We start from the raw sequence: 72,089 nt of genomic DNA, 5'->3' as shown, positions 1-72,089 counted from the left end.
CCTGCTCTGAACCTTGTGTGAGCCCTGACTTCTGGATTACAACTCTGCTTATGGAGCTTGCTGAATGGGTTCCTGGTGGACTTCCTTGTATGACCTTTGCTAAACTTGTAGACTTGCTCTGTATGGACTGTGCTGAACTGGTTCTTGTGGACGTAGTGTGAGTGGACCCAGCTGCACCAATGGAATAGTGAGCTTCTGTGAATTTCTTTGCTTACCTTAGAGAAAGTAAAGCTGTGAGTGTTCAATATACCTTGCCTCGTGCCTCCTTTGTGGTCAGCCCGTGACAGATATTTTATGCAATGAGAAAGAATCTACTTTCTCACAAGAGAAGGAATATATTGAGGCTCAAACTAAGCAATTCAATGAAATTCCTGTTGTTGCCCTGATCGGCATCCATGCACCTATCTTACTTTCCTAACAGTGTGTGATGTGGGGAACCGTACTGTGCATTCTCTTTCCCTATAATAGTCAATGATATAGATTGGGAGTAGGTGAAAACCCAATGTGGTACTGACACATATTTGCCTAATAAGACATTACTGTGAGAGGGAAGAACCCCCCATTTGAATTTTCCGTGGTAAATATGCCTTTACCCTTCCTAGGTGGAACCCTGAGGAGATGGTACAAAATTTCATAGGTTACCTTTGTGTAGTATGGAATAGGTGGTGAGATATGCCATACACAAGCCAAACATATCTGTCACTTTTCCTCATCCTTTTGTGATATTTGTACTACTTCCTATGCCAATGATCTGGTTTTGCATTTGCAGATAAAATCCCAGTACTGTTTACAAATGTAGGTCAGAGTAAATGGCTTTACATTAAAGTTAATTTTGCTTCTGCTAGGTGTAGCTAGATTGTACCCAGATTGTATACATTTGAGCACTCTTGTGCATAGGATTGTATACATTTGAGCACTCTTGTTCATATAGTTGAAAAACTCATAGGTGTGCTGTTTTCATTATCATTTAAAGATAATGAAAAATGCACACACATACGTTTCTGAACTGTATGAAAAATGTGTTTTATTTTTAACAATAAGTGTTGTGCATATTCTGACCTTCTAAGACTTAAAAAAATCCTACATGGAATTGTGGCAAGAGGTGCTGAACCGCACTCAAATCCTCCAAGGTATTAGTTATTAATTATTATCCATTGGCTTCAGTGGGAAACATGTAAAGCTAGAAGTTACGCCTTTAAGTTGCATCACATTGAATGAAATTGTTAGGGAGTATGCCCCTCATCCAGTGGATTTCTGGTGGATAGGCGGCTTTCTGGGGTTTAGGAGAAATCTTACAAGCAATTCCATGTCTGGAACTGTCTGGAACTTGACCTTGCCTCTCTAGAGCAGCGGTTCTCAACCTGTGGGTGGTGACCCCTTTGGGGGTCGAACGACCCTTTCACAGGGGTCGCCTAAGACCATCGGAAAGCACATATTTCCGATGGTCTTAGGAACTGAGACACAAATAATTTTATGATTGGGGGTCACCACAACATGAGGAACTGTATTAAAGGGTCGCAGCATTAGGAAGGTTGAGAACCACTGCTTTAGAGGCTTCTCTCTCTCTCTTTTATTTATTTATTTATTTGCTCATCTTACTCATAGTATTGATATTTTCTCTGTTCCTGTATATATAGTGCTTTTCACTTCAAAAAATAAAAAGTTCCAAAAGGATAGCCACAGCTGACCCTTGGGTGCTCCAGTATGCCAGGACAGAAACTTCCATCGCTGAAAACATCAGGAAAAGGATGCAGGTTTACAATCAGTGGCAAATAGCTTTCAGCTTCTTGCAGGAAGACTAGAAGCAGGGCAGAGGATACCCTAACTTTAATTTCTTCTCCCTGTCCTCTTTGTACAGATATTCTTCTCATTTATACATATATAATTTGGAAACTCTGAGGAATAGTGTGTGAGAGAGGGGGGGGGGGGGCGTGGGGATGCAGAAATGGCATTGGGCATACCCAGAAAATGAATGCAGGCATGGTAGACAAGGGTGTATGCTTTAAGAATGGCAGGCAGAGGGTAGGGTCTGGCACTTGGCTTACCCAGGAAGCTAAAGCAGGTGAAAGTCAGGCAGGATTACTGACAGTGGCATATGTACATTAAGAGAGAGATAGCTGAGCAGGCACAAATATCCAAAGGCAGCAGTGAAGTGGGAGCAGAGTTGACACTTGGGAGCTTCCCACAAATAGATAAGGCAGCAATAACAGATCAGGCACTAGAAGCGCTAAAATAAGCAAGACAGCTGTTACGAGTGCCTTTCTAACTTTCCCTGGTTTTCCCATATATCTAATCTATCCACTCTTACAGATAGATTAGATATATGGGAAAACCAGGAAAAGATAGAAAGGCAGTTGTACAGAGAAGGCAGAACAGCGCAACAATGCTGGTCCTTGAGATTATCATGGCTGTCTGGGTGGTCCTGTGGCACTCACCAGGCAGCTCAGACAATCTCACCAGTGTCAGACTTAGGATGATGAACTGCTCTACCAATTTGGTAGCCTGTCGTAAACTCTGTGCATTCAGGAATTAGAATGGCGTTTGTGGCTTCTTTCCATCATGGTGAACATTCACCAAGTGTATGCCAGGGACTAGACTGAGAAACAAGGTGCTGCCCATGTGTGCCCAGAAACTCAACAAATGCTGACAGGGCTTAGTTTTTCTCTGTAGTCTCACCTTTATCTAGCTATCTGGATTGGGACTAGACTGTGCCGTCCACCGCCCCCCCCAGGCTTGTGCTCACAAAGTTGGCCCTGCGGTTGCTTAGCAACCCCATGGCTGTCCATGGTGCTGTAAGATCAGCCAATTCTGTTGCCAGGAGTACTAGTGATGGTAGTGGAGGATCTTCCGTGTTCACTGGCTCACTCTCCCTCTTCCCTTTTTCTTCCAATGGCCTATGTACCTCTTCCTCAACTCATACTTTCAGTGGTTCAGAAAGGAAGAGACGCACCATGTGTAGCCCTTTGCCCTTAGGTTGCACCAGGTCCTGAGGTCCATTGTGTCACAGTGGTCCTAGCTTGTCCCCTACCTGACTATGCACCCACCTCTGCATCAGGTCCAGTGTCTTTCACATACAGAGTCAGCTTCTCTGACTTACTGAGGGAGCCTGCCATCTCTTGGCTCTGGAGCGTTACAAAAGTGATGACTTTTCAAGGAGGCCTGGACAGTGTTGAGCCTTTGGTGGCATCCTTGAAGGACTTCAGGCACTATCCATACCATGGTTTCTCTCTGGATGTGGATGTTTCACCCACTGCTGCCATTCAGGGGCATACCAGCATAAAATGGTACCTGGAGGCGAGGCCTTGTTTCCTCACCCAACCCGGCCCCAGATCCCCCGGCCTCCAATAGAAAAGTGTGTGTATGTGTGTGCAAAAACAAGGCCTTGCCCACAGAAGGTTTCCGCCCCCCCCCCCCACCTCTATTGGAGGCCGTGACAGTCAGGAAGAGAGGTGCAGGGGTGCGTCAACGCATGGCGGGAAGGTGCTGCTTGGCACCTCTGACTTGCTTTGCTGGCTATGGGCTGCCACCTCCTCACCTTTGCCCACCATGTCGATGTCCAGGTCATCGGCCAACTTGGATGCAGCCCACCACCATACATTACTCCTCGCCAAGACACTCCAGAGTCGCGGGTCCCGGGCAGGCCTTGAAAGTCTTTGGTCTGTGTGTGGGGTGTGTGTGATTTTGCACCCCCACATGACCAGATAGGTGGTGCCTGGGGACATGGGTGACCCCATGCCCATCTGGCAGGTACACCACTGCTGCCATCTTGTGAAGGGTCACAAGCTTCTCTACCATGAAAAGGTAAAGTTTTCCTCACGCTCACATCCTGGATGTGGCAGGTTCTATTTGAGATCAGTGTGTCCTTCATCCTGAAGTTCATCCTGAGGTTCAAATGCCCCATAAACTGTTTACCCACTGATCTTTTCATGCAGGGCAATGTTGCCATACCCCCCCCTCCCCTCCATTCTAGAACATCTTTCAGTGCTGTGAAGTATGTAGGCAAAGCTTTCAGTGCTCAATTTTGTTGTCATTGTTCACAATGGCAAAAGGAAGATAATTTCTAAAATACCTGCCTACAGAGAACTGACAGAATCTCACAAGTTATCAAATGGTATATTGCATGTTAGTTATTAAATTTTAATACATTTTTTTCTAAGTTTCTATTGAGTTACTGGGTTGGATCCTGTGCTTTTGAGAATGTAGAATACAGATTCTATTTCCTGCTTCCCAGTGTGGTTCATTGTGTTCCTTGAAGTCCTTGTCCTGGGACCTTGCATCCCCAAAGACAGCACAGCCGCAGGTTGTTGTGGGATAATCTGTGGAAATCTCAAGCAGGTGGAGGGCCTCTTGCGCAAGCAAAACAAACTTAGGATTCAACTCTGAAATCTGAAATTTAATTTGAAAAGCATTTGATATAAAACCATCCATTCTAGTGTTCAGATTTAAGCAGAACAAAACATTTTAAATGTACGATGCAGAGCTACACTAACAGGTTCACTGTGGGAACAATAAGGACATTATAACCTTCAGAACTGGATTCTGACTCTTGGAGCTAGGTTATCCTGCAGAAAAGGCACCACTCCTGAGTCAACTATTTCAGGCATGGAGAGAAAAATCCCTACAAAAAGGAAAAGCTCAGAAGCAGAGCTTAGGGAGATAAGATGTGGTGTCATTAATGACTGTCACAATCGTGGTGGTTGATCATGTAAAATTTTGGTATGTACCGGTAGTTCATAAGCTTGAAGGACTAATCATTCCCACCAGGAATGGTAGTTGCTCATCCTCTCCCTCCCTCCCTGTTCTTATTCATTGAATGGACATTCTTTTCTCATGCAGAGTTTTTGGCATTTAGTAAAAGCTCATTCAAGAAGAGTTGGTTTTTGATGCCCCACTTTTCTGTATCTTTAAGCAGTCTCCAGGTGGCTTACAAGCGCCTTCCTCTTCCCCCAACGGACACCTTGTGCAGTAGGTTGAGCTGAGAGAGTTCTGAAAGAGCTGTGACTAAGCCAAGGTCACCCAGCAGGGTTCATGTGGAGGAGTGGAGAGTCAAACCCAGTTCTCCAGATGAGAGTTGGTTGCTTTTAACCACTAAACCAAAATAAGAGCCATGTGGCTTTAACACCTCAACAACCTGTTCATGCCGTCCATTAAATCTTTACCACATACTCTCATGAAAATGCATCCCGGCAGCACGTGCAATTTTTTCTCCCTTTTCTTCTGCAATCTTATTGGCAACAGTCTTATAGGAGAAGATTTTTCTTCTTTTAGACATACCTGTCACAAGCAGAAAAACAATCCATACATTTAAAGCGTGAGCAAGGTATTTAAAATAAGCAATGCGTCTTGCTTAGAAACGGGAAAAGGCTTTGAAGAAAAGAGCTGGGCTAGAATTAGACCTCTCTTGATTTGACAAGTGTGCGTTGCGGGAACAAATGACTGGAGTGGGTTCCAGTGGCAGAACACAAAGGTATTTTTGTTGTGGTCTGAACTCTGCTGTTCAGCGTTCACACTGAACTTAGAAGACTTGGAAGGTCATGCCAGAGGTCACATCAGTCTCCCTGCTGTAATAACCATGTGTGCAGCAGTATCATCTACAACAAATTGTGCATTATACTAAATCAGACCATTGGTCCATCCAGGTCAGCATTATCCACTCAGACTGGCAGCAGTTCTCCAGGGTCTTGGGGAATGGTCTTTTAACGCCTGGTTGTTTTAGCTGATGCCAGGGATTGAACGTAGGATTGTTGGTATACAGGGGCGTAATGAGGCAGCTCTGGGCAAACTGTAGCCCTGGGCAAAACCTGAGTTGGATGCCCCCCCCCCCATGGGCGGCCACTCCACCACGACCAAAAATTTTTTGCACCAGGACATGGGTGCCTGCAGGGGGTGAAGTTTTTAGACATATCAGCACCAAAATTTCAGCATATCATCAGGGGACTGTCCTTATGCTACTCCCCAAGTTTGGTGAGGTTTGGTTCAAGGAGTCCAAAGTTATGGACTCCCAAAGGGGGTGACCCATCCCCCATTGTTTCCAATGGGAGCTAATAGGAGATAGGGGGTACAGTTTTGAGGGTCCATAACTTTGACCCCCTGAACCAAACTGCACCAAACATGGGGAGTATCATCATGACAGTCTCCAGATGATACCCTGAAATTTTGGTGATGATACATCCAAGAATGCCCTCCCTCCAAGAACATCCTAGAAATTTGCCCAAGAATCTTTGTTCCGCATTGAGTTTTCTGCATTGCTGTCAATGGGGGTTGCAGGCTGGGGGGGCACATTTTTGAAGGCACAGTTTCAGAACTTTCAGGGTCTCATAAGGAGACTTCCCTAATGATTCCCCCCAAGTTTGGTGCAGTTTGGTTCAAGGGGGCCAAAGTTATGGACCCTCAAAACTGTAGCCCCCATCTCCTATTAGCTCCCATTGGAAACAATGGGGGATAGGGGCACCCCTTTTGGAAGTCCATAACTTTGAACTCCCTGAACCAAACCTCACCAAACTTGGGGGGTAGCATAAGGACAGTCTCCTGATGATACGCTGAAATTTTGGTGCTGCTAGCCTAAAAACTGCGCCCCCTGCAGGCCAAAAATAGAAAACCACTAAAAATACTCAAAAACGAACCCAGCATTTTGATGCCCCCCACAAGGTGATGCCCTGGGCAGCTGCCCACCTTGCCCAATGGGCATTATGCCAGTGTTGGTATACAAATAACAACAACAAGAAGAGTTGGATTTGAATACCCCCGTTTCTCTCTTGTAAGGAGACTCAAAGGGGCTGACAAACTCCTCCCCGCCATCCACAACAAACACAATGTGAGGTAGGTAGGGCTGGGAGAGCTCAGAAGAACTGTGTCTAGCCCAAGGTCACCCAGTTGAAGTGCACAGGCTAATCTGAATTCCCCAGATAAGCCTCCACAGCTCAAGCATCAGAGCGGGGAATCAAACCCAGTTGCTCCAGATTAGAGTGCACCTGCTCTTAACCACTACGTCACTGCTGCTCTCAAGCAGATGTTCTTCCGCTGAGCCAGAGCCCCTCCCCTCCTAATCATAAGTGTGATTTGTGCCTGCCAGTAGGTGAATCCACAATTGGGTCAGTGGTCAGAATATGGGGGGAGGGGTTTTCAGTGTGCCAGAACTGCTTTTGGAAGGCAGTTCCATACTGTGGCAGCTTTGGCCCAGACATGATCTCTTAGCCCTAGAATTGTTTGGAAAATAAAGAATAACTCTGAAAACTTCAGCTAAAGAGTCACTGGTTAGTTCACTATGTTATATTCATCCCATGCTCACTGTGCAGTCCACTTGGAACCCAGGGCTGCCAGATCAGTGCTGCAGAGACTGGGTGTCCAGTTCTAAACAATAGGCTCAGGCACAGTCCTCAGTCTCCAAACCACAGCACATTGCCTCCTTCCTGGCAACAGTTCTCAAGCCTACTTAGCTACAGACGCCTTCTTCTAAAAACTCTGTTGCCACTGCTCCACTTTCCTGTCAGGTTCCTCCTTATCAGCCATATCCATTCACATGCTGGCAAATGTAGAGTCTTTGGAAATACCAATCTCACTTCCAACTGGGAAAGATGGTAGAAGAAGGAGAGGAGTTTGGATTTATACCACACTTTTCTCAACTGTAAGGAGTCTCAAGGTGGTTTACAAACTCCTTCCCTTCCTCTCCCCACAACAGAGACTTTGTGAGGCAGGTGGAGCTGAGAGACTTCTGAACGAACTGTGACAAGCCCAATGTTTTATGTGTTTTTATGTGTAGGAGCAGGAAAACAAATCTAATTCACTAGATTAGAATCCATCATTCATGTGGAGGAATGAAGAATCAAACCTGGTTCTTTAGAGTCCACCTGCTCTTAACCACTACACCATATACTAGCTCCCAGAATATGGAATAATAAATGGTAACAGGTACCACAAATTATCCTAAAGCCAGTATGGTGGACTGCTGATACTTCTCACACTCGTGTGAGATGTTTTGAAGTGGCAGCCAGAAATATTGATATCTAGATCTATGTGTATATCTAGATCTAGATCTAAATCTAGATACACACATACATATATAATTATACATACAGCATACACAGTTCTAATGTGCTACACATTATACTGAAGACCTAAGAGAGTTTGGCCCGAGTTTCTTGGAATAAAGCGATCATCACATATTGCAGCACTGATAGTTCAGCACACTGCAGCCAATGTGGGGAATGCACGATCGTCCCCATGTGACATGAAAACTGATTCTGTAAACAGTGCACAATTTTTAGCAATTAGATACCTATTATGAATACCCAGCAGCTGCAGCTGGGAATAGTTTCAAGCATGAAGTATTTGCATTCTCTATGTATTGGCAGGTTACACGAGAGAGAGCTGACAGCTGCTTTGGTCAGGTTTATTTGTTTATTCAGCCAAGTCCCTTCTGTTTTTCTGACATCACATAGCAGGCTTGGACTTTGTGGTTTCATGCTTTGATGCAGACTACATGAATGCTCCTTGCAAAAGAATCTAACTGTATTCGTGATCCGCATCTTTCTTTTCCAATACAGAGCATGGGATGCATTTTTTTTCCAGGCAGTCAATTCACCTTGAAAGCTGAAAAATGTCAGGACCTTGCACTACAGCTATTAAGAGCTGAACTATTATAATCCAATTGTACACCCTTTCTTAAACTGTTCCAACTCCAACTCCAGCTAAGGAACTACATGTTTTAATTCATACCCATACCATAAGCACATGTCTGAGGAAATCTAGCCTGCCATGGAGCCTAGACAAATCTTCTGTCTTACTTTGAAGTCCAGGTCTGCCAGACAGTGCTGTTAGGTTTGTAGGATACTCAAGAAGAAAACAAATATTTGTGGTGAACATGCAATTTATTAAGGTTAACAAGGTTCTATAAGCAGAATAGTGGTTACTTAGCAAAGGAAAGCAAAACAAAGCAAAGACAGGCTTATACATCCCTCTCTGAAGACACCTGCTGGTCACAGGTCTGCACAGTTCCCACCAACCAGTGAGATCCAAAGACTCTGAAGCTTGCCTAACTCTTTAAAAGTCTATATGACCTGATTACAAGTAATGACCCTACCTGGTCTGTAGGATGATTCCTCATGGACCAGCTGTTTAACTTTCTGTTTAACTTTCTTTCACAATGCATTACTAGAGCTGAAGCTAATTGGCTGGTAATTGGCAGTGCAGGTCTTCAGCCTGGGATGGAGTAAAGACGGCAAACAGAGGGAATTCATGGGGTTCTACAAAGAATCATGATCTCCTCACCATAAAATGGTCTTTTGTGTGTAAAAGTCTATGGCTGCTAACCATCAGGTGGGATGTAGCTGCCTCCAGGTACTACAACTGATCTTCAAGCAGCAGAGTTCAGTTCTCTTGGAGAAAATGATTGCTTTGAAGGTTGGCCTCTATGGCATCATAGTATGATCATACCATCCCCTTCTTCCCCTTACCACACCCTTTCATCTCCACACCCTTTCTTCCCCTTACCACACCCTTTCATCTCCAGGCTCCACCCTCAAGGTTTCCAGGGCAACAACTCTAGAATAAGCCTGCTACACTTTCCGTGACATGCTGGCTTTCCACAGATATTTTTTTTCTCACATTCTGCACCTCCCCTAAAATCTGAAATGGTACAGACCAGTTCACATGAAACCATATGACATTTCTAAACAGATTCAGATCAGTTTAAATGGCTGTGTGAACGTTTACGATAGTAGAGGAAAGACATCACTAGAGCTATAGTACCATGATGCCTCACAAATGTACAGAATCTTCATTAATATGGAGTAGGATCCAAGCAACTACAGCTGAAGTGGCTTTGCTGGCCTTTGGCCGTATTAAACTATCTACAGCTGAAGTGGAGCTTGTGGAAGATATGTTAATTGCTTTTCCCTTCTTTAGGAAATCCCCCGTGGCCCCACGCCAACTACTTATAACAGCAGGGAAACTCTTTGGAATGGCATTGTATGCACTGGAAAGTAGGAATTAATGAGTTTCCATTTGTGCAAGAATGTGCTCCAAAGTGGGATGGATTTTCACTAATTCACTCTACTGAGCTGCCTCTCACGCTGTATCACACACTTTTCCTTTGGGGCCCCTCACAGGGACCTGCAAAAAAAAGGGGAAAGGATGGTAAAGATGCTTCTGTAAATTTGCTATCTTACACTGGGCCCACTCCATGAAAATATGAAATACCTCAGTCCAAAACAAGTATAATGACTTCAGAATATGCTCATTACAATAAATGCACCTTACTTGTGGGAACTAATTGGAGTGAGCTAAACAGATGGGTTTAACATATACTTATTTGGGAGGGAGGGAAATGGCATAATGGGGTTAGTAAATTAATGGAGGAGAGCTATTAGCCATGACAGCAAAATGAAACCTTCAAATTCAAAAATGATATACATTCTAACACTGGAGTGGAAGCATCCTCAGTCCTATCTGGCAAAGACATTATGCTCTTATGAACACATTCAATTCATATCAATACTAATAGGAGACCCTGACATATTTAAAGGAAGGAGACAGATTTTCCCAGAAGAGATTTCTCAGATTACAGCAGCACTTCAGAGAGATGCGTCCACAAATATGACAGAAGGGATGAAATATATTTGCCACAACTGCTCTCTGTAAACCTCAGCAAGATCAAAGAAAATCTGATCAATTACCCTACCCACTGCTGTAATTACAAATATGTAATGCTTAACCCCTTCACACCTGTAGCTTTAAATCCTTGGGTTTTTTTGTTGGCAGATAGTTGGTCTATGAATGTCTGATAGCATCAGGGAATAGCAGGAGGATTGGTAAAGTCTGGGCTGTGATGCAGGCAACAAGTAAACCTATCAATCCTTATTTTTTTTAGCTAAAATAGTGTTTCATGAAAATGTTCTGCAGTGTTTCAAACAGTGATATATCAGTAGCTACTCTGAAAGTGTTCACCTTTTCAAGAGGTGATGTGCTCACTTGGAATTGATTTTATTTATGATCAGTGAGATTGTCATGTAGTCAGATCAGTTTTGCTTCGTAGCGTTGTGATCCCTGACTGGCTAGAATCAGCCATGTGACTAATCCAGAAAGAAGCCACAGCGGTTGGAAAAAAGAAATGGTGCTGAAGAAAAGTAGATAAGGGAAGGAATGGCAGCAAGCATGACTGGAAAATGTAAATAGCACAAAGGGTCTACAACCTTTAGACATGGTATTAGTTGGTTGTTCTTGAAGCTTGAAGTTCACAATATGGTGAGATTGGCCTTCAAAGACATATTTCATTGGTTTCTACAAGATTAATATTACACATTTGAAAATATATGTCAAACCACCTGTTTGAGATTTCTATTTGTAGGACTTATCTTTAACTGCACAATGAAATAATGAATTTCTCCATTCCATCTGGGGTAAATATGAAGAAACGTTTCCACACTCACCATCTTCAAATACATTTGTTATTGCTGATAGTCTATAACAGTGGTTCCCAATCTTTTTTAAGATCATGCACCTCTTGGCAACCTATTTCCCTAAAACTGTACTCTCATATTAGCAAACCCATTATGTAGTTTTTTCAAGTACCCCCAAATGCTCCAGTCTGTACCCTGGGGGTACATGTACCCCAGGTTTGGTATCACTGGTCTATAAAAACACTGAATATGCATGTTATCCCAGACTCACGATTCATGATAGAAAGGATCTTTTCAGTACTTGAACCAAGGAACCACCTCCCCCAAGGGAATAATCATGCCGATGTTCAGATGCTAGGCTGAAGAGAGCTTTCAGGGGTCCCAACTACCTGCACAAATTTCATTGTATCTTCTTATAGAAACATTATCACAAAACAAAAATGTTTATGGCAGCAGATGTCATTGTGTTGCATAGTACTAAAGCATCCCGAGCTTGAAAATATGCTTTGAGATGAGGCAGAATAATTTGTTTGCATAGATTCACTTCTCCCTTTTTGTATGTTTCCTTTCGAAGTTATAATTTCTTTAAGAAATTGAAACAGCAAAAACTATGTTTGGAGTATAAGATGCTGCAGCCCTGGACTTACCCAAGGCTGTTTTGCAGCCTCAGGATGGGGGCAGGGGAGGAAGAAACTCAGGAGGCAGGTTCTTCATGCTCATGTGGCATCATGTCATATGGTATGACCTTGGTCATCTGAGAGGACCCACCAGCATGTGGCCACAACCAATGGCTCACAGTCTCACTATCCTGTGGCTGTGTTCCTGGGCAGGACCATATTCTGAAATGGCCCTCATTGGCCCATCCCCTTCCTTTTAAGTGACTGTCAGGTTTATCCCTGCTCAGCTTTGATCACCCCTCCCTCCCTGGACTTTCTGATTTTGTAGTGTGGTTTTAATTTCTTTTATCTCTTACTTGCCACAGCTTTGGGCAGTTTTAGCCATTAGGCCTGATCCATCTGTGCCTGCATACCCACGTGCTCTAGGTGGGGATCCCCCACAAGGGGTCTTGGCGGTAGAACGAGGTAACATCATGTCCAGCTTGGGTGCTTCTCCACAGATGACAAGGGAACCACACAGAGGCTCATGCCCTTGCGGGACCACTGGTTTTATCATTCCAGATATACTCCCAGCAGGTGGGCTGGGGAAGGGGTTTTCATTGGCTAGCAGGCAGGTAGCCCAATGTCTTATTCTGTGTTCTATGCCACACCAATCCTCTGGTAGGTGCAAGCAGTAAAAAGCTGTGGCCTCGGTCATCCCATCTTGGTTGTTGCATCCATGTTTTCTCTACCCTGTCTCTTCCCCCACTCTCGCCCTTAGGGTTGCAAATTGGATAGCTAAGAAATTTTAATGATTTTACATGTAAAGGTATCTAAAACCAATGTTCTAGCATTTTGTTTGTATCATGGGGTGTTTTCCTACTCCCTACTTCAAGGTAGAGTAAAAAACCCTATGCTAATGGGGGAAAACCCCTTAGATCGCCAAGGTTGTTTTGTACCAAGGGTGCTCTTTTATGACTACAGAAAGCAAACTGTAAGTGGTAACTGACTGTACTTTGGGGCCATTGTTTACCACTGCACAGATGATAATGTTCTAAGCAGACACATTTGTACAGGTTCTTCTTTACATATTTTGGCTAAAAATGTACAACCAGTGTAGTTGGTTGACCCAAAGGGTATTTCCAAAATGATGTGATGTTTTTGGGGAACCCAAAATTGTGGTTTTCAAGTGAACTTTAAAACTTTTTAATCTCCAGCCAGCCAGTTTCCTGACTGGTGCTCTTCTTTGGATTGAGAAGGAAGCCCTTGGCATCCTGAAACAGGAGAACTGCTGCAAAATACAATGTTGAGCAAATGAAAGAAGAAAGTCCTGCAGGCAATAAATGGAAAAGCTAGTTGGTAAAGGAATGGGTGCTAGTGCTACCTCTCTTTAATCTGCTGAAATGTATTTCCTTGTTTGTCCCTTGAGTGCAACTCTGCTTCTTCCCTCTATTACTCTCTGCCAGCCAGAATGCTTTACCCTCTCCCTCCCTTTCTCGCTCTCACACACAGACACACTGTGTAATGTCTCTAAAATAAAAGGTTCTTGCATTCTGTCCAGCTTCAAAAGACATCCAGTGCTTTGCTTTATAAATAAAGAAAAACTTCAGCTTTCTCAATGAGGCTTTCCCCACTACAGAAGGGAGCTAAGGTTGACTCGGTTCCCTTCAGTGGAGGGCGATTCCAGGCTGTCCCCACAGCAACTGAGTTGGCCCCCTGGAACCGAGCTAAGTGGGCGGGATCATCTTGGTGCCTGTTTCGCTCCTCAATCGTGATTACGCTTGTGTTACGGCGGGAAACGGGAGCGTTCTTTTTTTTACAGTGTTTACAGTTTACAGTTACATGCGCTTTTCGTTCACTCACTCTACTCTCCCGTTCTACGCATGCCACAAAAGTGGCTTGTGATTGGTTGAACGGATGAGGTGTCGTTTCGATGCTTCCCCACTTGGAAGCCGCATCGAATCTTGTTCCGGCAGAAAAGTGTAGTTCATAACTGCGACAAGGATGTCGCAGTTCTGAGGGGGGGGGGGGCGGAACTGAGACAAAACAATGTTGAGCTCGGTGGCAGTGGCGATTCACTGAGGCGAACCTAGGTAGAAACCAGTTCAACTCTGTCAGTGGGGAAAGCCCAAATTAAGAACTAAAAGTCCCTGCAGTGACAAAGCAGTTTCTCCCCTCTTTTGCACTGAGGAGCAGCTGAGGAAAGGAGAGTTCCTAGGCAGTTAGATCACATCTGTTTGCCTGCCTTCAGTTTTACCTAGCATTATTGTCTTTTTCAGTGACTCTTGTCTGACCAAAGCATGATAGCCTCAGGTTAGTCATTTTAGCTTCTAGGGAGAGTTCCAGCTTGATTTGATCGAGAGTGCACTTATTTGTCTTTTTGGTTGTCCACATATTCATAAAACTTTCTCTGGTAGTCATTACTTTTGTCTTCTTGATGTTCAGCTGTAGCCCTGCTTTGGCACTTTCTGCTTTTACCTTCATCAGTAGTCTTTTCAGGTCTTCCCTATTTCCTGCTAGTAATATGGTATCATCTGCATATCTCAGATTGTTAATGTTCCTTCCATCAATATTCAATCCACCAGCAAAATCTAATCCAGTTTTCCTTATAAATTCTGCATATAGGTTGAACAGACAGCGAGATAAAATACATCCATGTCTGATATCTTGGCCTGTTGGAAACCATTCTGTTTCTCTGTATTTTTTCCCCCTATCAGTAGTCTTTTGTTCAGAGTGCAGGTTGCACATCAAAACAATTGGATGTTGCGGCACAGCCATTTCTTTTAAAACCAACCATAGCTTTTCATAATCTGCAGTCAAAAGCTTTGCTGTAATCTATGAAACACAAGCTGATTTTCCTCTGAAATGCTCTTGTACGCTCCAGTAACCAATGTAAATTTGCAATATGTTCTCTAATGCGTCTTCCTTTGCTGAATCCAGCGTGTTCATCTGACATTCTTGTTCCATTGATAGCAACAGTCTTTGTTGTAAGATTTTGAGCCTCACTTTGCTCATGTGAGAGATCAGTGCAATAGTGTGATAGCTGCTGAAGTCTTTGATGTCTCATATTTTTTGGAACTGGAATGTAAATTGAATGTAGTCTGTGGGCCACTATTTTGTTTTCCATATTTATTAGCATATTTTTGTTAAGATTTTGATGGACTCCGTTTCTGTTTCTGTGGTTTGGAATAGTTCCATTGATATCCATCTACTCCTGGTGATTTGTTTCTTCCTGTTGCTTTCAGTACAGGTTTCAGTTCACTTTCTAAAACACTAAGTTCTTCTTAAAAAGATTCTTCTTGGAATGAACCAGGCATCCTTTCATCTTTTCTGTATAGTTCCTCAGTATATTGTTCCATTCTTTTCTGTTTAATTTATGCAATGCCTTTCTTTTGGGTGTAATCTAGTTAGGAGACAAATATACTAATGATCTCACAGGAAAATAGGCTTGCCACCTGGTCTGGAGGAAAATATGCTATTCCTTTAAAAGAGGCTTAATAGGATGCAATATACTTCCATGCAACAAAAAGCTTCCTCTGCCCATATAACAATAAGCTTCTATTAAAGGGACAGATTGTTTTGTCTCCTGGTCTGTTTCAGGTGCATTTGGAATTGGAACCGGTGGAGACTGAAGAGAATTTGGCTTATCTAAAGGAAATAAATAAGTGTGACTGCTCTGTAATCGCTTTATTTTTATACAGTGTGGGATGGAAACTCTGAAAATTAACTTTGAGGTCCAGATTAACCTTTCTGCATAGTGGAAGATACCAAGCAAATGGCTGAAATTAATGTGGTTGATCCACATAATTAGCAACCATTTTTGATAATATGCAGATTGGGTCACCTATATTGGAGGAACTTGACTATGGCACTGCTAACTCCTTCGCACTCCCTAGAGCAATAGGATATATAATTTAGAGATATTCCCTTACGTTTAGTGACGCTAGGGAACGGATAGTTTTAGGACTCCTATGACAAGGCTTACAAATGGTTATAGATGTTTAATTTGTTCCAGTCCTCATTTGGTAGTCTTTCTGGTATCAGTGGACTCAGAAATATTACACTCCCCATCTGCAATACAGGAATACTGAAACTAGCCTACCTTACTGGGCTGTTATAAAGTTTACTGAGATAATATATACATGGAGAGCTTTGAACACTTGAAATGTTTTAGCAGAAAGATGAGCTGTGTGATGAAGGGGAAATGGGTGTTGAGGGTGCAGAAGACAGATGGTGGAGTGCAGGGATTAGTGAGTTGAATGTATATTTTAAGTGTTAGAGAGTGATGGATGCTGGCACATGGTTTGTGGCAGAGGGTTCATAACTCTGAAGGTTTATTGGTGATGTTTTCAGCATGCTGATCTCTGAAATATCAGTTTCAGATAATCTTTTATCAGGGCAACCATCTTTTCCCTCGGCCTAGTACAAATGTGTAACATCCCCCAGCTGTGCACCATCTCCCATATGTACCATCACATGAGTTGAATAATTCTTATTTTATTTCTGAAATATCATCAAATAGACCATATAATAATGGAGTTGAAGAAAATGTAAGCATGGGCTCTGTAGGCAACTGGACTCTTCCCCCATTTGAGTGTGCCATAGTTGGCACAGGGAACAAGAACTGGCAAGACATTGTTCCACACAGTGTTTCCCAGAGACTCTAGGACTCCATTTGGTGTGGGGAGTATGGATGGGAACGTGGTACTTTTCCAGTGACCTATGATATGCCTAGTTGAACAAAGATGCCTAGTTGAACAAATCAACAGATGTCTATTTGTTCACTGTAAGGTTAGAAAAATCAGTACTCCCAGCCCTCCTTTGCTTATTCTAGTTTACAGCCATCTCAGCACTTTCTTAATGGCATCTATTGCAGCCATTAATCAATATCCATGAAGTATTTGGAAGCATTCTGTTGCATCCTGGTGGCCCATTATACCTTTCCTGTCATCAGACCCTGGATGAGCAATCAACATTTTGACCCTGGCTTACCTGCCGGTTCACCTCATATTGCCTCAAGATCCATTTTGGGGTATAACTATTAGACCTTTGGCCACTCATAGTGTGTGTGTGCCTTGGATATGTGTGCACACCCCAACTTACATGTGGATTCTTTCCTTTTGCTGTTTCCCTCTTCACTGGCTGTTTCGTTCTTCAGCACTGCTTTTGTTGGATGTCCATCTCTTTGAGACCAATAACAATTGCCCATCCCTAAACCCTATCCACCTTCCAGTCTTTTCTCCCTCAGTTAGCTCTTGTATACCTTCTCTCTCTGTGTGCTTGATTAAATATATACAATTTTGGTTTGTCATTATTTTTATTAATAAAAGTCTTCCAATTAAAATGGACTCTAAGAGTTTTCTCCCTGGGCATTCCCTGTATACACAGGTTATAGAGCTCAGTTGCTCTCCTCTTGCTACGTCTCCGCAACTAATTCCCCCAACTAAAGAGGAGGTGGTCTACTTGGGACAGCAGGGCCGCCAACCTCCCGTGAGGCCTACAGTTTCCCAGAGTTACAGTTGATCTCCAGACCACAGCAATCTGGAAGAAATGGCTGTTTCGGCATCACATCACTGTTGAACTCCCTATCTTCCCAAATGGCTCTGCCCTTCCCATCATGGCTCCTGGAACTCCAGGAATTTCTCAAGCTGGAGTTAACAACCCTACCTAGGGGGTAGCAAAGTGTACCTCTTCTCACTCCTTCCTGCCATGCTCCATGGTTTATTTGATTAAATTCTTCCATTATCTGGCCATGGTCAGTAACAATGGTTGCTTTTTCTGACCTCTAACCATGTAAACAAATGTTTTCATACTTGGAGAATTAAACACACCATTGTGGATGATGCCAATTTAGCTCTCTTCTGAGAGACAGTACCTTATCCAATAGCATTTAAGTAACAGCACACAAGATCTTTGCTTGTAGTTCATTTCCTTTAAATGCCTTCAATCCTAAGAACACAGTCCTGAAAGTCATAAGCCTCACTGAATAAAATGGAATTTACTTTTGAGTATACTCACTTAGGATTGCTCCCTGTGTTTTATTGTTACTACTTTAGCTGTATTTGTTAAATATCAGCCACGCTGCAAGCAAATAATTTAAGTGATTTGCAAGCAACGTTCAATAAAGCTTTATTTAAAAATTAAGAGACAAGTGGTGGTAATCATAAACAATTTTTATTTTTATTCATCCTGGCTTGTTGGATGGAGCCTGGAGATCAGTTACCTAACTATATGTGTTCCCAAGTGAGCGATATTTTAATTCTCTGAAAGCCTTGATTGCATTAGCAAGCATTCCTTTAGCATGAGAATATATTTGTTGTCATTGTAAACAATTTATAGCCGATAGTGAATAGCCTAACCTTTCCTCTGAAAATGATACCAAACATTAACCATTCTTTAGGGAAACCTAAGCTCTAAAGGGCAAAAATGATAGGTGAAAAAGAGGGATGCATACAGAACATTGGGCCAGATGCAGAATGGAGCCATTAAGAACTTTGGCCCTAATCCTCAACTATTCTAAAAAAGTGGGGTATAAATTTGGAAACAAAACAAAACTTTCCCCCGTTCCTATGCTATGTGTAGCCTTCCTTGCAGCCTTCCCAAATGCTTGGGCACAGTGGGGAATTCCTCACCCTTGCTGCAGCCTTTAAACATTTAGGAGTGGCTAATGCACTCTTGCAGTTCATCAACAGAGGCACAACATCCAAATCACAAGATGTTATTATTCCACTCTGCACTGCCTTGGTCAGGCTGCGCCTGGAGTATTGTGTATAGTTCTGGAGACCTCCCTTCAAAAAAGAAAGTGGACAGAATGGAGTGGGTACAGAGGAGAGCGATGAGGGTGATTAGGGGCCTGGAGCCCAAACCCTATGAGGAAAGGCTGAGGAACTTGGAAATGTTTAGTCTGGAGAAGAGGAGATCGAGCGGGTACATGATTGCCCTCTTTAAGTATTGGAAAGGCTGTCACTTAAAGGAGGGCAGGGAGCTGTTCCTGTTGGCAGCACATGATAGGACTCGCAATAATGGTTTAAATTATGAGCAGAAAGTTTCTGAGTAGATATTCAGAGAAAACTTTTTACAGGAAGAATTAGGCAACAGTGGAATCAGCTACCTAGGAAGTGGGGAGTTCCCTGTCACTGGCAGTTTTAAAGCAGTGGATGGATAAACAGTTGTGTGGGATGCTCTATGCTGTTCCTACACTGAGCAGGGGGTTGGACTAGATGGTTTGTATTGCCCCTTCCAACTCTATGATTTGATGATTTTATCAATCAGACTCTGGAAACTCTAAAATAACTCCATAGAGTTTTCTGATCATTGTCTGATGTGCTGATATGTTTTCACCTAGACATAACAATGACACTTTTTGCGGCGTCACATCTGTCCCTTGTGCCACCGCCAAAGAGTTCTGCAATAACAGGCAGCAACCTGGCATACATAGTCACCAGCCTTTAATGAAAGCTATTTAATGAAAGCTACTTCTGAAAAGCCCTGACCTGAATGGTCCAGGCTAGCCTGATCTTATTAGATCTCAGAAGCTATTGCTAAGTAGGGTTGGTCCTGGTTGGTTCTTGGATGGGTAGCCACCAAGGAATATCAGGGTTGCTATGCAGAAGAAGGCAATGGCAAACCACCTTGGATAGTCTCTTACCTTGAATACCCTGCTTGGTTGACTATGAGCCCCATCCAAAGGGGTGTGTGTGTGAAAGGGCTCCTGGATGTGGTACAACCTTGCCCCAGTGCATTCACCCTCCCCAGGGCACTAACCCTGGTAGAGGAGGCAGACATGCCAGCAGTTGTGCATCCTCCAGTCTAACTGCCACAAAACCTGGAAGTTTGGGTTGTGGCAGGGCTGTGCTGGCATCCTGCTTGAATGTCAGTGTGGAGAGGGTGGACCAGGGTGTTCCCATGGGTAGAGCCAACATTAGTTGGCTGCCTCCTGGGTTTAGGGCTGATTGCGCAGTGCACTAGCCCTGGGAATTCCGCACGGTTCCTGAACCTGCACAGGGTCTGCCCCGGTATTTTTCCTTTGCCTCGTGACTTTCAAAAATTTCCTAATTTACATGTGAGAAGATGCTCTGCTGCTTCCCCTAAACCTTGCTGCCATTTTGCCTGGCCCCAGCTCCTGGGGTGGGAAGTTGTTTGCCTCCTCTTTTCGTTTTTTGTTTTTAAAAGGGCTATTTTAATGATCAACCATAAGAGAAAGAGAACAAAAGTGTTATTTTCTTTTTTTAAGAGCCCCACTGATCCTCAGAAATGCAGGGGGGAGGAATGGGCAGAACTGGTCCTGTGTAAGCAGTAGAAGGAGGGGAGGAACAGAAAAGTTGAACGAGGCTTCACTTTCACTGCCCAGGCAGGGAAAACATTGCACTTTGGTCATTCTTGGAAATAGCGGAGCTTCTCTGATCTGCAGTGCAGGCAAGTTCTGAAGAGGGGAAAATAGTTGCTCAATTGAGAATCTGACCCTAAGGTAATATACACTTGACCCAAAGAGACCAAACATGCACAAATGGCACTAGATCCCAGTCATGCACTCTAACTGATACATAGGCCAGCCAAACTCCAGGAGGTAGCTAGAGATCTCCAACTATTACAGCTGATTTCCAGGTGATAGAAGTAAGTTTCCCTGGAGAAAATGGCTGCTTTGGAAGATGGAATCTATGCCATTATACCCCATTGAAGTCCCTCCCCCCAAACCCCACCCTCCCCATGCTCCACGCTCAAAATTTGCAGGTATTCCCCAACTGAGAGTTGGCAACCCTACCGATACACCACCCTTTGCCCTGGGTAGTTTTACTGGTATGAAGGTAGGGCTGTTGGTTGACTTCGGGTACAGGTGCCTGTTTTGTATAAAAAGCCTGTAGAAAAAGAGTATTCCTATCCTGTTCCAAAGCTGCTCTATTTCATCCTGGGTTTTTTTTAAATTTGGCTTCCCATCCCCACCTTTTCATTGTCCTTATGCCATTACCAACAATTTGTTAACATGCAAATAGTATGATTGTCTCACAAGACAACCCAAGCCCATTGCCCTTTCAAGCACTGAGATCTCAGTCTGGAGAAAAAGTACTTTTCCCATTCAGAACCTTTAACTGGAAATAACAGCATATGTTAATATTTGGAGTGCAATTAATTAAGAGCATTTTAAGGGAAGAGGTTTTTCTCTTAGAAAGCACACCCCGCATTTAGTGAGAAGGGAAACCACTGCAATTTTGTGGTAATGGAGATAGTTATTACTGTTTAAGATGTATTACTCAACATTTTGGCATTTGCCAAATGGCTGATTTTGTAAGACTTCCTTAGCCCATTAGCCCCGCCCCCACCTCCCGCTAACACCTTCTCCTTTCTAGCATTGCTTACCTGAATGTTGCCTAGCAACCTGCATTAATTCCATTACCAGTGACTGTGTTAGAACAGAGTCCTCTGCTGGTGTTGAACTGACAATGTACTTTCACTGTGTATAAAATATGCTTGCACAAAGGAACTGTTCAAAAGGAAGGCAGGTAGACTGATTATATTTTATATATTCCGTGAATTTATGTCACATTTCAGTTCTAAATGAACCTCAAGGTAACCTACAGGATAAAAATGTAAAATATGATCGTTAAAAACATTCTGAAAAGCACAATATTAAAATTTCTGACATAAACATATTTTTTTCCTCCTTTTAGAATGAATATGTGTTCAGACTGTGGCGGATGGTCTGCAGGGAAGGTGCAAGTCATATCTCCCTGAAAACTGTACTGATTGAACTTTAAACCATGTGAGTTCCCCTAGCAAAGCTGGCAAATATAGGTGGATGTGATCCTTCAAGGGTCTTTGAGTCCAAGCAATTCGGAGTACTAAAGGTTTTTTTAAAACTTTGAGTTGGACTTAGAAACAAAATGGAAGTCAGTGTGGTGGTGCAAACTATACTTTCCAGTCGTCACAGGTAGTCTCATGCGCAGGTAGTCTCATACACAGTGACTGTGTGGCAGTGGCGATATTTGCTGTCTGCAGGAACTACAGCTACTGAACCAGCCTGGGCTACAAGAAGTATCTGTGGCCACCTCTACCATCCAGGGACAATGGGAAATCTGAATGTACCCTTGTGTTGTAGGAGCACAACCCTGTCTTACTAAAGCAGGCTGTAAAACTTACTCTTGAGCCACAACTCTTGCATCTTGTCTGGGTTAACATTCAGTTTATTTGTCTTCATCCAGTCCTTTGCTGCCTCTAAGCACTACTTCAGCACACCCACCATCTCCCCAGGGTAAGATGCATTCTACTCCCCATTGTGGTCTAAGGATGCAACATGCCAGTTCCCACCTTTCTTCTTCTTCTTCTGTTTGTGTGTGTGTGTGTGTGTGTGTGTGTGTGTGTGTGTGTGTGTGTGTGTGTGTGTAAAGTGCTGTCAAGTCACAACCAATATATGGCAACCCGGAAAGGTTTTCAAGGCAAGAATGGTTTGCCATTGCCTGCCTTGTATTCTTTGCTGGTCTCCCATCAAGCACTAATAGGGCCATTCAGGTCAGAACCTTTTCTTCTCTAACTCATTTGTATTGAGTGGTACTGAGACCATCACTGCTTGATATATCCCTCTAACAGCTTAGGGCAGTGGTGGCGAACCTATGGCACGGGTGCCAGAGGTGGCACTCAGAGCCCTCTCTGTGGGCACACACAGAGTGTTCCCCCCCGCCCAACACACACATACATCTAGGCTGGCCTGGGCCGCTGGGCTCAATTATTAGCATGAAACCTAAGACCTACTTTTGGGGAAGCAGTGCAGGTAACACTGTTAAGCACTGTTAAACCCCACTGATTTTCATGCGAAGAACGAATGTATGATCCTTTACCTGGGAGTAAGCTTGGTTGCTGGCAATGGGGCTTGCTTCCAAGTAAATCCTTTTAGGGCCGTGATTCACCCGTTGGAAGAGTTGCACGGTTGCTTCAAAGCAAAGCCACCGACTTCCACCAAGCTTACTCCCAAGCAACACACGCCTTGGAGCCAACCTAAACTAAAACCTTGGAGCCAACCTAAACTAAAACCTCAGTATTCAGGTTAAATTGGCATGTTGGCACCTTTCAATAAATAAGTGGATTTTGGGTTGCAATTTGGGCACTCTGTCTTGAAAAGGTTCGCCATCACTGACTTAGGGGTAAGGACTTTGAAAGAAGGGATATGGAATTGCTGTCAGTGGTGTAGATATAATGGGAACATCATCATCATCATCATCATCATCATCATCATCATCATCATCATCATCATCATCATCATCATCATCATTATTATTATTATTATTATTATTATTATTATTATTATTATTATTATTATTATTATTATTATTATTTATCAGGCTTATAAACCGCCCTCCCCCGAAGGGCTCAGGGCGGTGAACAATATATAGTAGAGCACAATAATAAGTTAAATTCAGTAAATATAAATTAAATACAGCTCTAATAAAAATAAGCCCAACCCCATTAAAATACAGTACAATAGTATAGCATTAAAACAAGATGGCACCAACTTCCGTTCTCCCAAACTTCAAAGGGGACGGGCGGTAGATCCACTTGATGTTATAAGATCATAAGAGGAGGGGGGGGGGTAGGGGGCCCCTATCAACGGCTAGGCTCCCCAAAGGCCTGGTGGAACAACTCTGTCTTGCAGGCCCTACAGAATTCAACAAGATCCCGCAGGGCCCGAACAGCTGGCGGGAGAGTGTTCCACCAGGCAGGGGCCAGAGCAGTAAAGGCTCTGGCCCGGGTGGGAGGCTTCAGCCCAGTGATCATTGAGGGGCCAGGGATCACCAAGTAAGTTGGCCTCTGCCGAGCATGAGAGGCCCCATTCGGGACATATGGTGGTAAAGAGCGGTCCCAGAGGTACGTCAGAGTCCCACAGCTGCGTAAAGCCCCTTTAAAAGGTTAACACCAGCACCTTGAAAATGATTCCGATTATTCAATCGGTGGCAACCAGTGCAAGCGGCCGGAGCACAGGCATGATAATGTTCTCTCATGGCACCTCCATTGAGCATCTTGGCGCGCGTGCATTCTGGACCATTTTCAATCTCCCGAATCAGACACAAGGGAAGGCCTGCGTAGAGCGAGTTGCAATAGTCTAACCTGGAGGTGACCGTTGCATGGACCAATGCGCTGGCAAAAGTCAGCTGCCCCGGGAGAGTGAAGGGGACCAGCCGCCGGGCCTGGCGAAGATGGTAAAAGCGCATAACTCGAGGTTAGAGAGTATGGGCCATTTCCTGGGTCTCCATCGAGAAAGAGACGAATCCAGGTGGACCCCCCCAGGTCGCCGCGCGAACAGAGGGGACTGGGTGCCAAGGAGTAGCGCCCCCTCCCACACCGGCGGCTGGAGGTCCCCCACCCCACCCTCACGCCTCAGCCAAAGGATCTCCGTCTTCGATGGATTCAGTTTCAGCCTGCTCTGTTTCAACCAACCAGCTACGGCCTCCAAACAATGCTGGAGAGCTGCAGGACATCATGCTGGACATCAGCAGACAATTGCCCTGGGTGCCCCCATTCAGTCATGTGGGGGGGAATCACCCTCACATCCCTCCCCCAACAATGCACACTTCCCCTGCACGCAGTCCCTCCCGCCGCTTGTGCCCACAGCCACCTGTGCCATATTCATGCCCTCTTTCCCGACAGTACTGGCTGGTGCATGCAGCTAGTAGTGCTGCTGCTAGGGTTGCCAGAACTGTGAATGTAGTTCCCCATTAATGCTGAAAAGCTGTGCACATAGGTGAAGGAGCACTTGTAAGCGGCTGGGCAAGGAAGGGCACACTGACAGATGGCAGGGAGGTGCATGGAAGACTCACCAACAGTGGACTCAGGCAGCTGTGCCACCTCAGGGTATGGTGATCCTGGGCCAGTACTTCAGCCTATTTAATGACTATCAGGTGAGGCTTTCACTGAGCTATACAGGCCTTCAGCAGACAAGCTATACTTAGGCAAACCATGAGAAGTCTGGGGTCTTGCAGGAAACTCAATAGCATCTTAATACAAACCCATCTGAAACACAGTAAATTAGTACATATACCAAAGAGTACATTAGCACATATACCAAAGAGTACATTAGTACATATACCAAAGTGTAGTGATTAGCCTATTGGCCTAGGTCACAGTGGTGGCGAACCTTTGGCACTCCAGATGTTATGGACTACAATTCCCATCAGCCCCTGCCAATTGGCCATCTGGTAGGGGCTGATGGGAATTGTAGTCCATAACATCTGGAGTACCTAAGGTTCACCACCACGGGCCTAGGATCTGGGAGAGCCAGGTTTGAATCCCTTCTCTGCCATGGGAGCTTGCTGAGTGACCTTGGACCAGTCACACACTCTCAGTCTAACCTACCTCTCAGGATTGTTATGAGGTTAAAATGTAGGACCAACGAATGATGAAAGCCTCTTTGGATCTCCACTGAGGAGAAAGACAGGCTATAAATGAAGCTAGTAAAATAAAGTCATCCTGCTGCTTCAAAGCTTGGAAATTTACTTGCTTATAAGGTATCATTCATTTGGTCAGTAACATGAAACAAAATCCTTACAGTAAAGAAGGTTCTTGTCATGTTTGTGATGTTTGTGGGCACAAAGACAGATCCAGAATGGGAGAATGTTTAATCCCTGCGACAGTGTGAAGTTGAATCATAGTTTTTCTGACTCCACTGTCTACATCCTTCAGGTTCCTTGACATCTTGACAGGATGACTCTCAGCCTTTTCACAGGGTGCTGCCAAGAAGCAGACTTGGCAGTCCGATGTCACTTGGCAGCAGCTGAGAATCTCGGCCTGGCTCCAACAAGAAGCAACCTGCATGCATTTCCAGTAGTGCCAGTTTTAGCCTTGTTTGTTCCTGAAGACATAATGAGTACCTTCTACTTTGGACTGGAATGCTCACTTTGCAATAACAATGACTGTTTCTGCACGGCACAATTATACCGGGTTTCAATTGGTATCTTATAATCTGGGTCTATTTTATCCTGGTTTCTCCCTTTGCATGGCTGCCCATTTCTGTGAAGGAGTTGAGGGAAGACTGGGAGGAAATACTCCAGTTTGTTTTGCATGAGCCTGGGTCTTTTGTATTTACACTGCAAGTATAGCCATGCAGGTGAAAACATCCTGGTGCCCTGCATTCTGATTGGCTGTTGTTTTTGGGCAGCAGCAGGGGAAAATGAAGCTCCCCTTTTTCCAGTTTGGGATAGGGCCCGACGCAGGCTTCAATATGGCAAACAGAAGTAAAAAACAATGGGACACAGCATCACATCACATTGTGGACAACGAGAGACACCCCCCCCCCCCGGTGATATGCCAACTAACATTCGACCAAAAGTGCACATCTCCCTAGCTATGCTCTCCGAGCAACCAGTACATGTACAGAAAAGAAAATAGAGACATTTTGGGACTCCTGATTAACCCAGGTGGAGAAAATGTGCTTGGGGAAATGTTTTGGGAAGGGCGGGCTGCAATGGTCAGTCAGCAGATCAGCAGAGTTGAAAACTGACATGATGTCAGGTGCAGAGATCAGGAGATTGGGGGGCGGATGGGGAGACGGGGAGATCAAGTGGCTGGCTGGGGAAAATAAACTGGTTCTGCTCCTGTGGTGTTCACATAGTAGTGGGTTTACAGTGGAATGTTTGAAAAGAATCACCAAATTGGCGATTTTTAAAAATCCCGTGCTGAGGGAAATATCACAGGGCAAACCTGCTTTAGGACCAGGAATCGTATGAACATCTTGACCAAACAGGGATATTTCCCTTGCTCAACCCAGGATATTTGGCCCATGCAGAAATGACCAATTATACATAAGGGACAAGAATATGACAGCTCTTACAGAATATGAAGACTGTTTCACAACCCCTATTTCCTACATCTTCTAGGGTTGCCAACTCATGTGCTAAGGTGGGTGATCTCTCACTTCGACCTTCTGGCCTCTGCTCTGATGATTATGGGAGACTGAGAAAGAACACACTGTGCACATTGAAAACTCTTCCAGCTAAAACCTGAAAACAATGACACTGACATTCTAGGTTTTTACCAATCTCTATGATAAAACCAAGTCTCCAGATTTTAGCTGGAAGTGACATTGACACATGCATGATATCTGTTTGTCCCATGTCATGCCCCCCAAGTCTCCCATGAATTATAGTCATGCACCAGACAACCCTACGATCACAACCCCCAACATTCACAAGAAGCTGTGACAGATGGACAACCTCACTCCAGAACCTGTCTAATGATAAAAATGCAGAATATACAGGACTCTCCATAAGGCAGATTATGTCCTTATAGTGCAGGTCCATAGACTGTTCCCCCTTCCTCACCGCCATGGCAATGGAAAAAACATAGTCCGTTCATCCATTACTCCTTCTCACTTTCACCTGCTCAGTTAAGAAGTTGGGGGAGGGTCTGCCTGCTCGGTAACTCTCGCAGATCTATGGGCTCTGGAACCAATTTTGGAGCACAAGGGCAGCCACTCACCAGAGAGCCCATTGAAGCTTTTCTTCTTCCCAGGAATCATTACTCCCTTTAATGATCCCTCAGTATATATGCAGGTGCTGGGAGTCAGTGCACCCTTTTTTTGGTTTTCTGGTTTTGGTGGCAACTGGTGCCTCTTGATACTTTTGTGGCTTGCCTAACTGTACATGAAGCCATTTTCTACCTAATGAGAAATAAAAACATTTGTTTTCTCTTCCCTTTAATCGCTTTGTTTTGTCATCTCATCTCTGGTGAGATATATTTTGAAGAGTCCAGATAAAGCAGTTGTTGGCACATACCTTGCATTTTCTTAATGTCAACTGTGGGTTAATACCCTATTTGATTGATAGATTTCTCATTCACTGCCTGCCTTTACATTAAAAGAGCGAGACATTTTATAGCGGTGGGAGTGCCTGAAAGTACATTGCAGTACCCTTTAAATTATGGTATTTAACTTTTTATTAGCCATTTTAATGAATCAAATAGAATTCCAGCAACATAGTTTTTAATGCCAAGTGGTTTTCTCACATTGAAGTGCATTGACAGCAAACTAACATGCTACTGATGGAATTATTTCCAGCATAGTTCTTCTTATATGTTTAGGTCAGGGGCCTCCAACCTTGTTGAGCCTGTGGGCAATTTTGGAATTTTGAGAATAGGGAGTCGGTGCCGTGATAAAATAGCTGATATGGGATAAGGTACTGCCAGCCACAACATGGCTACTGTAATAATTGGGATGAATCACAAAATATTGGGAGGTTCCAAGCCAAATGCTCTCCTATGATGAAGCCAACCATTTCCAAAAAGGCAAGGGGTAATGCTGCCTGGGTTGGGTTCTTCTGAAGCAATTTTCTCTCCATCAAGGTAGATGAGATCAGTGGTGGGATTCAAATAATTTAACAACCCGTTGCTATGTTACATTTCATTTTGGAATACTATAAAAGCACAACTGGAGGAAGACTTAAAAAAAATTCCAAGAGCAATGGGCATCATTTAAACTGTTTTAAGAGAATAGTTTGACAGTATAGCTTTCACACGGTTAACACTTCTGAGGTTCACTCTGTCTCAACTATTGATGAAATTATGAACAAGGACTGGGACGTCTAGCCAGATGCTGAAATTTAAATTGTCAACTGAAGGCCACCCCAAATTAAACCAGGTAAACCAAATTAAACCAGGTAAAGCAAAAGGGTGGAAGGACTTTACACAGAGACGATAGTTTGGACATCAGAACGTGAAGGGACAGAAATACCTTCTAATCCCTCCCTACAGGTGTAACCATCCACATGCAACCTCCAATTCCTCTAGTACAGGGGTGTGCAATTGGCCATGCTGGCCGGGGCTGATGGGATTTGTAGCCCATGAACATATGGAGATCGCAGGTTGCAGACCTGTAGTTTACCCAACTCTGTATCACAAGCAGACAGGAGGTAGCCTTAAAACAATACCTCTAAGGGCAAATACTGCACCCCTTGGACTTCTTTAGAAATGCCTTAGATTTATCTTGTCTATGCTGCCCTGCCCAGGAGCAGCCAGAGAGGAAGAGTCAGACCCATTCTGTGGCAGGTGAGAGCAGCTGATTAGCAGAGCAGAGTAGGGAAACTGGGTGAAGAGAAACACTCTCCTCTTGCTCTATTCTGAGGTTCTATCCTGGGACACTTGCCCAACTAAAGCAACTCTGGAGGGTAAGTCAGCCCCAACCCAGCCCCAACCCCAGTGGAACAAGTCAACACAGACCATGCTTCAACTATTATGAAGTCCTGTGCACCCGCTGACACTGTTGATTTTAAATATGCTGGCATTCTAGCAAAAAAAAAAAGGGGGGGGGGGGAAAGAAAGTGATCAAATTGCCCTAGTGTATGTGAAAACTATTTTGAGTGGTCAGCAGAGCATCTGGTACAGTCTGCTACTGGAGGGAATCATCTCGAGTCTTTTGGAAAAGTGTATTTGAAAGCTGTTCTCATATCAACATTTCTTTGCCTCTTGAAATCAAATGTCACTCAACAATAAGAGAGAAGGCACATTATGCATGGAATGCTTATCTTGAGGCTCTTTGCTGTGTAGTGGGTCTATAGTGAGGTCTCCATGCATTTCTCTGTTTACATGTGAGGAGGCACCCCACTGTTTGGTTTCACAGCTTGTCTGCTGAACTCTCCTGGGTTTCTGCTTTTCCTGATTCTCTTACCTCTGTCCATCAGCTCACTCTTAAAGGCATAGATCTCATCACACCCAGTACTGAAAATTGCTTGCTTTGTTAAATCCCTTTAAATTACTATTATATTGATATTGCTGTTATTACAGTTATATTAATATTGTAGCCCCTTTCTAAAAATAATCCCCTTCCCCAAATGATAGGCGGATTCCACATGGGCCAAAAACAGTGGTGTGAACACAGTGTGAAAACAGTGTAAACCAGGGGTAGGGAACCTGCGGCTCTCCAGATGTTCAGGAACTACAATTCCCATCAGCCTCTGTCAGCATAGCCAATTGGCCATGCTAGTAGGGGCTGATGGGAATTGTAGTTCCTGAACATCTGGAGAGCCGCAGGTTCCCTACCCCTGGTAAACCCTTTTACACTGTTTTAAACTATTTTACACTGTTTTCACACCGCTGTTTTTGGCCCGTGTGGAATCCTCCAAAGAGACAAGGCAATTCCCTGGACCACACTCTGAAGAAGAGGACCATGTCCTAGAACTGATATTCTCTCCCCTCCCCTCCACACAAGCACGCATACTTCCTGTCACTGCTGCTGCAGAAGAGAGTGGCTTGGTATTTCAATATTCCTGTATTAGATCTATCATTATTTTGGTAGATCTAATATGTTACAAATGTGTGAAGTTGAAATAAAAAATTTAAAAGCCCTCCCAATCACTGGGAGGGTAGAAGTACAGTGGGAGAAGTGGGGTGGAGCCAAAAAGCCTAGCAAAGAATAACACATGACCATTTGTTTTGTCTTCCCTGCAAAGCAGGGGGAAAGGTTGCTCTTCGCTCACTCTCACAAACAGCGGAGATTATGGGATCTGCTGCGCAGTGAGTTTGAGAGTGGGAAAAGATATCTGTAACAGAAGTTCTGCTCCAAAAAGAATCTCTCCTCAGCACAGAGCAGATCACCAGTGAATGACCAGTGATAGAGACCAACAAGAGTTTCAGGGTATAAGTTTTCAAAAGTAAACGCTTTGTTAAAGGGAGCTTTGACTCTTGAAAGCTCATATCCTGAAAATAATGTTGGTTTCTAAGGTGCTACTGGACTTGAAACCAGTATTTCTGTTTTTGCCACTCAGAGGGGAAACCCCTTGTCTTCATTTCAGGAAAATAGGAGATACTTTTTGCTTGGGGTTGTGTACCAACTGAGACTGATTTTTCATCAGCTGTACATTTCACACACAATTTTATTATGGCCAAGATGCAGACATCCAATCTACATTCTGAAAAAGTGATTTTGTAAGACCATTGTGATTTCAGATCTCAGTGAGACTCATACAAGAGTACTCTGTTTCACTTTCCCCCTTAGATCATAGGTTCTTTCATTCCTCTCTTTATATCCAGTGACAGATTCTAAGGAAAATGCAAAGCAAGCGGGTTGGTATCATAACATGTCACGAAGCCTTTTTAGCATCAGAGACATCATTCTGGCTTCGTAATCCCTTCAGAGAATTCCTTCCAACAAATTTAGACAAAGGCTATCATGACGAAGGGAGAAAAGGGGGGGGGGGATCCCTATCCTCCAAACTGCTTACAATCCATGAAGATAATGTAATAAGAAAAAAGAATGACTTCTCATAACACAGAGGATTGCGTGTTCACTTCTCAGAAAATGATGCTACAAGTGCAGTGTATAAGTCACTTGTCCTTTTTCTGGAGTCCCATGCTCATGTGAAAGTTGGTTATGATACAGTGTGGTATCTCCAGACAGCTGTCCTACTGGGCACTCGCAGAAAGAATGGCTGGCATTGCTGAGCTATGTAGTCATTGCAAATGGAATGAGGCTCTTGTATTTCACACTGATTCACTTATGCAGTGCAGTTACATCGAGAGACACATCCCTCTCTCCCCTCCCTTACCAATTCCTATGCTTGACACTAGATCTGGCTAGTTAACATGTCTGGAATGAGAAAGCACCTAGCTCAGAGCTGGCGGGGCTGAGGGCGTACTTGAATTCCCAGGTTGGAAGATTATCTCATTCAGCAGAAGTTCCTCCAGAGATATATAAGCTAAACTAGATTGGCATGTCTCAGTAAAGCTGCCTTGGGGCTTGGGAGGCATATTCCCTTAAAGGAGTACTACACACCACCATCACCAACTATGATGATGCTAAGGGTAGAAGAGCTGGTAAGTGTTCATTAACGTCTGTACCCACTATTATTTTAAGATTTGCCTTGGTAACGCACATAGAATTTGTGCATAGTATTATGTGCTCCTGTAAATTTTTGTAGTATCCTATGGATTGGACCATACTCTGCTTGGAGGAGAATGGCCTATTTTGCGTTTGATTTCAGTTTTATGCTGCTCCACAAATTTCCAGGTTATGACATATGATGCAATTTGTAATGGTAAGCTTGTGTGGTGGTTTATGAGCATCCGTGATAAAATCGGGGGTTCAAATCTCAGTTCAGCTGGAATCTGCTTGGTGGCCCTAGACCAGGGGTAGGGAACCTGCGGCTCTCCAGATGTTCAGGAACTACAATTCCCATCAGCCCCTACCAGCATGGCCAATTGGCCAATTGGCCATGCTGGTAGGGGCTGATGGGAATTGTAGTTCCTGAACATCTGGAGAGCCGCAGGTTCCCTACCCCTGCCCTAGACAGTGACTCTCCCACAGTTGCAATCCCCTATGCATTATATGAGGATGACAATAGAAGCCAACCTTACAAGGTTGTTGTAAGGATCGCTGAGGTCATTAAGTGCTTTATGGACTTAAAAAGGGGCTATAAAATTTGATGTCATTACAGGAAGAAATGCCCTAGGTTTAGAACAATATATGAATAAAGTGTGGCTTTGTGTAGAAATACATCATGCTATTGTTGGTATCTGCTTTGCCTTTCAAAACTTATACTCCAAAATGTTAGTCTCTAAGGTGCTACTGACATGCTTCACTCTACTTGGTAAACTCTGCATGGCAAAAGTAAAAAGGCTTGATCCGACCCTTCTATGACTCAGGGGAAACATTTTTAATTTGATCTTTATCTTTTGACCCAGTGGCTCTTACAGGATGATGGACATCCCAATCCACAAGCCCCTGGAGACTGGGGATGAGCTTTCAGGCAGCTCAGGGAGAGAGTAGGAACAACCCACCTCCGGCTGGCTGAAAGCCCTCAATAGGGCTAAATGGAGTTACGCCATCCTTTTGGGTGGCATAAGTTCAAGGCCCTGGCTGCTGTGCCCCATGCCGGATTCTGCTCAGATCCCAGCGAAGCTCTGCAATGGAGTACACTTCTAGGTTTCGCACCACGGAACTGTGGTCACCCATATGCCAGCAAACTTGCTTTCCCCACTGGCAGGGATGCCCCTTACACCTCAGCAGCAATTTGCCCTCCCCGGGATTGGGCAGTAAGATTCAGCTGTTGTGATGTTCTATTGCACTCCAAATTATAATTTATACTTTTAAATCTTGCATATGTATTTCCAACTATGTCTACAGTGTGCAAAACATGCTAGCAATTTTGAACAGGAAAACAAAGTGTGGGGTGAGGGGTTAAATGATTTAATAGGCTTCTTTTGACCTCTAAATTTTATTGCTGTATTCTTAAAGGCAAGGGGGGGGGGATGCAAGACAGTAGTCTTCTGAACAGTTTGATTGCCAACCTAGTGAGCTTTTATTTATTTATGTTGCTGTCAACTCATAGCTGACTTACAGAAACCCTATAGGGTTTTCAAGGAAAGAGATGTTCACAGGTGGTTTGCATTGCCTTCTCCTGTGTAGCAACTCTGGACTTCACTGGTAGTATTCTGTTCAGGTTATCACCCAGACTGACCCAGCTTAGAAACCTACAGCCAACTTATTGGTTGGTCAGTCAAAACAACACATGATATTCAACTGCTGCTATTGCTCTCTGACCTCCATTGCTCCCTTTGGACTGCCAGGTCACAATGAAGCAAAGTGTCAGCAGACACTACAATTGGCAGAATTCCCCTGTCAAAAGATGTATGAGGTTTTAAACGGACAACTTTCCCTTTCTGCACAGAAGCTGGGCTGCAAACATTCTGAGCACTTTGTTCCCTGAACATTTGGAATTTTCGTCAACAACATTCTTTGTCTTCAAAGAGGTCCAACCAGCTGTCTGTCTCAAATCCCTGTTCATCCATGTTGTCACCATTTCACCTCCATTCCAACATATTCCCTCCCTCCCTATTGTTCATGAGTTTTCTCCCTGTGTACATTTGTCTGCGGACAAGGCTGTCCTTGGAATTCTGAAATCTCAGGTGCCCTGTTTCTTTCAACAGGTGACAGGCAAGAAGGTAGATGGGAGAGGAACTGGAGACTTTCTCCTAGAGGATTTCAAAAATGGAGAGTATGAAGCTGCTGTGAGGTTAGAGAAACAGGAGGATTTGAAGACACTTACAGATCACTCCTTCACACGGCGCAATCTGACCTACAAAGAAGAAAAAGAGCTAGAAGCACAGGTAAAAATAATCAAAAAAGCATTTCCTGGATTTCCTCTTTTGCTTCCATAGCTCTAAAGAATTCCTGTTAGTCCTTCGCTAAGATGACACCCTGATAGCAAGAACTTATCCTTCAGATAAAAATGTGAACAATTAGTTATTTATTTTTTAAAAATATTTCTACTCTGCCTTTCCTTTTGCGTCTATGCAGCTCTGATAGAGATGCTATGGAAACCAGAGGAAAAAAATCCTTTTGCTTATGGGTTCAGTTATGTGATATTACCAAGCTGATTCTAAGGCTCTCAATACACATTAATTATAACTAGAGTGCTATGAACTGGAAGAAATTAGAGGAGACTGGCAACAACTTTGGGGCATCATCTCATTTTCTTTTCCTTCCCTTAACATCCCCCTAGCCTCTCCCCTTTTCCTGCTTCTTTCTCTCTTTCCCACCCACCAGCCACTTCAGCTTTCCTTCCTTCCCTCCCCCTTGCAACCTCTACCCAGCAAAAACTATGATCCACTTGCTTGGTGGGAAAGCCACCAGGTCTGGTCGGTGCACTTTCCCCCTGTATCCCCTTCCCTGTTCTATTTCCTCTTTTCTTCCTCCTGGTAACCTCCCTAAACCTCACCTTTGTCTGCTTCCTTCTTTTCTTCCCATCCATCAGGCAATCTGCTTTTTATCTGACCACTGTCTTGTGCCTTAATTATTATTTACTTTATTTATGCCCCACCTTACTCCACAATGAGGGCCCAAAGCAGCTTACATAATTGTCTTCTGCTTCATTTTGTCCTCACAATTAGCAATTTATTTTTAAACATATTTCTATCCTGCCTTTCCCTGGGAAATAGGGTAGTGTGAGAATATGAGTGTGGCCCAAGATCTCTCACCAGACTTCCATATTGGAGGGAGGAAAGCTGGGTCTCTTGGCGCCTAGTTTGAAAATGTAACCACTGCATCACAGTTCCTTTTGTGGGGTGGCTGCTGTTGGAACAGTAGTGAGCAGCTGGGTCTGGGTGAGTCATGTAAGTCAGGGGTTAGCAAGTTGCTTAGAAATTGCTGCTGGGCTTGACTGTGATAAGCCCTACCTCAGAGGCAAAAACAGACTTGGAAAAGGCCCTTCCCCTTGCCTTTCACCAGGACTTGAAGGCTGGCAATACAGTTCTGGTTATTTAACAAGCCCCATAATGGTCATTGAAAGAGCAGTTCTTAACTTTACAGGGACTACTTCTTCTTCTTTTTTAGATTTCAGATTTATGTGCAAACCGGGGGCTTTTTTCAAGCTTGTAAGAAAGATCTGTTCATGGCTCCAGACTCTGAGTGAAAGTGTCCACCAATGTGACCATGTTGAGCATTAGATATATTTATGGGCTGTAGCTTACTCAGTAATGAACATAGTTTGCATACATGATGTCCCAGATTTAATCCTAGAGTATTTCCAGTAAAGAGATCTCAAGTTGCAGGATGAGAAAGAAGTCCTTTTGAGAGTTTGGCGGATGGCTGTTAGACATGGTTCAAAATTCGAGACTAATGGGTTCATGGGTCAAAAATGGACTATGACATTTTGGTGTCTGAAGCAACCCCCCTACCCCTGCCCAAAGTGATACTTTCTAGTTTATAACAAATATTTTAAAAATGCTGTTTAATAATTTGCTGTTTTAGTGGTACCAAACTGTTAGATCTCTGAATTGGTAATTGCTGGCCATACCATTGATCTGACTTAGTATCAAGCAGCTATTTATATCTTCCTAATGAGAAATTTACAGTAAAACCCTATGCTGAGTTACTCCAACATAAGCCCACTAAAACTCTGCATAAGGCTGAACTGTTAATTGGCTGACTGTGTGAGAATACCCAAACTGTGCTTCGCTTGTGAACCACTTATTTCAATAGCGTTTAGAAGTGGTTATTATCCCAGGGTAACCCCCCTACCCTGAATGCCTTCCTGTCAGTCTGGTGTGGCTTTGTGCCAAGCAGTCAGCTTCTCTAGTCTCATCATAGTAATTGACAAGGCCAGCCCCTCCCTGTTCTGGATTTCACGCTTACCATTGCTCACATACCCATCTCATGCCTTTTGCTCATCCTCCAGTCATGGGATGCTGGGAAGATTGTATAGACAAGTCACTCCTTATTTTTCAAGCTCAACATGCCTTACCAAAACCAGTCCTCCTAAAATGCTAGCCCTCCAGTTCCTCTACGTTCTGTTCATAAACACATCTCTATGCTCTCTATACGCTTTCTCCTACAGGAGTGTGTGGTATGCTTATTTGTTGACCACAATGTACTAATATGATACTACACAAAATCACAGCCTTGTGCAGTGAACAACAGAACTGGGTATAAATATGCAGTAATAAGCACACCATAAACTCTCAAAAGATGGAGAACAGCCTTGCTAAAGCTGTCCAAGCTCCATGTATTCTAGCATCCCTTCTCCACAGTGATCAGCCAGGAGTCCCACAAAAACTTACAAACAAACCCCTCCCTAATAATGGCCAATCGAAACACCCTTCCCTAACAGTGGCCAATCAAAGATATCTCACCTCTACTCATGGAAGATCTGTTTTTATCCTCCATGGCTGATAGCCATTGATAGGAACAATTATTATAAAGCCCATGTTGTTGTATCAGTACTAGAATCAGACTCATAAGGCTGTACTGGTGCAGCTGCATCATTGATGCAACTATCCTGGCAATGTCAGAATTTCCATAGTATCTGTGAGCAAAGTCTTTACATGGGTAAAGGCAGAGCAAAGGCAAAGGAAGGACTAGACACAGGAAGGCTCATATGTTCCATCTGATTATCTTTCATCCCATCTAGGATGCAAGTATTCTACAGACCCAACCATCACTAGCTATAATGGATGGACAACATAGCAGGGTAGACCTACCCTCTGATCCCATCCTTGAGATTCCCTTATAACTTTATTAGAACAAGCCAAATTCTGTGCCACTTATGTGGGATCTGTGGAATCACATAAATCTAGGAATCTTCCACAGTGGATCACACCGGTGGTCTGTCTAGTCCAGGCTGATATAAATTCTCCACAAGTCTTAGTGTAGAAATGTTTCTAAGTGAAAATGCTGGAAATGGAACATGAGACCGTATGCCTGTAAAGCATGTACATGGCAATTAAACTATGATCTCTCACCAATAATTACATTTTGTAATGTAATCATCGTAATTTCTCTTTCCACTACCCAATATATTTCTTGTGGTGGATGAAAATAACAATAATATCTACAGAAGTAAGAGTATACAAGCCTTTGCCTAAAAACATACGTGAAAATGGAGAGAACATTAATAAGATTTACTTTCACATACTTTAATTTTGCAGTAACAGATTATCTGGGGCTTGAAAATTAGCATTTTACAGCTTTAGCTTGGATGGATTATTCAAACGACTTACAACACAGTGCTACATCTATTGACAGATCCAAATTCTACATCCAAGTTCTACATTTCTTAAAAATCTTTCCCCTTTAATGAGGTGTACCAAAGGTATAACTTGAAACCACTTCATTTGAGAGTCACTTAAAAATAGATGGAGAGTATCTGCCAGTGCAATAATCATTCAGCTTTTGGGGACAGATTCTCTCACTTACACTTACACTCATGAGCATCTGGTTCTCTGAACAAGCCTGCTAAAATCAGTCAGGCAGCCACACTGTTTGACAAATGTGATTTTAATACTGCCTGATGATTATCCCTAAAGAGTTCTAACTACGGTGAATCTTAACGAGTGGTTTACAATATGTGATTCCTTAATCATTTGTTGGCCTCACAGTTTAAGGACCAGTGGCGTGTATCTACTTTTTACAGGGATCAGATTGTTTCATTCAGCATATCCAGTTTTCATAAAGCCATGGCAGAATCATAGACTTATGCTGTCATAGGGACAAGATGAAATTATGAGGGCTTCTCTCGTATCATACATTGCAGAGTCAACCTATACATTGCACCTCCCATGTGAATCAGAAGTCCACAATAATGGTGATCACTGGTGGGGATGGGGGTGTGTGTGCGCATTAATTTGAGAGGGAGTGTAGATGAATATGGAGTTCTGGGATAGTAAAGTTCAAACCCCACTTTTCTATGGAAGTGTGCTGTGTGCTGTACAAAAGGGTCTGTTCCTGCAATCATGGTAAATATTCCTCACAGAAAACAGGCAGTTTGTCATTCATTGAATCCTGACATTTTGAAAGAAATAAGTGGCATTGCATGGCCGAAAATTCTGTTCCACCTGCCACAGAGAACAAAACACCTCATAACTAATACATTCTTCTTCATACTTCAGCTATTTCTCTCTAGCCTAGCCTGTCAGCACCATTGGAATTCTGGCACAAGATACAAAATGGCAGCTGCAGGAGATGGAACCAATCACATGATGGCTGTCACAGAAGGCGGAGCCAGTCACAAAATGTCAGGGAATGGGGTCATGCATAACTCTAATAATAATTCTTCAACATTTCAGGCAGAGGCTCGATTTAACATAATCCCTTTTAAAATTAACATATTGTTTAAAATATTTTCTTGCATATGAACATCTCATTTTCAGTCATACAGTGAAGATTCTTGGGCTATGGTGACAGCTGCTGTCCAAGCAACTTTTAAAAGATATGTGCAGCCAATCAGATCTCCAATAGCCAATAAGAAGCCCACTGGACAAAAGCCCCACCTGGCGCTGCCTACTTTCTAAAAACACTTAGTGGGAGCAAGATATCAGCAGGTGCCATGAGACAGTGGACCCCTGCTGTACTCTGTGGAAATGAACAAGTTATATTTATTTATTTCTGCAATGTTTCCACTTACTCCCATGTTTTACAAAATTGTTTAAAAATTATCTTAGAACACAAACAAACCCAGCAGCAAAAACAGTGCTTGTTGAGCAGACTAAAAGACAAAGGGATATGAGAAATATGTATGTATGTATGTACGTACGTACATACGTACGTACATACGTACGTGGAAGCTGCAGCATCCAATGAATTGTCTATTGTTGAAACTTGTGAACGATGTGCTGCTTGAGAAGAATGCTTCCTCTGTGTTGTTAAACAAAATCTATACCCTGCCTTCATGCCCTCTTAAGGAACCAAGGCAGCTAACAAATTAAAACATACATAAGAAACGTGCCTAATTGGCAAGAGGACTCTGTGGGAGTAGGCAATCTTTGAGATCTGTGCAATGAAGCTGATGTTACCTGACCCCATTTGCTCTAGTTCCTGGACAGTCAGATGTTTGCTATTTTCAATCAGCTAAAGAAGAAGAAACTAGAAGAGCGACCAAAACTTGAAAACTTAGAAGATCTTGAAAAAATTATCCAACTGAAGAAAAGGAAAAAATACAAGAAAGTCAAAGTGCCTGTTTTAAAGGAGCCTGAACAAGAGGTTATAGTAAGTCTGTAACCAAATACCTTACTGCTATTTTTATGGCATTAATCCCTCCCCCCGTTTTTTAAAAAAACCTTCTGGTCTAACACATATTTCTGTTTTCCAACAGACAGGTCCTGTGAACATTCCTATGTTTTTAAAGGCTTCCTTGGAAAATAAGATGCCAGTAATTGAAAAATATTTATCAGACAAAGGAGATCCAGATGCATGTGATGAGGTACAATGTTAATTCCTTTCTATGTCACCTAAAACATATCTATATCTGTTTTAATGATAGTTCAGCTGCCACAGCAGTCCCCAAAGCATCCTGGGAACTGAAGCTTGGTGAAAGTATTAAAAATGAGAGATCTTTTGTGGTCCCCTAAAAAAACAACAGTTCCCATGATTCTCTGGAAAATGGAATGAGCAATCAACCAGTTTAAATCTAGACATACTGGTTTCTTAGAAATTATATATGAAGATTGGTAATTAAATTAAACTTCCAACTTCTTTTCAGTTTTGCAGCAGATTTCTCCTGTGCTTTTTCACAGCTTTAAAATACCCTAAACTAAGTATAGCTTTAATCAGTTCTTTAAAAGATGTTTAGGAGTATATTAAATGTAATCATGTTTGTTTATTGTCGTGTTTCCACAAACAATAGTAGAAATGGTTCAAATCCAGCAGTGAGTGACCAGAAGGGAAAATTCAGCACAATTCTCCTTGCACAAGCAACAACACAATGGCTGTAGCAACATATAACACTTCAGTATAATTTTAAATTGAATAAAAATGTGCATATGGAAGGATGGAATGTACATCAGATGGTTTACATTATTTAATTTGCTTTTGAAATTATAGCAGAAGAAATACCTTGAATATTTCATGCACATGGGAAATGTAGTGGGGATACAGTCACTTTCCCTTACAGTAACGGACAGCAAGGAGTAATTTTAGTGCCTTCACTTGAGCAAGGACTGTTATATACCCAGAAATTTTTCATGTGATTCAACCCACTCTCTAGGAATTCATACTTGAGGTTGTGGTCCTCAAATGAAGGCTTCCTCTTTCCAAAAATTCCTCATAAATTGGCATGTCAAAGAGAAGGCTGGGCTGGAACATCTTCCAGTTCTGACCTGATGCTTTTCTGTGTACTAGAAGAGCATTCATGTGAGCCTTCACACACAATCAGAGATACAATATATTCGTGAGATAGAAATGTAGGTTTCCCTTGATAAGTGGTGTTGACAACAGTAATTGCCCACATACGCAGGATGTTTTCTGCAAAATCTGGAGCATAATCGTACTGAAATTAATCCTGTTGAGTCCAACTGGAGATCCCAAAGCACATATCACATTGTATTTCAGCCAGTGGCATTCAAAAATGCTTTCATCTGGCTAGATCATGCTCTTGAGTGTTCTCATTCTGAAGTGTTAATACTGCCCTAACATTAATGTTGGGAGGGAAAGCACAATGGTATAGCCCAATCTCATCAGATCTCAGAAGCTTAACAGGGTTGGTACTTGGAAGGGAGATCACCAAGGAAGACTCTGCAGAGGAAGGTAATGACAAACCACCTCTGCTTAATCACTTGCCTCGGAAACCCTTGCTGAGGTTGTCATAAGTTGGTTACAATTTGACAAGCACGTTCATAAATATAACATTACAGTCGGCTTAAGAAGATTAAGATTTACTTAATTTTACTATGATCATCATAGAACAGTGATAACATAATCAAGAGTCAACAACACATAAAAGGAACTATGCACATACTGTAAAAATCGTAAACTCACAATAAACTAAAGTCCAGGTTACATGCATAGTTAAAGATTTAACCACGGGCTTCCTTATAAAACAAGCTGAAAGCCTGAAATACACAATTCGACCAATGTAAGGGTGATTACTTTAACAAACTAATGAAATATTCAGGAGTCTGAGAACATTTAATTAAGCGTGTCAAATTGCAGACATTGCTCGTGCTCCTTAAAAAGTGCCACAATTGGTATCTCTTATCTGGCAGCAGGGCATGACTTTGAAAAGGAGTAGATTTTAGGGCCTGAAGCATCACTGCTTGAAAACAAGAAGGCACAAGGTATGTGCACTTGGGGCTCTGCAGGCGCTAAGAGCGCTGGGTGCTTGGGATTCTGTGGTCCAAATCTCCCCTCAGTCATAAACTCAGCAGCAGGCCTGAGCCCAGGAAGATTGACAATGCTACCCTATGACAAGTTATGCCAGTCTAAGTCCACTGATTTCAGTGGCCTTGAGCTGGAGAAACATTGTATAGGTTTGCACTATTATTCTGTTAGCTGCAGCCACCCCTCACCCTTCATAACCATATAAAGATAATAGGAGCGTTTATGAAGTACTGGAATTACATGACACTGTAGATAGCAGCATAAGTGGAATGCTCTGTCTGGAGGAGTTTATCATATACATGTAGATGAGAAGGGAAAGGAGGGCAAGACTGAGGCAAGAGGTGACAAGAGGTGAACATAAGCAAATGTCATTCGTAGGCTTTGTTTCAGTGGGGATGAAAACTCAGCGCCTAATTGTGTGAGTGGGAGAAGGGCTATGAATATTCCAAATGCATGAGATAAATGCCAAGTGCTGCTTCTTTCCTCAAATCCAGAGTCTCTTTTTGACACATTTTATATTTGACGTACACTGTCTTTGTAAAAAGGAAAGTAAACCATTTATCTTTCTTCCAATTCCTAGTACATGCGCACTGCATTACATCGAGCGTGCTCAGAAGGACACCTGGCAGTGGTGGAAAAGTTAGTAGAAGCTGGAGCCAAACTTGAATTCCAAGATATGGTATGTACATTTTGTGTGTGCCTGTGTCAGATCCACAGAGATATACACAACACATTCTTAGGGTCAGCTCACACATACATGCACAGTATTTCCCGTAACAGTGACTCAAGATTTGCATGCACCAATGCATGCATCTCAAATTGCATGCGTCAATGCATGCATCTCAAATTGATCACTCCAAATGGAATTTCCATGGGCCACTCAAATGCCAGACTTTTGATGGAGAGAGCTCACACCTTTGGCTGAGAATCCTCAGGTTTGCATAAGCAGTTGCTGAGCTCAACTGATTGCATGCACCTGTGTGAAAGTCCCAGCCTTCTAGCATTGTGTGTTCTGAAGTTGAAAAGCATCCTTGTGACAGTGGCATATCTACCTAGGGACAAAGGGTACCCCCTTGTCCCTGGGCACCACTCTTCTGGACACTTGGGGGGCGCAAAATCGGCCCCCACGTGACTAGGAAGTCCTGCTGCCTTGTCGTTTTCACGTGCCTCAACCCCATCAGAGGCAATCCTCCCATTGGGCAAAGTGGGCAGCTGCCCAGGGTGCCACCTTGTGGTGGGCGACAAAATTGCAGGTTCGTTTGTGGGGGATTTTGTATTTTCAGTGTTTTTTCTGTTTTGGGTCTGCAGGGGGTGCAGATTTTAGGCTAGCAGCCCCAAAATTTCAGGGGTTTTTTGGAGATTTTCCTGATGATATGACCTGGGTTTGGTGAGGTTTGGTTTAGGGCAGTGGTGGCGAACCTATGGCACGGGTGCCAGAGGTGGCACTCAGAGCCCTCTCTGTGGGCACATGCAAACAAAGTCTCCCCCCCCCACACACACACATCTAGGCTGGCCTGGGCAGTTGGGCTCAATTATTAGCATTAAACCTAAGACCTAGTTTTGGGGAAGCAGTGTAGGTAACCCTGTTAAGTGCTGCTAAGCCCCTCTGATTTTCATTCAAAGAACTAAAGCACTATCCTTTACTTGGCAGTAAGCTCGGTTGCTGGCAATGAGGCGTGCTTCTGAGTAAACCCTCCTAGGGTCGTGATTCACCCGTTGGAAGAGTTGTGCGGTTGTTTCAAAGCAAAGCCACCCACTACCACCAAGCTTACTCCTGAGTAATGCACGCCTCGGAGCCAACCGTTTTTTCTAAACTAAAACCTCAGTATTTAGATTAAATTGGCGTGTTGGCACTTTGCGATAAATAAGTGGGTTTTGGGTTGCAATTTGGGCACTCGATCTCGAGAAGGTTTGCCATCACTGGTTTAGGGTGTCCAAAGTTATGGACTCCCAAAAGGAGTGCCCCCATCCCCCATTGTTTCCAATGGGAGCTAATAGGAGATGGGGGCTACATCTTTGAGGGTCCATAACTTTGGACCCCCTGAACAAAACTTCACCAAACCTGAGTGGTATCATCAGTAGGGTCCCACGAAGAAACTCTGAAATTTTCGTGCTGCTATCTTAATAATTGCACCCCTGACAACAGGCACCCACTAAATTTCCCCAGATTCTCTTTTTAAATCCACTCCCTTCCTGCCAATGCTTGTTTTCTTTCTTTTTTTATTCTCTCAATGCCTAATAAAGGTTATTATTATTATTATTAAATCCACCTCCTTCAGCATGGATTTAAAGGGAGAATCTGAGGTCCCCAGTTTTAACATTGAAAGGGATGCTGTTTCAGGGTGGGGGAGAATCCACCCCAAAATAGCATCACTTTAAATGTTGTTTAAACTGGGGACCCCAGATTCTCCCTTTAAGGTGAATTTAAAAGGAGAATCTAGGCTCCCTAGTTTAAACACCATTGAAAATGATGCTGTTTGGGAGTGGATTCCAGCATCACTTGTTTAAACTAGGGAGCCCAGATTCTCCTTTTAAAGGGAGAATCTGGGGTCCCCAGTTTAAATAACATTGAAATTGGTGCTGTTTCCCCCAATTGGGGGGGATTGGAATAAAATGTTTTCATAGCAGTAATAAAACATTTTGAAAGCATTTTGAAAATGTTTTCCAAAAATTATTTCTGCTGTGTGGCATGGCCCATTGCTGTGTTTGTGAGTTGGGGGATGTACTGTAATGTCATGGTGACTTGGAAATGACCTGGTGGAAAAATCGTTGTTTGGTCACAGTGGGGAAGGGTGGCCGCCCATGGTGCGGGGCATCAAACTCAGGTTTTGCTCAGGGTTCCAGTTTGCCTAGGTATGCCTCTGAACTCCATCCATGTGTCACCGACATGGGCGGGGTCAGGGCGCTCGAAGACCGCAAGGCAGCAGGAAGTCCTGCTGCCTCATTGTCTCCGAGAACCCATGTGTCAGTGACACATGGACGGGTTGAGGTGCGTGAAAACGATGAGGCAGCAGGACTTTCTGCTGCCTCGAAGTGCCCTCAGGGGGAATGGGGGGAGTTGGGCACCCTAGACCTTGCCCATGTTCATGGTGACATGGGCAGGGTCAAGGGCACCTGGCAGCAGTGGGGGGGTGGAGCCTGGAGGCGGGGCGGGGGAGAGAACCTGGGGGGCAAAATTGTCTCCGGGCGCCATTTACCCCTAGTACGCCTCTGCACAGAGATCAGTTCTCCTGGAGAAAAGGCTGCTTTTGAGGGAGGACTCTATGGCATTATATCCCACTGAAGTCCTTCCCCTGCCCAAACTCTGCCCTTCCAAAGCTTCTTCTCCCCCAACTTTCCATGAATTTCCCATCCCTGTTTGCTCAAGTAGACAAGATGGTCTTCTTGGTAACAGAACTGTTGCACATACATTGCTTGGACACCATTTAATCTCCACTAACTGAATCCTTTTCCTTGGGCACAGCTTGAATCAACAGCTATTCACTGGGCATGTCGTGGTGGAAATGTGGAAGTTCTGAAGTACTTGCTGAACAAAGGAATAAACAGAAATGCTAGAGACAAGGTAACTTTCATATTACCACAGCATTTGATGTGGAATTTTTCTCCCAGTGCTTTGGTAGCTATTTGTATGTGATTCTGCTTTAGGATAAAGCTTGTTATCGTGTTGGAACCAACTACCCTGCATCCCTTGATGATGTTTCCTTCCTTTCCCCTAGCTGCTCAGCACACCTTTGCATGTGGCAGTGAGGACAGGCCAGTATGATTGTGGAGAACACCTCATCGCCTGTGAAGCAGATCTCAATGCCAAAGACAGAGTAAGTGTGTGATTGTTTCAGGCCTCTGGACAGGCTGCGTGCAGCAAATCCAAGGAAACCTTCGTCATTTCTCATGAAGTAGCTCTCCCTTTCTCTTAACACTAGCCCTATAAAACAACATTTACATGTGATTGAGGAACATTGAGAGCTATATGGGAAAGTGCAGACAGAAAAACCCTGTTAAAAAAAAAAGTCTAACAGGGTGTTGAACTCTACGCCCTTGACTTCAAGAAGGAGAAGGGGTCCTGGTGTTGTGTAGTGGTTAAAAGTAGGTAGACTGTAATATGGAGAACCGGGTTTGATTCCCCTCTCCTCCACATGAATGGCAGACTCTTATCTGGTGAACCAGATTTGTTTCCATGCTCTTACACACAAAGCCTGCTGGGTGACCTTTGGCAAGTCACAGTTCTTCAGAACTCTCTCAGCCCCACCTGCCTCACAAGGTATCTGTTTCTGCTGCCTCGAGAGAAGAAGAGAAAAGAGTTTGTAAGCTGCCTTGAGTCTCCTTACAGGAGTCTCCAAACTCTTCTTCTGCTTTTGATCCCTGAAAAGATTATGCTGCGTACTGGTAGGCCCACTGTGAAAAAAGCCATGTGGCATGGGATGAAGGAGAATGCAGTATGGAGAAGAATTAAGCAAGATTGCTTGTCATGATCCTTGTACTAAGAGAAGATGCTGGGTGAAGGTTCAACAGAAAAGGGGAAACACATTCATAATGGTGGGGCATTCAAAAATGATACAGGTGCCAGGAAGTATGTTTAATTGGTTTTATGAAGAATGTGTATTTTTATATTGTTTTTGTATAGTAAGCCACCATGAGCCTGACAAGAAAGGGTGGGTTAGAAATCCAATTTTTTTTAAAGGTATGCAAAGAGAAGCCTTCACCTGGTGCAGGCTGTCCTGATCTTGTAAGATCATGGAAGCAGAGCGGGGCTGGTGATGTTAGTAATTGGATGGGAGACCTCCAAGGAAGTCCAGGGCTGCTGCACAGAGAAAGACAATAGCAAACCACCTCTGTTTGTCTCTTACCTTGAAAACTTGATGTAAGTCAGCTGCAGCTTGATGGAACAGTCCACCACCAAACTTAAAAAAGTTCAGTGAGGTTGCTCAGAGTGATTGCCATAGAATCATCACCTTCTATTGCAGATGATGAGAACCCAAAGAACACCCTTTCCTAGAAACTCAGGCCCCGTTTGCACACGCAGAATAATGCACTTTCAATCTTTCACAATTGTTTGCAAATGGATTTTGCTATATCGCACACTAAAATCGAGCTACAAAGTGGATTGAAAGTGCATCATTCTGCATGTGCGGAAAGGGCCATAGGCTGTGCACTGGTGTATTGAAATATCCCCAAAGTGAAATGCCTGTTGGGCTGATGTCATTTTGGGTGATCTTGTGAAAGTTAAGCAAGCGTCTCTCCTCTGGCTTAAGGAATTGACAGGAAGATGCCTGTCAATTGGTATTTCAAGAAACTCCTTATGTACACAGACCATTTACAAGCCCACAGGGCCAAGGAGTAGAGGAAATAGGCCATCGATTTATGAACCTTGCCCTCCTCTTTGTTATCTTTTTACTAGCCACAAGAAATTGGGTCAGTGGTTATGAGATTTTATCACGCCTTCTAACATCACACTCAATTGCAGGTCAAACAAAAGGCTGTACCCCCTACTTTATTGCTAGTTAAACGACAGCTCCCTCTCCAAGGCAACCTTGGTAGTGCTTAGAGACCAAGACTACTCTTGAAATAGAGAATGCTAACCAAGAGAATGGGAATAGCTCTGTATGCTCTTGCCACCCACTCAAGGCAATTGAGTCAGAACTGTGGCACTTGAGTGGATGATGCCCCGCAAACAGATCCTGTTCATTCCTTCTGCTGTGTTCTAGGAAGGAGATACTCCAATGCACGATGCAGTGAGGCTGAATCGCTATAAAATGATTAGACTCCTGATTATGTATGGAGCCAACCTAAATGTGAAGAATACTGTAAGTAGCTCATCTATCTTTTATATTACACTGTTGCAGAAAAATATGTTGGTAGAAAGTATATAGATTCTGTGGAGCTCACCACTCCAGGACAAGTATCCATTGGCTCAAGGAACTGTCACTCCCCTGGACTGGGTTGGGAAAGGAGGATTGGCTGAACCCAGAGTTTGTCCTCCCTTGGGGCAGCATTTAAAGGGTGTGACCAAGAGCAGCCAAGGAAGAAGAGCTAGACCCATTCCAAGCCAGTTGGAAATAGGTAGATGGCAGAGTAGAGTGGGGAAATTGGGTGGAATGGATCCTCTTCTCTCGCTCTATTCTGAGGCTCTGTCCCGGGGCACTTGCCAAACTGAAAGCAACCCTGGAGTTGGACAGTGAGACAGCCCTAAACCCAGACCCAGGGGCAGAGTGAGAGGGAACAGCGCTTGGGGCACGCATGTGCCCCAGGCCCTGCCATGCTCCGGAACACCCCAGAATGCCCACACCACGCCCACACACCGGCACCCGCCCTGGGCATCCCACACCACGTCCCGCTGGTGCTACGCCACTGCTCAGACCTGATGGCAGAACTGATGCTCATTTAATGTTTTAAAAGTACATTTCATCTTTTAAAAGGATCTGAACATTCAGCAAAATGTTACATGCTGCAGAGAAGAAAAGGAAGACTATTTAAAATAATGTGTTTTACTTAGTATTCTCCTTCCTTTCCATTTTATGTTACCTCTAGTGGACCCAATCTGGCAATCACAAATTACAGCTAATTTTGATCTGGAAAGAGTTCCTGGCCCTTGCACAGGCTACTATGCATAGTACAGACATGCTATTATGGTTTCTCTCCTGACCATAAACTTTGTGCAACTCATTCATATGAGGAAAAATGGTTGGGGCAGGTTTAGAACCCCTTAAGCTACATGTCAAGCTGCATGAAACCCAGCAAAGCAACTTTCCTGCACTGGAATCAGTCCTAAATTGAATTGCAAGGAATGCAAGAGAACTTACTTGTGACTTATAAACATGATTGATTTCATTGAGTTTCAGAACCAAAATAGACTAGATATAAAAGTAAAAAACAGCTGAAAAATCTCATTTGGATTGGGAGATGTAAACCTGCTGTTTCCCCTAATGGGGTAAATAACAGCTTCAAACTGAGAAAATAGAAGGAAGTTAAAGACACCTCCTCACTCAAACCACAGCCAAACGCAAATCAATGAAAGACCTCTTGTTTAGTTTGACTAATTTTACTAAGTTTTGCTGCATTGTGTCCTGCATATTTTGCTACCATGCTGACTTCCTGATTTTGACCATGTGTGCTAGGAAACGTGATTGTGAAGGTGAGTGTCCTACAGGAATGGATAGAGGTAGGCAGGTGCCCAGGGAAAAGACAGAAACTGATTAAATCTATCAACACTCATGAAAGTTTTTGCCCGACATATAGTTCCAATTGCTTCTCACCATCATCCTAGAAAGGTAGCCAACACTTAGAAACATGGTAGACCAAACAGAAACGTTGTAAGTTAAACTACTGGTTGGGATGATTACATTTCATTTCCTTATGTTCCCCATTCAGGAAGGGAAAACTCCCATGGATCTTGTTCTTCAATGGCAAAATGGCACCAAAGAAATCTTCAACAGCCTGAAGGAGAACTCATACAAGAGCTCCCCTATAGACACATTCTGAACTCTTTAAGATTCAAAAATCAAGGAGATTGACAGCAACCTTGTCAATGGCACAATTACCATCAGGAAGGACCAGCAACAGTACAAAGGATGCCACCTTCAGGGAACGCAACAACCGTTTATTTTGCTGGATTGTGTAAAGCTGCCTTTGTTAAGAGTCAGAAGGAACAAACAAGAAGCGAGGACAAAATGGTTTTCAATGACGCAGCTTGAACATTCGAGTTCTGCTGATTTCAAGTTGCTTTATTTATTTATTCCTATTTATATTTTGTATTCCATTCCTTTCTCTCTCCCCCTCCCTTTTCTTGGCTAGTGCTCCATTGGCAGTTATTCTTTGTTGATCTTTTCAGTAAGTCAAGTTGGCACCACCGTTAGCAAGAGAGCTTGAGTTACTGATGTGCTAATCAGAATCAGCCAGTGTTAAGCTGGGTTTTTTAAAATAAAAGACAACAGCAGTTCAGAGTATATTAGTAGCTTCCCTTTAAGCACTCTTTTAATTTGAAGGTGTTTGGAACCATCACCGGGTTTCTGCTGATTTGCTGGTGTAAACTATAAGAAACTGAGGCTGGAGAAACAGCAGGAAGGCAGAGAATGTTAACTCCAATTAAGGAGAACTGATGAGGGAAATGGTTCTCTCTTTTGGCCCTTACTTCTCTTGAAATTTAACAAAAGAGAAGAACCACTTCCCTCATTAGTTCTCCTTAATTGGAGTTGGCATTCTCCGCCTTCCTGCTGTTTCTCCAGCCTCAGCTTCTTATAGTTTACACAGTAAACTCACCTTCTTTCAATCAGATGTCACAGAGCTGTTTGCATTACAAATTTCAATGAAAGAATGTTTGTGTAGGTAAGAGGAGGGCAGGGCAAAAAAGACGCACAAGGAAGTACACTGTTGTCAAATACTGAGAAGTGGAAGAAATGGCAATGTATATTTGTACGGCTTTTCATGCACATTTTTGTAGTAAATTTTAAGATTTCAAACATCAGTCTTTCTCCTCTTCATTTGCTTCAAGATATTGCACAAAATGGAGAGATGGGGGTTTGATCAAGCCTTTGTCATGAAAGAAAACTGCTTCCAAATGGCTTTGATAGTGCCAGTTTTGAAAGATACAAACTGGTCACCTGTTAGGCTGAAAAAATTCAGTCACATTTCCGACTCAGAGAGCCACATCCCAAACCAGCCTTGTAGCTCCCCAAAGGGATCGCCAGCCATGTTCCCAGTTATGTGACTGTCCACAAAAAGCTACCAAATATAAACTGTGCTTTATTTTTTAAAATCATAAATCACACATGTAACTCATTAGTAAAATTCACAGGTGAAAGTTAATGGCAGACAGGAACAAAACACAAAAATCAACATCCAGGGATTCAAAGAGCAATGGCAGTTACACCCTTCTTAGCCAATTCATGGGTGCAGTTGCCAACCTCCAGTTGGCAGCTGGCGATCTCCCACAATTGCAATTGATCTCCAGGTGATAGAAATCAATTCACTTGCAGAAAGTGACCATGTTGGCAGGCGGATTCTATGGCATTACACCCCAGACCCTGCCCTCCTCAAGATACATCCTCCAAATCTCCAGATAGTTCCCAACCCGGAGCTCGAAACCCTATTAGTGGGTTTCATGGGATTTAGAAGAGTGTGACTGTGCAGGATTTTACTGTAAGTTTACTTGGGGGGTAAAAGCCATTTGGTTCTGCAAGTCCAAGAGATTTGGACCATCTGTGGCCATAAATGGCCAAGCTGAAGTCACTTAGCAGCAACATGACCATTCATGGTATGGTGGTTTCAAGATTACAACCTACAAACAAGATTTTCTCATCTTACTACTAACAGCCGCTATAGGTCTTTGCGGAACAGCATACATACAACACAAGACCCTCCTTATGATGGATAATTACATTCTGCTTCGCACAAAAATTTCATTAGATGAGGCTACGACAAAGTATGGCGTGCTGACAAAGTACAGTGGGGGTAATGTAAACAAGAGAGTTGTTCCCCTCCTTGTTCTTTTCCATTCACTACAAGGCTGGTGCTGCACTTTTCTCCTGAACTGTATTTACTTCTCTCAGCTGAGGAAAAAGAAATACGGTCTCCTACTCAACCATTTTCTGCATAAACTCAAAATCATTTCTTTTTATATCTGTTTGGAGGTGACTCCTATGCTATCACTTCTAGTTAGACCTCCAGTTTAATAGCAGAAAATAATAGGTCCTGAAGTCTCCCTGCCCCCAATTTTTCATGACAAGAGGAAAGAGCCAATTGCTATGTGCAGGTAAGTACCAAAAATGCCTTAAAGGTAGGTAACCGGGGATCAAGAAAGTCAACAGAAGAGACATTCTGTGGCAGAAGACAGTAAAGGTTAGTCTCATTTCAATTGTTCCTGCTGGGGAGAATGGCTATGGATGTTCTTTATCAAATATTTTTGGAGACAAAATCTTCTGGGTTCTCACATGCCACGACCATCCCTCATATATGTTCCTTGTGCTTCTGACCAAACTGGTCACCTGTTAGGCTGAAAATGCGTTTCAAATGGCTGGTATTTCTATCCATTCTCTTACCCAAAAACTGTTTTGTAAAATCCTCAAAAGGCAATCAGATTTATGTAGATCCCGATGCAAGATTACACTGATCCTGTTGTACAACAAGATACAATCGGGGTGTGTGTGTGTGTGCACGCGCAAGATCTGCAATCCTGAATTTCATTTTTCAATCTAAAGTTGATGACTCCAAATGGGGTGATTTACTAATAGCAGGATCACACAGGAAAGGCAAATGATTGCATGTGAAGAGAGGTTCTTCATGGCTGATTCCCCACGGTCAATTAATTGCGTGATACTCACGCAAAATATCAAGGATTCAGAAAGAACTACCCACTGCCTGATTAATGAACAAGGATTCATCCTGGTTCTGGCGCTCACTATCCCCCTCATCCTGCGTTTTTGCTGAAACTGCTTGAAAGTACAACTTTTTCAAAAAACATGTCTTCGATCCAGTTTAGAGGGGAGGATCAGGGTCTAATCCTGGTTCACATTTTCTGCTGTGGAGCGTGACGCAAATGCCTTACAACCAATCAGTGCACACAGTGCTGTTCTCGCGAGAGCACGAGAGAACGATAACCAACCAGAAACTTAAGTGGGGGAGATGTGATGACGTGCTGACGTCATAACGAGCGCATGTTTTTGCAAGAGAAAAAAAGGTCCCGCCCCAACACGGCACAACAGCGAATCAGGAGAGACCCACCAAGCCAATCGTATGGTAATGGGGATTGTTACATTTCTTGAATCCAAGATAGGCCTAGATGTCTTCCCTGGAAACATGCTGCAGTGGGGAGGTTGAAACCTCAATGAAAAGGTGCAGTTTATTTTCAAACTTGGCTTGATCTAGATTGAATTTCCCGGTGGGAATTCAGCCCACACCACACCCTTGAGTAAAGACTACTAGTACACCCCCTCCCCCGAGTCACCCCACTTTCAGGGCCCACAAGCATAGGCACCGTGATGCATGTACAGCTCTAGTGCTGGGGCCTGCATTTGTAGACTTCCAATAATTAACATTTCTGCAAGTTTCTTGGATTGCTTGACTGTGTATTCATAAATCAATTAATAGCCACCAGAGTGCTAAAGTACTCTGAGTTACAATCACACCTAGGGAGATTCCATTCCTGGGAATACTTGCAAGGCAGACGGCTGAAGGGAACATCAAAGAATTCCTTGGTAAAAGGTCTTTATTACAAATGGAATGGAGCTATGCAAATAGTCTTCTAAATGCTTTGAAGTCTGTTACTTTGCCACTTGCCACTAGGCAGCTGAGAAGCAATTACCTTCTTCCTCCCCCAAAAGTCACAACAGTAGCTGTAGACTCAAATGTCCACAATCAGACACTCCTCTTGATCTCACTGATGCCAAAACCTCATGGTTTCAATTGCGTGAATGGGACAAATGTGCCCCGGAGTTGCTCATTCAAGAGCCTGAAGCTTCTGGGGCATCACAACGCCATCTTGGCTTTTTTGGTAGCTGGGGTGGAGTCATCTTCATCTGGACTTCGGGGTTTCTTCACTGTATATACCACTCCACAGGCAGCCTTTCTGGTTTCTGCAATTCAACAAAGAGAGAAAGTAAAGACCCAGGTCCACACAATGCTGTACCTGCAAAACATCGCCTAGAACAGTGATGGCGAACCTATGGCACGGGTGCCAGAGGTGGCACTCAGAGCCCTCTCTGGGGGCACTCGCAAACAGAGTGTCCCCCCCCACCCCCACATCTAGGCTTGCCTGGGCTGCTGGGCTCGATTATTAGCATTAAACCTAAGATTATTAGCATTAAACCTAGTTTTGGGGAAGCAGTGTAGGTAACCCTGTTAAACGCTGTTAAACTGATTTTCATGCGAAGAACTAAAGTGCGATCCTTTACCTGGGAGTAAGCTCGGCTGCTGGCAATGGGACTTGCTTCTGAGTAAACCCTCCTAGGGTTGTGATTCACCCATTGGAAGAGTTCCACCATTGCTTCAAAGCAAAGCCACCGACTACCACCAAGCTTACTCCCGAGTAACGCACGTCTCGAAACATTTTTTTTCTACACTAAAACCCTCAGTATTCAGGTTAAATTGCCATGTTGGCACTTTGCGATAAATAAGTGGGTTTTGGGTTGCAATTTGGGCACTCGGTCTCGAAAAGGTTCGCCATCACTGGCCTAGAACAAGGCACCAGTAAAGCACAATGTGCGAACTCAGCACCACTGTGACAGTACTTCAGGCATGACCAAAGAAATCAATAGCTGCACAGCTTCACAAGGAATACAACCTGCACAGGCAACTACCAACCCTGTCATCAAGTGCAGTTTTCTGGTGGCACACACCTTGTGGGTGAGAAGGGAGCATGAATGTGGCACATGACAGAGGATAAATTACCTACAAGACTGTAGGGTAGCCATCTAGGCACCCTATATAAAGGGGCATTCCTTTAGCACTGAATCTAATGGGCAAGGTCGCAAAACAGATATGTCTTATGCAGGACACCTTCGGAAGGTTAGTTCAGGAAGAGGCAAAAAAATATTTTACTATATGATGAGAACATATAGTTTATGCCTGCAATAAACTCCCTGCCCCGTTTGTCTGAAATAAACTATAGCTTTAAAACTGTCCACCAGTAACTTTTTACAGCAATGATTAAAACGCTGACATTAAAACACCATAACCTAGATACGTTATGTCAAACATCTCATTCCAACAATGTTCTTAAATCTAAATATAAAGGACACAGGAACATGTTAAAACTTTCCTTAGATTTCTTCTGGGAAACATTATAGCTTGGGCTGTGTTTTATAGGCCAAAATATGTGTAAAATATACTGTAAACACTTTACTGTATTACTGTTTTAAAAAAACCCTCTTCTTGGAAAAAATGTTAATGTTCAAGCTGGATTGTTCCTTTTTTTTTAAAAAAAGCTTATTTTATACATATTGGGTTGGGTTCTGTGGAGGACCTTTGATGTTGAGGGCGCGGCAATGCTCACCAATCCCCTCCCCCGCTAGACCTCTCATTCTCTCCTCCTCCTATTTCTCAAGTTCCTTTCCTCCAGTAGCAGCCATTTTGAGGGTATTCCAGGCTGCTGTGAGAGAGTGAATAGCAATCTTCTCAGTGGGATCCAAGTCACAGTAGATGTTGAATGGCACTTAAGTTCAAAGATATTATACACTGACTTGAAGCCAAAGACATCCTCTTTCAGACTATTGTTTAACCCAGAAGCATCTTTGCTTTCCCTTTACACAGGGCAGCATAATGGACCAAAGCACTGTTTCCTTTCTTGATTGTTTACCAACTTGCACGGTTTACCAAAAGCGTAGAATAAGTCACTGAGATCTCTACAGTGTTTCATTTTCTACCTGAAGAATAAACAGAGCAAAACAGGGACCCCCCGCCCCCCCCCCCCAAAAAAGCTGGAAAAGGGAAATAGTTTTTCTCACCTGCAATCTGCCACATGAAACAGCGTTCTCCAGAATGTTCTGAGGAATTGTTGAAACTGCTTTAGCCCATGAAGCTGTTTTTCAGTAAAGGATGCCCTAAAGTTTATGTTGAGCAGGATGCTGCCAATTCCTGCCACTCATGATTAATCTGAAAGGCCAAGACTGACTACAGATGTACTGAGGTATACATGAAGCTTACAGTGAGCCAAACACCAATCTGTCAAGGTCAGTATTGCAACTGTGAGCTTCCTAGGCACTCAGACAGATCTCTTCCATATTGCCCACTCCCTGATTCTTTTATGCAGAGATGACAGAGGTTGAATCTGGGACATTTGGCATGCAACACAGAGATTGTACTACTGAGCGTTGATGCCACAACTCACCTCCATGAAGCAGGACTGCTCTACCATTGGTAGAAACAGCAGCCTTGGCGTTGCTTTCTGACAAGCCGAACAGCCACCCTCTGATCAATTTATTAAGGACCTCACACAGAGACGGCAAAGAGTTTAAAGTCACATCGTGTAGTGTATCAGTTAAGAGCAGGTGGACTCTAATCAGAAGGACTTGATTCCCCACTCCTGTGTTCCCACTGAGTGACCTTGGGCTAGTCACAGTTCTTTGGAACTCTCTCAGCCCCACCTACCTCAAAAGATGTCTGTTGTGGGGAGAAGAAGGGAAAGTAGCTCCTTTGAGTATTCTTATAGGAGACAAGGAAGGGGGTGAATAAATCTGAACTCCTTCTCCTCTTCTTCTTCCCATCTATCTAGAAGAGCTACTGTGGGACAGTGGACGTACCGAAGGAACCAAATCCATTTTGTGAACTGTGTTTTTTGCAAGCCACTGATATAATCCTGAATAGTAAAGCATGGTCCAAATCTCCCAAATAAAGTGCAGTCATCAAGCAGGTAAGCTTGAGATGTGAGTGCAGATTTTCACTCGGCCATTGACTACTGCCAACTTTCAGCCTCAGCTTACCAGGTAAGGGGAAGAATCAGAATCATTTACCTGAGAATGGTCAGGTAGATGAACAAGAGGAATGACTTAAGAGGTGCTTAAACCAGGAATCCCAATATGGTGGTTGCTGACACCTTTTCCGGCCCCTATTGTTTTCAGGAAGTAGGTGAGGTCAGGTAAGGCTTTTGCCCAGCAAGGCTTGTGATTGGCCTTGTATACCTTTTAAAATGTTGCTTTTGACAGCTGCTGCCAGTAAAGCACAAGGATCTACATTGTGTTACTGAAGTGAAGCTGTGGCAATCATTTTGTTGCTGGCTCTGCTTCCTACAGGAACCATTTTGTGTCAGCCATTTTGTTTTTGCGTCCACAAAGCTGTGTCAGAATTTGAAATGTACCTGCAGGCTCAAAATGGTTGGAAACCCCGTGCTAAACAAAATGGTATAATCAGCTAATATCAGAAATGAAGTAATATTAGGTCAGAAAGGAGTTTCAACTTGTGTGAAACTTCCCATTGTATCCTAAACTATCTGATCTTGCTGTACCCTGAAGTTCCCTGATCCACAAACCTCCCCACCCTACAGGTTCCCTTAACATTAACAACCCAAAGTCCTGGTCTCCTTTATATCTCCAACACTACTTTACTTGGCCTTCTTCTAAGTTCTGTGCTCTTTCTACCCCATCCTTCCCATAAATTCTCAGCTTATTGACTACCCATTTTCCTCCACTACTTTCATCCTGCCACTTTCCTTCTGTCAGCTTTGCCAGCCTCCTAAATCTCCTGATCTTCTTCACCCTTTTCTGCTAATAACATCCTTTCTTTCTAGGTTCTGTGTGAAGTTAATTCTGCATGACCTTTCACTTTGCAGTCCACCAGCAGTGTTTATTCTGTAGCCAATAGTTTCTCCTAAGTAGGGAAGGCTAGAGCAAAGCTGCAACACATGTTTATCACAAAGAAAATAGCATTTTAAATATCCATGAAAGCATGTGTGTAAAGGATACAGGTTAGCCACATCGTAAGGACCTCGTAGCAATAAAGGCTGAAATGGAAAACAAAATTGAGATAAGTACAGAGGCTAGATAATAGAATGTAGACTTGAGGAAGACATTATGTAATGATTAAATGCAAGACCACACACTTTACACACACATCCATCTGGCCAAATCAATGACATGGCTCCTTGGTTTTAATGATTTAATGGTCAGCTACTGGGAGTTGTATGTAAAAGCCTTGCTTTGATGCTATCAGGAAAGCCAATACAGGAGTCAATATTAAGTTCTCCCAAATAGATCAGAATATGCCTACATGCATATGTTGCTTCTTTATCCAAAGATAAGGGTAATTATTTTGAAGTCTTCATTTCCAGTATCTATTACAGACAGGTAGATAGGTAGCATTTATTGTGTAGAGCTAAAGGCCATTACAATTAGGACTCACAAAAAGAAACATAAGAGAAACTGCAGCAAAAACAACAACAATACAAAGTTAAAAGCATGTCAAAACACATTAAAACATACAAACACCTTCCCTATGTACAAAGAATCTATTACAGACTTACATTCAGATATGCACCTGCGTGCTTACCTTTTCTGCTGCGCTGGACAGGACAATATTCTAGAAAACAAAAGCTTGTTTTAGACAAAATGAAATCTGATAGTTTAGCCAAAGTAACAGTTGCTAAACATATTTCCTCTCCCATTCCAAATTCTCCCAGTTTAGAGGTCCACAGGCACCCAGATGGACACAAGCTACTCCCATCAAGAAGATTTTCTCTGTACAAACCAGTATGGCATACAGTGCTAGATTAGGACTTGGAAGACCTTGGCTTCAAATCTTCACTCAGCTGGGAAGCCTGCTAGGTGCCCTTGGGCTAGTCACTATTCAGACCAGCTTACGTCACAGAGTTGTTGTGAGAATACAATGATAGAAGGGAGAACCATGTATCTGTGGGCTCCTTGGAAGAGCAACATAAAAATGCTACAGATGGGATTATTTCACAGGATGTTACATATCCTTGTGCAGATCCCTCAGTGCACATATGGCCCCTTTTCCACAGCTGAATGAGAAAGCTATTGTGGAGATAGGAGCCAGAGAGGAGGAAGTTTGCCTCTGATGGCATTGAATGATATGGGAATGCTAGGCTTACGTCTCATCCAGGAAAGGGCAATACACATGTGCACGAACCTTCTATGCATGATTTACAGATACAACCGGGTGCTATGCGGTGCATGCTACTCACATCTACAGTGGCTATGCCTTTACCTCACTCAGCAGATGGCTTATGGTATTCATATGAGAGTACTGATCACTTTCTATTGGTGGGAGGGGTTGTTTCAAAGGACTGATCTAGACATGCCCCTTCCATGCCTCCAAACAGCCAAACAAGATTGGCAAAGACAACAGTGTCAACTTCTACTTGGCAAAAAATGCAGCTGCGCACAACTCGCTGTCTTGGGGCAACAGGGTGACCTTCTCTAGAGATAGACAACCTTTTCCGGTAACAAAACTAGAAATGGTTTGGGGCAAGGTTCCCATTTTCATTAGAAGATTATTAACTATACTGACCCCATCATGTTTCCAGATAGAATCGTTCATTATTCTCACTCCTGACAAAGCAAAGATTGAAGCTGCCTACATTTAATTCTAGCCAATTAACTCAAAAGCATTCACGAGGCAGAAGCGGGGCAAATCCTTTAATTTTCAAACCTCACCTTTCCTCTGCACATCTGCATCAGACTGAGCGCATTGGAAATTGTGTACCTTCTCATTGTGGAGTCTTTGATGGCAGGCACATAAACAAGTTCAAAGTATATGCCTCGATCTATTGCCTTCACATGAAAAGAAAATAATCATAATTGAAACGCAGCGGCACAGTCAAACCTCACAGCTATTATTGATGTGTTTTCCTATCTTGCCTCATCTAGTATAGAGAGGCAGTCAATGAGACAAAGGAACTGTTCTAGGAAAAACATAGTTCTCTCCCCATCCTGTTACCAACACACATGAATGATGCCGTAACCCATATTAATACTCTCTGATTTAGAACTCTTAGGGTGTATAGCAGAGATTTCCAAATCCAAAGGTACTCTATTCAAACAGCAGAGGAAAAATGGAATCTGGAGTTGGCTATAAGAGACGGAAGCCAACACAGAATCACAGCACTTCAAAGCATCCCTGCTTGTGTGGTGCTGACATGTGATGATCACAGGGAGTGAGGGGTGCATTGAAACTGAGCGGGTCAAAACTGATGAATCAGGCAAACTCCTGTGGCAAGGCCCTGAATGTGTTAAGGTGTCACAACAAATGGCAGTTTCTCTCAACTGCAGTTTCCTGCATGAATGCAGACATATATAATAGAACACAGTTTGCTTGCAAACCCCAGGAAGTCTGTCTTTGGCTTCCTTCTCTGCTTCCATACAGAATCTGCATGTGCTGGTTCCAAGCTTTGGTGTATTGCCAGGCTGCCAGCAAAGCCCCCATTACTACCTGTGCAGCCCTCTTGTTATTAGTCAGCTGGAACTGGGAGGAGCACTAAAACCAAAAGCGCTGTTAAAACAGCCTAGCCTGCTGTCACATGGTGATCTGTAACCAAATCCTTGCCACATTGAAAAGAACCTCTCTACCTGGGCACCATATGGCAATCTCCTTCCATCAAAAGACAATTCTTCCAAAGGCATTAATTGGCCATAAATAAGTAAACAAATGACCCAAAAGGCAGCATGCTCATGCTGAAGACATCTTACCACATTAACAGAGGGCCTCTTGATGTAGAAGGGAAGCTTTTCTGTTACGTTGATGCACACAAGGTCAACGTCTAAGGTTGTGCAAGCGACCTGCATTCAAATTTGAAAAGCAGAGAGTAAGAGCATTTCCTGCCTAAATGATAAGCGTGTACAGAAAACTTTCTCCTGCAGTGACAATACGTGGGATATTCTCCCAAAGGTTCTTGTTTGGCTTTAAAGCTGCACAATATTTGGAAGACTGCCTTTGTCCGAAAGCTGAGTTCCACAACAGAAAGCTGAGTTCCACAACAGAAAGCTGGTTAGCAATAGATACAGGGTGGCCAGAGAACACTATGCAACAACAGGGCTTTCTGCTTTGTGAAGAAGAAGAGTAGTTTTGGATTGATACCCCATCCTTCTCTCCTGTAAGGAGACTCAAGGTTGCTTACAAGCTCCTTTCCCTTCCTCTTCCCTTGTGAGGTAGGTGGGGCTGAGAGTGTTCTGAAGAACTGTGAATAGCCCAAGGTCACCCATCAGGAATGTAGGAATGCAGAAACACATCTGGTTCACCAGATAAGCCTCTGCCACTAAGGTGGAGGAGTGGAGAATCAAACCCGGTTCTCTAGATTAGAATCCACCTGTTAATCAAGACAGCACTTCAAGCATAGAGGACTCAGATACATGGGGTGCTAGACAGGATCATGAACTGGGGGCATGGGCATGAGAGGGAGATGTCCAAGATGCTTGGGGTGGTAGGGCCTCACCTGAGCTGGAACACATTACCACAGAGTCTATCAATATGGTTTCAGATATAATATAGATTTTATTCTTTTTTTTTGGATCAGGTGACTATAGAAGGCAATGAGATTGGGGGGGGGGGACTAGAAGGGAATACCCAGAGAAATGATGCTTGCATCCTAGCTACCATATAGGTTGGTGAAATCACAGCTGATCCAAGACTGTAAGTACCTCAAGTAAACGAGAAGGTAGGCAAGTGCCTCAGAGGTAGGACACCTGTTTGGCTTGCAGGTTCAATCCCTGATATCTCCAGTTAAAAGGGTCATCTGATAAGTGATGTGAAAGACCTCTGTTTGGAACCCTGTAGAGCTGCTGGCAGTCTGAGAAGGCAATACTTGCTTTGATGGACCAAAGATCTGAGTCAGCATAAAGCAGCTGGTCATGTGTTCCAAGTCGCAGAACCAGGCAATCAAGGGTGTCTCTTCAACATGACAGTAAGGCCAAAGATACTCAGAGCCCCATATCAGACCTGGCAAATCTTTAAGGCCAGTATTGTCTACCCAGGATGGCAGCAGCTCTACTGGGTCTCAAACAGAGGCCTTTCACATCACTTACCAGATGCTCCTTTTAGCTGAAGATGCAGGTAGTTTTCACTGGACCCCTCCCCTAAGTCAATACTATCAACAGGATGAGAAATTCAGTAAGCAATATAATAGGATTAGGACAGCAGAAATCTGAAGCCAATCAGAACTTTGTGAGAAAGTTAAAACAAAGCTAAAGCATCAAAATGACACATTAAACAATGCAGACATTGCATAGTACAATAATACAGAAAGCGACAGATAGTACTTATGATATACAAGTCTAATCCTTAGTCCATTTCCCTTCTTTTACGCATCTCACTGAACTCTTCCATTAGTCCTACGGCTTGACTAAGAATGCCCTACTGTTTTCATAGTTTGTGGAATGCCAGGAGAGCAGGTCATTCCATAAGGTGGAGGCCACATCAAAGAATACACATGTAAGATCAGCTGTTGATTTTGCCTACTTGCTGGGTCACACCTGCAGAAGGCCCTGCTCAAATGAGAAAACTGTTGTGGCAGAGCATAGGGGAAGAGGCAGCCCTACAGATATAATAGACCAAGGCTGCATATGATACCTTATACCTGGAGTCATAGAATTGGAAAAGGTCACACAGGTCATCTAGTCCAAACCCCAGCTCAGTGAAGGATCAGTGTAGAGCATTCCTGACAAGCGTTTAAAGACTACCAGTGAGGGTCAGCTCACCACCTCCCTAGCCAGCCAATTCCACTGCTAAAATATTTTTACTGTAAAAAAATTAAAATGGGTCCAGAGCAGATGAGTTATTTAAGGAGTCCTCAAGTTGGTATGCTACGGTTCTCTCAATCACTTTACCTAGAAAGGGCAGAGACAGGGTGATAACTGGCCACATCATTTTTCTGTAGAGATTTTTTTTAAGTAGTAGATGGCTGATCATCAGTTTGGGTGCTGGAGGGAAAACGTCCTGAATTAATGATCAGTTAATGATAGAGATCAATAACTCAATTCTGTGTTCCATACATGATTTAGCAGCTACTATGGGCCAGGATCCAGGGTACATGTAGTGGAGTTCAGAGATCCCAGCATCCTGTCGACATTTCTTGCCACACAAAATACAGCAATTTAGACGGCTTAGAAAGGAAATTAGGCAAAATAAGGAAGGGCAGGCCCATAGCGGCTATCAGCCATGACAACTAAAGACACCTCTGAATACCACAATCAAGGGACAAAAACAAGAGAGGCTTCAACCACCTCCCCCTGCTTGTAGGCTAGGGGTGTCTGGTTGTTCACTGCGTGAAACTCGACTAGATGGACCATTGATCTGATCTGGCATGACTGCTCTTACATTTTACACTGGATTCTCAGAATAGTTATTAAAAATCCTCCTACTTTTGTCAAGATAAATTAGATCGTTAAAAATTGCTTTTTAAACACTGTTTAATATCTCTGCATCCTGCAAGAATTTAAGATGTTAGATATTCAAAGGGAAAAAGAATCCTTGGGGAGAGGGTTAACCGACTGAACGCTTCGTCACAGCACCCGGCTCTCAGTTGTGCTGTCCTCTGGTAAGAGAAGCAACAGCTCCATCTGGTGTCCACAGAACTCATATCCACACCAGAAATGTTTCCTGAATGCTCAAAAGTGCTCAGTTTATGCCCTCCTTATATGTGAGATTATTTTTTTAAATGTAAAATTAGCATTAAAATTAATTTCTTGCCTTGTTCCCTCTTCAAGTGGAACATGACTAAATTTCTCTGAATAGAAAGACCACTGGAACCACTCTTAGGCAACAATTCTATTATAATTATTTTTTTCTTTATTAGCAGTTATGATGAGATTTGATGTGTTCAAACCTGTTCACATACATTCGGTCAGATAATTCCACAACAGACCTTTAAAATAAACCAGAGCTGAAGCTGAGAAAATAAAGGCATGCCTTGAAACCGGTTGTTTCCCAGCTCCCCTTTAATGCTGCATTGGTGCATAATTTTCTGCAACACCACAGCCTCAGAGAGGTCGCACCACAACAGAGGAACCAGCCACCATGCTTTTGCGTTGAGTAAAATCATCTTCTTGATCATTCAACAGCAGAACGCCAGACCCTTTATTCCACAGCAGCTATTGCACCACATTAAAAAGAGGTTGCTATGGTAGCAAAACAATATCCTATTTTTCAAGCTAGCTTTTTCAAAAGTATCTACCCATTTTGTGGAACATAACTGCTGGTCAACAAACACAGACCCTCCATGCCTCTACTACAATGAACAGATTCATATTGCAACACTGGAGAGATAAATGCCCACCTCTTGAAAATTATTGGATTGAAGACCTTAGAACTTTAACAACATTTACTGGTCTGGAGAACTGGGTTGGATTCCCTACTCCTTCACATGAACGGCAACTCTTATCTGGTGAACTGGGTTTGTTTCTCCACTCCTACACATGAAGACTTCAGGGTGACCTTGGGCTAGTCACAGTTTATTCACAACTCTCTCAGCCCCACCTATCTTGCAAGGTGTCTGTTGTGAAGAGAGGAAGGGAAAGGAGTATATAAGCCCCTTTGAGTCTCCTCACAGGAAAGAAAGGCAGGGTATCAATTCAAACTCTTCTAAATTTTTGAAATTTTTAAATAGAATTATGCATAGATTTGCCACAAGTGTTGCTATATTTTTTGTGTCTACCTATACTATTTTTTTTCTTTTTTCCAGTTGCTGGTCTGGAGTTCTTTCTATTGCCTTTTTTAAAGAAAGGAAAAATAACTTTTAAAAAGAAGTTCAAAACTTAAATTCTGTTTTTAATCTAAGGGTTGGGGTTGAACTTACATGAAAGAGCTTCCCATTCTTAGGAAACACAGCGAAGATGTCATAAAATTTTATGTTTGTAGATGTTGCTCTCTGGTACAGGAGAAAAATTAAACTGTGTTATGGAAAATGCAACATATGATTTTTAAAATCATATTAACCAGATAAAAGAAAGAAATCATACTTTATGGCAGAAAGCTAAATTATGTGATGAAATAGTGGTGAGAATCAGGCAATATTTTAAGACCCTTAACAGAATTTCGGTTCTATAAAGACGCATACATAGAATTTCTAGTTGGTTCATAACATAAACATTAGAAATTTCAAAACCTTAAACAGTGTTATCCTAAGAACACTTTTGTGCTACAAATCCTAAAAATACTTTCCTGGGCGCAAGCCTCTCTGAGTAGACCAGATTAGGATTGCTTTCTAAATCATATCATCAAAATTTTAACTGTGTAACAGCACAATGAAATAAACAGAAAAACCACACACACCAGAATTAAAGTGCCCCATTAGAAATTTAAAATGTAAAAGTCACACTGACAATAATGACACGCATTGAAACATAATTACATGCATTCAAACATTGCTGATAGTGAAAAGGTTATTATTGACCTTAAAACCTCATGAATTAAACATTTATTCTGGATTCTGTCAAAAAACACGGAAGCTGGTGAATGCTACGGAAAGAATAACAATAATTTTTGCTTACCTAAGAAGGGGGACACTAACCTCAGAAACTGCAAAAGCAGTTATCATAAAACAAAGAAAATATGACTACTAGCAGTTTTGAATTGTTCAGGATTTTCTACTCCTTGGCTCCATAATCAGCCAAAAGAGAGAATGCACTCAAGAAATCAGCAGGAGATTGAGTCTGGGAAGAGCAGCCATGAAGGAGCTAGAAAAGATTCTTGTGTAAGGGTGTGTCACAGAAGAAGAAGAAGAAGAGTTTGGATTTATATCCCCCCTTTCTCTCCTGCAGGAGGCTCAAAGGGGCTTACAATCTCCTTGCCCTTCCCCCCTCACAACAAACATCCTGTGAGGTAGGTGGGGCTGAGAGAGCTCCGAGAAGCTGTGACTAACCCAAGGTCACCCAGCTGGCGTGTGTGGTAGTGCACAGACTAATCTGAATTCCCCAGATAAGCCTCCACAGCTCAGGTGGCAGAGCTGGGAATCAAACCCGGTTCCTCCAGATTAGATACATGAACTCTTAACCTCCTACGCCACTGCTGCTCTCCCACAGGCAACTAAGATCAAGTTAATTCACATTATTCCCTATTACAGTGTATGGATGTGAGAGTTCAACAATGAAGAAAGCTGATAGGAAGAAAGTAGATTTGAAAGCTGTTGTTGGAAGATAGTTTTACAGATACTGTGGAGCATCAAAGCCTGAACAGTCCCTAGAAGTTAAATTGAGGAAACTGAGGCTATTGTACTTTGGGCACATTATGAGAAGATAAGAGTCACTGGAAAAGACAACAATGCTAAGAAAGGTTAAAGCAGCAGGCAAACAGGAACACCCAACATGAAATGGATTGACTCTTTAAAGGAAGCCATGGCCCTCAGTTTGCAAGACCCAAGCAGGGCTGATAGCAATAGGATGTTTCAGAAGTCATTATTTCATCGGGTCAACATGAACAGCACTTAATGTACATACACACAGCAGTTTTGTGGAAGTCACACAAAATATGAAAAGGACTGTGAAACTCATCAGCACATGAACAGCTATTGCAAGGTGAAGTACGCCGGATCACGTAGATCCATTCCACAAACAGTGGTACTTTTCTCTGGTATGAGGAACTGTAGCATGACATAAGCAGAAGAGCCACAGGCTTCATGGGAAGTTTCCTTGGGCCACAAGAGGGGACCACATCTAGCAGACCATATCTGTAGAATATGGCCAGGAAAGGGGAGGAGCAAGTGGGCTTGACGAGGGCCTTGAAAGGCTCTGGGGAAGAGCCAGAGGGAAGGGCTGAGGTGGAGCCCAGATTGGGGGAAGGGAATAAAAAGGGTGAGGGCCTGGATGTTCCCCTGTAGTGATGGCCCGACTCAGGACCTGATAGCTTTGGGAAAAGGCTGCTGAGATGCAGCTGCACGCAGATGCCCCATTTAAGATTGGATGAAGGCTTCCTCAGAGCCTGGGGAGAGCCACCCCAGGGGTTCCAGGGGCTCAGGGGTTCAATATTGGGCATCTTAATATTTCACTGAATTGACTAAACCACCTTCTTTTAAAATCCCAAAATACATTGTGTATTTCTAGCCACTCATATGCAATGTGCTCTAGGAAAAACATAAGGAAACAGCCCTCCGTGAAGGGCATCCAGCTCTAAGACACCGTTGTTACAGTCCAGCAAAAACACATTCCAGACTTACTAGGATATTGCAATGGGATGGATCAGAAACAACCAGCGTTAGCCGTGACAAAATCTTAATTGGCTTGGATTTCCCCTGTAAAGGAAAAGTTGAGACTGCAATGAAAGAAGCAGAAACCACGGCAACAGCCCTCCTACTTGTCATTAAATTAGAAAGAAGAACGCTGCAGCGTTCAAAAACTGGTGCCTACACAAAACCTCTTTCCACCACGGAAGTCAAGTGTATCTTTGCCCTCTCTTTAATCCACAAGAGGTCTATTTTCAGTTAGCCAAAGAGTTTAAAGCATGCTGTTTGCACCTCCCCTTTCATAGGACTCCAGTTAGCTCAAGGACTTGTTTCCTGCTCACATAACACAAGTAATTGTCAGTAATGCCACTTCTATTGCTGTAGTGAAGCATTTTCTTTTTTCCTCTTGGCAGCAATAAGCCCACTCCACATGCAGGAGTTTAAGCAAGAATTACCTTTAATTTCGAATCAAAGGAAATATGAAAGAGGAGCGTTTAGTATCATTCTTCTCCGCTTGCAAGAACAGGGGCCTTCAGTCACATCTTTGCCACCTGGACTCAAATATGCCCCACAGTCTGTATTTCCATGCATCTCACATTTCTGTGAGTAACGAGGAAGCACACAAGACAGATGTGGGCAAAGGCTGTGTTTGTCTGCCACCCCCTAAGAAATTTCACTTAAAAAAAAAAGAGGGCCCAAGTTTTGAATGAATGACTCAGCAATAATGGTATTGCCTGCTGAGTCACTTCTTGGGCTAGAAGGCTTCTTCATCCCCTTGTGCTACCCTCAAAGCGGTTTTGGAGAATTCACCTCTTGCACACTTGTGCTCAAACTACTAGCCTAATCTTATCAGATCTTGGAAGCTGAGCAAGATCTGCCCTGGCTATTCAACGGTGGATGGGAAACTACTGAGGATAGTCTGGAGTTGCTTTGCGGAGGCAGGCAATGGCAAATTGCCTCTATCTGTTTTTTTGTGTTGCAAACCTGATGTGGTTGCCATAAGTCAGGTGTGACTTGAAGGTATTTTTCACCACCATAACACATGTGCTTGTTCCCAATGCAATTGCAAAGACATCGCAAATTTGAATGGGCACCTCAAACACACGCTCTCTCTCATTGAGGCCTGTAGAGTGACACTATATCTTTTACAAACATTGTGTAGTTAAAAATCAATGGCCATACCTGCACCAGAGGCAAGGATGTAAACAGTTCGGAGGGTGGTACAGGTTTCACAACTTCCTAAAGCGAAAAGACACAAATATGTTTAGAATATTTACCATGCAAGTGACAACTGGGCACTTGACAGCATCACACAACAAAGTGAAAATCAAAACTATTATTATACAGTGTTCAAGGGCTCTAGGTAGACCCAAAACTTCGTGCAAAGTAAAGGAAGGCATTAAAACGAGCCCATTCTGGTTTGCAATGCTTTATCCACGTCAATAACTGATTTGTTCTCCTATAGGAAAAGCAGGCTCATTTGAACATTGCATGTTCACAGCCACGGAAGCTTACTCTTTTCGTTGCTGGGCAAGTCAGCACATATGCGGCTCTCATGCCAATCAGGTCCGTAGAAATCCAGTCTATTTCCAGGGGGAGCTAAATGCATGCTTATTGTTCTTGGGCTGAAACTAAAGCCACTGCACTTCTTTCTCTCAAGCAAGCTGGGATATCAAAATGCCCCAGGAAGTAACACCTAAGGTTAGACAGAAATCTGCCCCCCCCCCCCCCCTTCTCAAGCTGAAGCCATTCCAAGCAATCCTATGTACCTTGATACCCTTCTAAGTGCTTAGAAATCCATTGGTTTGGAAAGCATATAATTCTGCGTAGGACTGCAATGTTTAAATCCTGCTGTGGCATAAAAGTGTCTGCAGAATGGTCACCAATACCTATTGCTAACCATAAAAGCACGAGTGACACCACCTCTGACTATAATCAATTTTGCTGAAAGCACCACTTCCTATCTCAGCAAAGGTTTGGTACTTATCTGCTGTGACCCAACTGCAGAAGGAGAGCACAACAATGGCATTAAAAACCCACTGAGGAGTGTGCAGTGCATGCTTTTTCCTGTGTACTAGGCACAAATTTTTCCATTAAAAATGAGATAAGCTGCTAGATCAGAACTGCAGGGCTGAAAGGGAGACTATTTCCACTGCACTGAGACACTGTCATTCGCACAAGCATGGCTCTTTTAGAAGAAACAGGCCATACCTTTTTCTTTTCTTCATAGTCAACGACATAATTAATTGCCACAGTTGAATACCCAACTAGGAAACAAAAATAAAAATATAGATTTCAACACAAACACACAAGATTTTAACATTCAAGTTTGGGAGAATGACTCCTTTAGAGACAGTATACCTCCGAGTACCAAATGCTGGAGAAATATAAAGTGCTATCATCTTCCTAAGAACTTCCCACAGACATTTGGCTTGCTTTGCTGGAAACAGGACTGCTGGACTAGAGGGATGACTTATTCTAGCCATGTGTTTTCTGTGTATACAAGAATGCAAGCCCTTTATCCTATTTGTTCCAGTTTCTGGTTGCAACGCAATCTAGCAAAGAGAAAAACACCAAGCCTGTGTCATTTATGTTTACTGTCAAATAAGACAGTTTCCCCCAAAGATTCTGGATTGAATTACACACATTTTTAATTCAAATAGAAACAGAATTGCTAACATGTTTAAAAAATACAGACTTTTGAAAGATAATGTTTTCCTGGTAAAGGACACCCCCTCCCCCCCAAAAAATATTTTAGGTATGTACTTAATAAAATAAGTACAGGCAATCATTTCAGTTCTAAATCTTGATACAATGATGAAATGGGGGGAGTTTTATTAACATGGTATCATCTTTAACTGAAATAGAGCAAAAGTCGTCAGGACTATCTTGGAAATGTTCAGCAACATAATAAAGAGGCCAGCTTTTAAAAGAAACCAAAGCAAGGACAGAGTTCTTCTGAACATATAAAGAGAGCTTGCTGTCGTCTAAGTGTTTACAAAAGAATGAGGCTATGTCCAACCCAGTGAAATTCCAAATGCTTGAGTCTCTCTAGTTATTAAAGCATAACATCCGAATACACTATATTGGGACAAGCCTCTATAGTTGACCAGTGGAATATAGTCTCCATGTTAGTCTGTTGCAGCAAAAATAAAAGGACTCTAGTAACACCTTAAAGATCAACAAAATCCTATGCCAGTGTAATCTTTCATAGACCACAGATTTCAGAAACACACACTGGAATTAAAATGTGCTTATCAGTTAAGGTGATGCTAGATCCCTGAGAAGACGAGAGTGACTGGGAAAGATAATAATGCTAGGAAAAGGTGAAAGCAGCAGGAAAAGAGGAAGACCCATCAATGATCCTCTGTTTGCAAGACCTGAGCAGTTATTGACGTGGATAGGACATTTTGGAGAACACCAATTCATTTGGTTGCCATGAGTCGGAAGCCACTTGAGGGCACTTAACACACAGAGAGATGCCTACTCAGGAAAGCTTTGTCATCCCCATGTGCCTAAATGTACCAAAGTGGTAACATTTGAACCAGGAACTGTCTTAACTCATGGGTGTCCAACTCTGCCCCTCCAGATGTCCAGACTACGATTCACATCAGCCTCTGCACTCTGGCCCTCCACATGTTCATGCACTACAGATGGGAATCGTAGTCCGTGAACATCTGGAGGGGCAGAGTTGGACATCCAGCTCATTCTTTTCATCCCTGCACTTCACAAGCTGCTTTAGAAATGCGTGAACTCCTAAGCCATTCATGCTGTGAACAGTGGCGTCTTTCCCAGGGCATACAGGATGACTGCAGCAACATCATTGTTTGTTGTCTCTCATCTAAACCTTCTGAAATGGATATCCAAGTAAGTCAGGAAATAGGGGATCTAGCGAGCTCTGGACTATGCGCCCAAAGCGTGAAAGTCTGGCAAGCTCAGCCGGGTCAAGCTTTGGAGTCTCCGCCACGCTATCAGACCTCCCTGCTGGATATCCTGCCCCTGCCCCGCTCGCCCTCCCGACTCACGATGCGCTGCGGACTCCACCAACTTCTGCAAAGACTCCTTCTCCGGCAAGTGGGGGATGTTCAAGTCCACAAACCCGGCCATGTTGTACCCACGTGGGGGAAACCCAGTCCAGAGGAAGTCCCCTTTACGTTCCTATGCATGCCGGGAGTTGTAGTTTCCCCCTCTGCCCTTCCAAGATGTCTTTTCTCCTCCAGTGAACGGCGCGTAATTGTTCTCCTGGCTGCAAGCGTGTTCGCGTGGCTCAGAAGTCACACGTGTTTGGCCTTTTGAAAAAGATCACCAACACGGCAATCTGCGCTCGCGTGGGTTGATAGGGTGCGAGTCCCCTGTAGTGCTCGGTAGGTTTGTATATGCAAAGCCACCTGGTGACTGAAAGCAGTGGGGAAGCTTGCTTTTTCCTTTCTTTCCCGAATTCAACCATGTCCTTGTTATTAAACGGTGCTGCGGGGACTCCGAACAGCTTCATCAGGGCTTCCAGTTAGAAGATCAACCTTACTGCAGACAGCACTGTCGAGGGCTACCACGAGTCCCCAAGTGAAATCCCCTCTGCCCCACTCTCATCCTATCCAGAAAGTCACATGGAAACTGAACTCCAGATTTCACATGTCAATTTCCTTGGAGAAAAGGCTATGGGCCCCCAGAGTCCGACGATGTTGCATTCTTCATCAGCATATCTGAGTGCAGGCCATATAACCTGCCCCATAGACTAGGGATGTTGAAGGCATTTGTTATGAGGGCCAGTTATTACATAAATGTGACTTGGGCTGGGTGGGGGGAAACTACCTTGACTGGCTTCAGATCAGTGGGGTACCTAGGCAAACTGGAGCCCTGGGCAAAACATGAGTTTGACCCCCCCCCCCCCCCCACAACAACAACCTTTATTAGGCATTGAAAGAATGAATGAAAGAAAGAAAACAAGCATTGGCAGGAAGGGAGTGGATTTAAAAGGAGAATCTGGGGCAATTATTATTATTATTATTATTATTATTATTATTATTATTATTATTATTATTATTAATTGTATTTATAAACCGCCCTCCCCCGAAGGGCTCAATTTAGGGTGTGCCTGCTGTCAGGGGTGCAATTATTAAGATAGCTGCACCAAAATTTTAGAGTATCTTCATGAGCCCCTACTGATGATACCACCCAGGTTTGGTGAGGTTTGGTTCAGGGGGTCCAAAGTTATGGACCCTCAAAGGTGTAGCCCCCATCTCCTATTAGCTCCCATTGGAAACAATGGGGGATGGGGACACTCCCTATGGGAGTCCATAACTTTAAACTCCCTAAACCAAACCTCACCAAACCTGGGTGATATCATTAGGATAGTCTCCCGAAAAATCCCTGAAATTTTGGTGCTGCTAGCCTAAAAACTGCACCCCCTGCAGGCCAAAAACAGAAAAAAACACTGAAAATTCAAAAAAATCCCACCTGCATTTTTGGCGCCCCCCCACAAGCTGGCGCCCTGGGCAACTGCCCACTTTGCCCAATGGGAGGAATGCCTCTGCTTCAGATGGCAATGGGGGGGGGAGGGGAGGGTTGGAGAGCCCACAGTGGGATGGGGTGGCTAACCTTGAGAAGGCTTATCAGGCTTGCGAGCCAGATAAAGTAACCATCCTGGACTTACCAGGTCAGATCGGAAGGGGGAGGGGGGGAGATTACCTCAGCTGGCTCATGGACCTGATAAGCTTCCTTAGAAGCCGCATTGGGGCCAAGAAAAGGTTGCCTTGGCCCCTTCTGCACACGCAGAATAATGTGTTTTCAAACCACTTTCACAACTGTTTGCAAGTGGATTTTGCTATTCTGCACAGCTTCAAAGAGCATTGAAAGCAGTTTGAAAGTGCATTATTCTGCATGTGTGGAAGGAGCCCTTGAATGCCTCCCCTCACACGTTTAGTCAAGATTTCACTATAGCGGGGTAGGGT

The 72,089-nt window shown here is 43.3% G+C and overlaps 2 protein-coding genes across 2 annotated transcripts; one reads left to right on the top strand and one right to left on the bottom strand.

Annotated features, from left to right (window-relative positions):
- The first annotated feature begins 31,585 nt into the window (after nt 1–31,585).
- On the top strand, nt 31,586–50,005 carry ANKRD1 (ankyrin repeat domain 1). Its single transcript, XM_048504851.1, has 9 exons — nt 31,586–31,777; nt 33,890–34,069; nt 39,306–39,443; nt 39,550–39,657; nt 42,133–42,231; nt 45,016–45,114; nt 45,269–45,367; nt 47,255–47,353; nt 48,918–50,005. The coding sequence occupies exons 1-9, from the start codon at nt 31,751–31,753 to the stop codon at nt 49,026–49,028; spliced, it is 960 nt and encodes a 319-aa protein (XP_048360808.1). The 5' UTR covers nt 31,586–31,750; the 3' UTR covers nt 49,029–50,005.
- A 2,726-nt stretch (nt 50,006–52,731) lies between these two features.
- Nucleotides 52,732–70,302, bottom strand: RPP30 (ribonuclease P/MRP subunit p30). The gene is made up of 11 exons (XM_048506691.1): nt 70,167–70,302; nt 68,353–68,408; nt 67,324–67,380; nt 66,136–66,210; nt 63,781–63,852; nt 59,681–59,770; nt 58,649–58,765; nt 57,522–57,551; nt 56,939–56,976; nt 55,369–55,448; nt 52,732–53,116 (listed from the first exon to the last, which is right to left on the bottom strand). Exons 1-11 carry the CDS (start codon nt 70,246–70,248, stop codon nt 53,010–53,012), a joined length of 804 nt encoding a protein of 267 aa, XP_048362648.1. The 5' UTR covers nt 70,249–70,302; the 3' UTR covers nt 52,732–53,009.
- Nucleotides 70,303–72,089: the final 1,787 nt, after the last annotated feature.

The sequence above is a fragment of the Sphaerodactylus townsendi genome, linkage group LG08, assembly GCF_021028975.2.
Source record: "Sphaerodactylus townsendi isolate TG3544 linkage group LG08, MPM_Stown_v2.3, whole genome shotgun sequence".
Classification (NCBI taxonomy): Eukaryota; Metazoa; Chordata; class Lepidosauria; order Squamata; family Sphaerodactylidae; genus Sphaerodactylus; species Sphaerodactylus townsendi.
This window is presented reverse-complemented; position numbering and strand designations above follow the sequence as displayed.

Excerpts from the sequence above, each read along its gene's own strand:
- ANKRD1 (XM_048504851.1), top strand. The coding sequence starts at position 31,751 with ATGATGATGCTAAGGGTAGAAGAGCTG. Across the intron at positions 34,070-39,305 it reads AAAAAGAGCTAGAAGCACAG|CTAAAGAAGAAGAAACTAGA; the intron begins GTAAAAATAATC and ends ATTTTCAATCAG. Across the intron at positions 47,354-48,917 it reads ACCTAAATGTGAAGAATACT|GAAGGGAAAACTCCCATGGA; the intron begins GTAAGTAGCTCA and ends TTCCCCATTCAG.
- RPP30 (XM_048506691.1), bottom strand. The coding sequence starts at position 70,248 with ATGGCCGGGTTTGTGGACTTGAACATCCCCCACTTGCCGGAGAAGGAG. Across the intron at positions 55,449-56,938 it reads CCTTACGATGTGGCTAACCT|AGGGTGGCTGTTCGGCTTGT; the intron begins GTATCCTTTACA and ends TAAATTGATCAG. Across the intron at positions 53,117-55,368 it reads AGCAGTCCTGCTTCATGGAG|AAACCAGAAAGGCTGCCTGT; the intron begins GTGAGTTGTGGC and ends GTTGAATTGCAG.